This window comes from Stigmatopora argus, chromosome 22, assembly GCF_051989625.1.
Source record: "Stigmatopora argus isolate UIUO_Sarg chromosome 22, RoL_Sarg_1.0, whole genome shotgun sequence".
NCBI classification, from domain to species: Eukaryota; Metazoa; Chordata; class Actinopteri; order Syngnathiformes; family Syngnathidae; genus Stigmatopora; species Stigmatopora argus.
In genome coordinates, this window is record NC_135408.1 from 1,477,022 (window position 1) to 1,549,110 (window position 72,089).

General features: G+C 40.9%; 1 protein-coding gene across 3 annotated transcripts; it reads left to right on the plus strand.

Annotated features, from left to right (window-relative positions):
• The first annotated feature begins 636 nt into the window (after positions 1-636).
• On the plus strand, positions 637-44,158 carry galnt10 (UDP-N-acetyl-alpha-D-galactosamine:polypeptide N-acetylgalactosaminyltransferase 10 (GalNAc-T10)). Of its 3 annotated transcripts, none has more exons than XM_077592670.1 (15): positions 637-924; positions 8,526-8,628; positions 10,002-10,140; positions 19,058-19,224; positions 31,735-31,920; positions 32,919-33,102; positions 33,201-33,269; positions 36,833-36,950; positions 40,077-40,184; positions 40,256-40,477; positions 41,919-42,035; positions 42,103-42,252; positions 42,418-42,633; positions 42,731-42,868; positions 43,532-44,158. In XM_077592670.1, exons 1-13 carry the CDS (start codon positions 763-765, stop codon positions 42,580-42,582), a joined length of 1,890 nt encoding a protein of 629 aa, XP_077448796.1. In that variant the 5' UTR covers positions 637-762; the 3' UTR covers positions 42,583-42,633; positions 42,731-42,868; positions 43,532-44,158. The 3 variants fall into 3 exon arrangements, with proteins under 3 accessions (XP_077448796.1, XP_077448794.1, XP_077448797.1); XM_077592668.1 differs by having other exon boundaries at positions 42,418-42,597; XM_077592671.1 differs by lacking the exon at positions 33,201-33,269 and having other exon boundaries at positions 638-924; positions 42,418-42,597.
• The last annotated feature ends 27,931 nt before the right edge of the window (positions 44,159-72,089 follow it).

Here is a 72,089-nt window from a genome sequence, read left to right on the forward strand (position 1 = left end):
TTGTTGTATAAACAAATTAGTTGTGTTCTGGCAGTTGTGGAGCTTTTACTAATTTGATCATTCCTGGCTTGTCTATACATCCTGTTCATTTAGTTGAAAAAAGGTGTTATATCTTGAGAATATTTTACCTCAACAAATGTTTAGGTTAGCGCCCACTTTGGGTGGAGGCAATGAAGGCTTTAAATATGGAGTCAGAATAACGAGAATCTTGCTTTTTCTCAAGTAAATAAAGAGAACAGGTCATGGAAGCTTCAATAATGTCTTGCCTATATTTTTGTTAACACTTGTTTCACCAGATGTTTCAGAACAAAGAAAAGAACATCCCACAGTCTGTATATATGCATGTATGTTTATTCATTTCTTATCCTCACAGGAGTTTCTCTTTCTTTTCTTTTTTTTCCTTCAAACATTACCACATTGAGTGAAACAGGCTATATATTCACTTTGGGTATAGTGAGTCTCACAAAAATGTAGTTGAAAAATAAGTATACTGTACTTTTTTTTTAAACATACGCAACGCCTACTATTATTGTGAAAAAAAGAAAGAGAAGTGGCGTCATCCTCCGATTGCCTATTACTTTGAAAGCGCTGCACTTTCGATACTGACTCTCAGAGTGAAAGTTGTCCACCGTGGAGGAGGAGAAGGAGGTGGAGGAGGAGGGGAGGAGAGGGGAGAGCAGCCTCCTAGTGTGCGGGAGATCGTTCACTTCCGCCTGGCGACCGCTGCTTCCTTCCCTCGACTTGTTCATCTCCCCAAAAGCAATGAGACGAAAGGAAAAGCGGCTGCTGCAGTTCGCAGGGCTGCTCATAGTGGTTTTACTCTTCCTTCCCAACGTTGGTCTGTGGTCTTTGTACCGGGACCGGGTGTTCGACCGACCAGCGGCTACCACGGCGGACGGACCGGGCGGCGTCCATCAGAAACGGGTAAGCGGGGTCGAGGTTGATTAGGATTGTTTGTAGCTCCGTGTGTGGAGCCAGGGAACTCTCCATGGTCCTGTACTAGGTTCAGGGACTATTATGGAAGCTTAACTCGAACTAGTAGTGAAGCACACAACAAAATCAGCCATTATCTAAAATGTGAGATACACCTTATTGTGATCTAGCACAAGAACGCTACAGAAAATACTGCATTTTTAAACATTGTTTCACGTTTACTTCGGTCAACTGGAGTCCTACCTTTCTTGTCAAAAGACTTTTGACCAAAAAATTGGGTACATGTTCTTAAGAAGCAGAGTTAAAAAAACAAAAACAAACAAAAAAAACTTCCATCTGTCCATTAACTGGACCTGGAGTGTCATCCATCAATGCATTTCTATAGCTAGCTCTTAAACACAATTTAGTTTTTTTTTTTTTTTTAGCGTTGTCCTTTTCTACTTCGTATTACACAGAAAACTTTGACCCCCCAAAATTCTGGTGATAGAGGACCCCCAAGTTGGTTTCAGGTTGGGTATCTGCATATCCTATTTGGGTCGGGTGATAACCACTTTTATCTCGAGAGACATCCTGGGCAGCTGAGTTATGGCAAAAGATGTACGGTATCAGATCATTTCTATTCCTCTTTGAAACGTGAAGCTGCTAAAAATTAGCAGGAGAAGCAGGGTACACCCCTGACTGCCATCCTTCCATTTTACAGGGCTTCTCTCATATGCACTGGGTAACTGGGGCCAATCCCAGTTGATTTTTGGCAAAAGACAAGGTTGTTAAAAAACTGACCTTTCTCTTTAGACCTATTGTAGCAAGGGATTATGTAGATGCAGTTTAAAAGAATGCATAAAAGGCTGGATTTGAACATGGAGTGATTTTGTTTCACGTTGCACCTTCCCTAATAGTTCGGTTGTTCATATTCATGAGGCAAAACATAATTGACGGGCGGCCTGGCTGCTGAGTGGTTAGCGCGTTGGCCTCATAGTTCGGGGTTCAAATCCAGGTCAGTCCACCTGTGTTGAGTTTGCATGTTCTCCCTGGGGTTGCGTGGGTTTTCTCTGGGTACTATGTTTCCTCCCACATTCCAAAAACACGTGTATATGTGTATTTATGCGTATGTGCATGTATGTGTGTATATATGTGTGTGTGTGTATATATATATATATATATATATATATATATATATATATATATATATATATATATATATATATATATATATATATATATATATATATATATATATATATATATATATATATATATATATATATATATATATATATATATATATATATATATATATATATATATATATATATATATATATATATATATATATATATATATATATATATATATATGTGTGTGTATATATGTGTATGTATATATATATATATGTGTATATATATATGTATATATATATGTATATATATGTGTATGTATATATATGTGTATGTATATATATGTATATGTATATATGTATATATATGTGTGTATATATATACATATATATATATATGTATATATATATGTGTGTATATATATATACATATATATATATAAATATATATATATATATGTATATATATGTGTATATATATATATATATATATACATATATATATATATATATATATATATATATATAAAGCAGATAAAAGTATTTGTAATAGTTATTAAGTTTCCCAATGACAGAGAAAATGAAACTGCCAATTATATATTTTTTAATTTAAAGTTCCCACATAAAGAAGCAATGCCATTAAGTTTCCCTAAAAAATAACTTTTTTCTTTCTGCTGCTTCTCATGGCAAAGGTTGTTTCAACGATCCCTGGTGAGTTTAAACAGCCGCAATAGCTAATTATGTGATATGCAATCGCTGCAAAATTGATCCAGTTTTCAATTGCCAACTATTCATAAATGAGCTTCATTTTCGGCAACCATGCAGGGATTCTGTCGTTCAATTAAATCTGAGCCTTTTAATTATTTTTACACAATGGTATGCGCTACTTTAATTAGGATCCGACAGCTAGAACTTTTTTTTTAACTCCACAGAAACATCTCTATAATTTGATGGCTTTAGAATAGAAAAGGCAGAAATTGAGCATTCCATCAGACATGATGCATCAGTCTCATGAAAATAGGTATTGAAAATAGGCTTTGGCAAATTCCTTTGTGCTTTTATGTATTTTGGGGAAACTTTTCCATCTTTTAAAATAGTTTGCCAATTGTGCAAATTTGGGTGTTAAAAAATAAGGCTGCTAGGTGGATATACACACATACAGCCACCCCAAACCCTTCCCCCAGAGCGACATGGCATGTGCGTTCTATCTCATGTGGCGTACACGGCGTCGTCGCGTCAAATTTAATCCACTCTGATCTTGCTTGAGCTGCTTTTCCGCACTCGCCGTGTCATCTCTGAGTGAAGCAGACACAAACCAACAAGGGGAAGCAAATATGCGGTACCAACGCCTCTAAGAAGACTTATGTTGGAAAAGGCTGAATGGGATTAGCCTATTGATTTTTATATTTTTTAACCAACTAACCGAGGAAATCAGTACCAGCTCTTCAGGATTACACAAACACATACAGCGGAGACGTGTTTTGTTCCTAATTTATCTGTTATGGCACCTATTACGGATCGTCTAGCAGAGCGCAAGTGATGAACCGAGGCACAGTGCAATTGCAGTGTAATTCATATTACCCTTCCAAAATACGGACTTGTAACACAAACATTCTACTAATGCAAACTTCCCTACAAATTTAATTAGTAAGTTTAGTTTTCAGAATGTACGACGACCAAAAATGTTGTGTTGACTATTTTTAAATCAAATTTATAAATTCCACGTTGTTTATCTGTTTTTGTTTTTTTTCAGCTTGAGAATCCGTAAAAAAGTTTTTTTTGTCAAAAGTCACAGTGTTTCCTGGCCATACTCAGTATTTTGTGATGCACAGCCTCATGAAATCAATCATTCTGTGAAGAGTATCTGTGTAATTGTCACGTTCTGTTGGGGTTTTGGGGGAGGTGTGTGTGTGTGTCTTGTGTGTGCTGGCTGGGTGATTGTTTTTCACCCCTTGTGTCCCTCCTGGCTTCCCTTTCCTCTCCTGGCCAGCTGTTCGTATTTTGTGATTAGAACCCTTGTCCGGGTATTTAAATGCGAGTGTTTGGTGACGTCTTTTATGGGAGTATTACCTTGCCTACCTAGTGTTTCATTTGAGTCACGTAAATCAGTGTTTCCAAACCACTGTGCACACCAGTGTGCCGCGAGCAATGGTCAGGTGTGCCGCGGGAAATTGGAAAAAGTCAAACAATGTAATATTCAGAGAGAAAAAATAATATGAATATAACGAAATTAAAATTGAATTATTACAAGGTTAAAATCAAAATATTATGAATGTTAAATTGTAGATTATACTATTACAAGATTCAAATTGCAATCATTTGGTTGCTTATTTTTCTCTAACACAAACCAGAAGTTGTTTGGTTTCTAGGGCATCAACTTTTAGCGACGTAAAGTCTGTGTGAGTACATTTTTTTTGGCATAATATTAGGAGATTTAAGTAATATTTGGAGAAAAGTCATAAAATTATGCGATTAAAAACATTACATTACTTATTTTTGCATTTCTCCACTCGAACCGGAAGTTGTTCAGGGTCCGCAGACATCAACTTTTGGTGACATTAGGTCAGTGCGAAAAATTAGATTTTGGAATAATTTTGGAGGTTTATGTGATACCTGCTGATAAAAGATTTTCAGAGGGTGGCGTCCTTTGAGACGGCAGCCTGGTGGGGCGAGTGGTTAGCGCGTCGGTCTCACAGCTCTGAGGTCCTGAGTTCAAATCCAGGTCACAACCACCTGTGTGGAGTTAGCATGTTCTCTCCGGCCGGGCCTGCGTGGGTTTCCTCCGGGTACTCCGGTTTCCTCCCACATTTCCAAAAACATGCATGGTTGGCTGATTGGACACTCCAAATTGCCCCTAAGTATGGGTGTGAGTGTGCATGGTTGTCTCCTTGTGCCCTGCGATCGGCTGGCCACTGATTCAGGGTGTCCCCCCGCCTCTGGCCCGGAGTCAGCTGGGATAGGCTCCAGCACCCGCCGCGACCCTAGTGAGGATAAAGCGGTTCAGAAGATGAGATGAGATGGTGTCCCTTGAGATTTTTTTCAAAGCAAAAAGTCTGTCGCAGCTCAAAAAAAGGTTGGGAAAAACTGACATAAGTCATGTTTTTGCCTCTTCGTCGATTTGCGTCTTCCCCAGTTTAGTCGTCATTTTGGTCCCCGTGTTTATTGTTTTTGTATGAGTATTTTTGTATTAAAATACTAAGTTGTGCACTAGCACTTACCTCGCCTTTTTGTCTGCTCTCTCGCCACGCACCTGAGGCGATCATGACAGTAATAGTGTGTAAAATGAGTGTTATTTGAGACCTCCTGTCACTACAGTCTTAGTGAGTGCACTGCATGGACCTTAAAGAGTTTAAAAAAATTCTCAGCACTGAATGACTTGCTTAGTGAGAAGTGACCAACAACAAGTGGAAATGGGAGGTGGTAAGAGATAAGGAAGCTGTTAGAGTAAGAGGGGAGTTAGGGGGCGGAACCAAAGAGTGACTGCTATCTCTCAGTAGGTGGTGAAGAGGAAGCTAACAGTGAGAGGTATCGACCCTGGCAGCAAGGCGTCAAGACAATGAACATGATATCCTTATTGTTGCTATCACAGTGGGATTTGGTTCATTTGACAACAAATGGCTTTGATTGCACTAACATTTTTGTTGACCAAGAAGATTGCTCACCAGAGAGAGTGAGAGTCAGGTGCTCTGATTCACTGCTAGTTTTCCTTGGCTCAAGATGAAGCCTAGTGTAATGAATAGAAAATTGGAGAAAAAGTCGCAGAGAATAAAAGAGTGATGCTTTTGATTTGAATTCTCATTCCTTCTGTTGCGATGGATTCTTTTCCATTGACCTGTTGTGTGACTGCCCAAAACACATGTGGCATCCACAACAGTAAAAACAGTAGAACTCAATTATAGTTTTTTTGGCAGTCTAACAGGTGCTAAAATACAATTCATACTATTTCCACAAATAATATAAAAAATATTTGAATTCAGTTCAGTGTAAGATAGTGTATATTTGCATTAGAGCTGGGTGACTTTGTCTTTTTTAGCCAGACTTTGAAATTATTCCCTTTGAGAGTTTTGTGTGTGAGCTGCAGACTGACACACTGGGGATAAAAAGAAAAATAGATTTTTTACTCCATATCCTCCTATGCCCCTCTGCCAGCTTCTCCCATCCCCCATATTTCACATCCCCATGTGTTTTCCAGGAAAATATTTTTAAGCCGTTCTTGAAATTGCTTCATATTGCTTGCGTTATTCTTAGGACTAATAATGTTTTGCCTGTCCAATGCGGTTTTGAAAATTAGGCACCTGCAGCCTGAATCACTTGGTAACATATGATTTGGAAATTTCTATCATGAGTAGACCCAAAATATTGTCCACAAGTGCACATGAATTCTGCTTTTTACCTCAAAATGTCCACTTGGGTAATCCAGCTGTTTCTACATAATTTTTGTCCCTACTATTTTTATTAAACCAACATGAAATTCATCTGAATCCAGAATTGCCTGACTAGTGCTCACTCACTTTTTTCTCAACAAGTTACTATGGTAACAGGTGTTATGCAGCAGAAGAGGCATATATATATATATATATATATATATATATATATATATGTGTATGTATGTATATGTATATATATGTATATGTATGTATATGTATATATATATGTATATGTATGTATATGTATATGTATATATATGTGTATATATATATATATATATATGTGTATATATATGTATATGTATATATATATGTATATGTATATATATATATGCAGCAGAAGAGGCATATATATATATATATATATATAATTTTCTGAACCGCTTTATCCTCACTAGGGTCGTGGGGGGTGCTGGAGCCTATCCCAGCTGACTTCGGGCCAGAGGCGTGGGACACCCTGAATTGGTGGCCAGCCAATCACAGGCCACAAGGAGACAAATAACCATTCACACTCACACTCATACCTTGGGCCAATTTAGAGTTTCCAATCAGCCTACCATGCATGTCTTTGGAATATGAGATGAAACCGGAGTACCCATCTAAAACCCACTTAGGCCCGGGGAGAACATGCAAACTCCACACAGGTGGACCGACTTGGATTTGAACACAGGTCCCCCACTGTGAGGCTGACGCGCTAACCACTCAAGCCGCCGGACCGCCCCAGAAGAGACATATAATGTAGAATATACATTCTCATTTTGTTTTATTCCCTGAACTAAAATGTACCTCTACTAGTCAACTGAAATGTGCAATGATTTCATTCTATTTATTGTATATTGTTGAGGGCTTTGGTTTCGTCTCATCGAGTTTTTAACCAATGAAAGATGGCCGTTGACTGGCATATTTCACCTTATTCAACTCCAAACTTGATTTTAAACTGCAATATGAAATCTGATGTGTATGACCTACATAGGTAGACCATCAAAAAATTACATGAAGCCAAACTTCCAACCAGTAGTTCCGCTGTCTCTTTCCAAAATAGCCAGGTTGGTGGAGAGTTTCCACCATGGTCCTTTGCAAGAATTCTTCAGTTTAAGTTTCAATAATCAGTATGAAATTTGCTAGGTGTATACTATCTACCTATCATGAGTAGATCCCCCCAAAAATATCCAGAAGCCATGGCCCACAAGACCCAGTTAATCTGCCATTAATGTGAATTGGTCATGTCATGGTCATTTTGTTATGTGTAGTTGTGGTTTTGGGATGGATGAGTTTCCCTTGGGTGTGCTGTCCGTGCGATTATTGTATGCGTTTGCCCCATTGTGTCCCTCATGGTTTCACTTATCTCATATGATCAGGAGTGTGCATTTTGTAATCAACCCATGTCCGTCTATTTAAACCCTGTGTTTTTTAGTCTTTGTGGGATTGTATGCTTTACCCTGATTTTTCTAAGATTACTTGATGTACCCATGCCATGTCTCAAGTTCATCGTTTCCCCATGTTTTTCCATATCAGGTTTGGTTTTTGTTATTTAATTCTAAGTCCTTGTTATTTTCTGAAGATCCTGCCATAGTTATTTAAGTTTTTGTTAGAGCACTCCATTCCACGTCCTTGATTGCTTCCCTGCATTTGGCTCCTTTTACGTTCCATGCCCGACGCTGCACCTAACGTGACAAATTTGGCCATTTCCACATGACAACATTTTCCTTATGTGTTTTAAGAAAGTTCAACAGCCAAACAGTGTCACAATTGTTGGGAATTTCAATCATGACTGAACCCAAATAATATTCTCAAGAATTCAGGCTTAAAATTCTGCCATTTTTTTTCGAATCAGACATTTTAGTCATTTAATCGATTTCCACAAATCCGAAATTACAGAAACTCACAAGAGCAAAATTCAAAATGCTTTGCTGTTTATCTTGATTGAGCTTCCCTTTCAGAAAACAAACCAATTAAGTAATGACAATTCCCCAAAAGGATTTGTATCAATTAGGACTGTTAAATCGTGCTTTTTCGTAAAAAATAATTCAAGATTTGTTCCTCCCACACAGTGGCTGGGCCATATACGGAAGGTTGCCCAGGTTGGGCAAGATGGCGTGCGTCGGCTAGACTGGCATGACTACGATTCCATTAGGAGAGATGCTGCCAGAGTTGGTGAGGACTATTATTATTAAACAAAGATTATTAAAGAAAATGTTGCTTGCAAAAATTTGATATGCATGTGGGAAACCAATTGATTGTTTGATTTGTTAAAGAGCAGGTAAATATTTAACTGCCAATTAAGCTGGAATCGAATTGAACATCTCTCATTTTCTGAACCACTTCATTAGGGTCACGGGGAGAGCTGGAGCCTATCCCAGCTGACTCCGGGCCAGAGGCGGGGGACACCCTGAATCGGTGGCTAGCCAATCGCAGGGCCCAAGGAGACGGACAACATTGCACACTCACACCCACACATAGGGGCAATTTACAGTGTCCTGATAGGCTACCAGGCATGTTTTTGGAATGTGGGAGGAAACTAGAGTCACCGGAGGAAACCCACGCAGGCCTAGGGAGAACAAGCAAACTCCACACAGGTGGACCTGGATTTGAACCCAGGACCCCAGAGCTGTGAGGCCGACGCGCTAACCACTCATGACACCGGGCCGCCCCGAATTAAGCTTCTCTGATGGGAAATTACCATTGCCACTGGGGCCAGGTTGATTGATAAACAGAGAGCAGTTGTCATAGAAAGTTGAGGGGTCAGTGTTTATATACTGTATGTATGCATTTAAATGAGGAGCCACGGCAAAATTGAAATGGGCTTTAATCGTTAAACAGAAATAAACTAATTTACAGTCGTACTGTCATGTTTGGAAATCTAACAGGATGTTAGATATTTTGGTTTTATGCAGCCCTTTTAGAGGAAGTCAAGAGATCGTCTTTTTGTGAACCTTTGCTCACATTTTTGCTTAAGAGACCCAGCAAATATTTTAAAGAGATGGGTGACTGTAAATTCCCAAGCATTTTATTTTAGGTGACATATTTGGGCATGGGAGGTTTTAGAAGAACAGGCACTATTTGCTTATATATGATGTATAATTCTCTCTATTTAAATAAATAAAATACAATATATATGTAATGTTGGATCAGTCTGGGGTAAATGTGATCCGTCCGCACGGCACAGAGCATTAATTAGAGGAGTTGATCTCTGAAATGAGCTCTTAAGACGAGGGTCTCGCTTGCTCGCAAATGCTGAAAGATCGTTTGTGCTTAATGGAACATGGCGTCTCCGTGTAATTTGATGAACTCCTTTGAGTGTACATCAGCCTCGCCGCGAGTGCCCTGCTGCCTTTTATGTGAATTGACGAGAGTCTAATGGAACACCTCTATTTTGATGAGCCGCTTTAAACAAGCGCGTTAAAAGACCGTGGTTTGTGCATCAATTAGATCTGTTATGTAGTAGAGCTACTATAGTTTTTCCTTTCTCTTTTAGTCTGCTCCATGGATGAGATGAACAAAAGTGTTCTATTATTGTTTTTCCATAGGAAATGGCGAACAGGGAAAACCTTTCCCCATGTCTGAGGCTGACCATGTAGACCTGGCCTACAGGGAGAATGGCTTCAACATCTATGTCAGCGACCGCATCTCACTGAACCGCTCCCTTCCGGACATCCGCCACCCAAAGTAAGTCATGTTATTATGTTTGAAGATTTTCCTCTAAATCTGGGGTGGGCAAATTATTCCACAAAGGGTCGCAGTGGGTGCAGGTTTTCATTCCAACCCATAGAGAGGACACCTCACCAATCTGGTGTCCTGCAAGTGCAATCAGTGGATTGCAGTCAGGTGCTTCTTGTTTTCTGCAGAAATGTAATTGGTTAAAGTGTCTGTGCTGGATCTGTTGGAACAAAAACCTGCACCCACAGCGGCCCTCAAGTACCGGTTTGCCCACCCCTGCTCTAAATACACATAACACGGATGAAAACGCAAGATAGACTATCTCACATCTTAAATTATATTTAAACCTGATCACAGGATCATTAATTTGTTTGCCTGGTCAAGTGTTGCTTAACATTTAATTATTCATTTGTGGGGCACTGTAAATTGAGCCCCTTTTCATTCGCAACAAACAAAATAATCAACCGTTGACTATGCATCTGAGCTAAGCCTGTACAGTAATACCTTGACATATGAGTGTCCCAACATATAAGAAATTTGTGATACAAGAAAAATTACGAGCAAAATTTTGCCCTGAGATACGAGATAAATTTGAGATACGAACATATGATGCGGCCGCTATGTGGCCCTCTTCAAGCTGTGCAGTGATATTCATGACGAGAGGTTACAGTGTGTGTGTAGTAAGCGAAGTTCATTTAAGTTAAATTAAAAGTTTATTTTACAAAAGTGTGACGAACTCAACATGTTGCCATCAAGTCTCCTCTGCCACACACACCGCCGTTAGCCGCTACCGTCTTAGTCGAAGATAAGACCTCCATACTGTACTGTACATAATAATGTCACATTTTATTGCAGATCATAACCACTAAATAGGTATTTGTTACTTTGTGAGCATAGGTGGTGACAACAATTAAAAACATTTCCATTGTAATATCTTATTTTATTTTTATTTTTTCAGAGGATGGGAACGGATTAATTTGTATTTAGTCATTTTATATTGGAAAATTGATTTGCGATACGAGTGAATTGTCATATGAGTTCGGGTCCCGGAACGCATTGAGCTCATGTCTCAAGGTGTTATTGTATTCGATTGTATGGACAAAAAGGACTCACAATTTAGCAAATTACCACACTACGTCACTTCAGATTGTAAAATTATTACATCATTTGCGTAATTTTTGCATTATCAAATTTACCTCTGGTCTACTAGTGGTCACCTTATGTCATTGGATGGCTGCATAACCTGCACAACTGTTATTCTTCTTTACTTTTGCAGTCCTGCAATGTTTACATTGTTAGATGGTTCTCTGTGCTTGTGTGATGTCCTGAATCTACCAATGCTTACAAATGAGTCTTTGTTGTCGAGCCATTCCTCCTTCCTCGCTCCTCTCCGTGGCGCTCTGCACCGCCTCTAGGAGGGCGGCGTAGCTCGACCATCGTTCTCCTCCGCGACACGGGAGTAGTCTCGCCGATGTGCCTCCCCAAAAAAACAAGGCGATCTCCTGGTCGTTTGCGAGTGGTGTTCAAAACTCCTACCTACCTGAGCTCCCCCGCCGGCCACCACACGGTGGTCCATTGTAGATTGGCAGACGGGAACCCAGGTAGTGTTTTGTGGGAAAGGTGAAGACTCTCCTGGGGGACCACCGAAATCCAAGTCAGGCGATGACGTCACTGTCCGATTCCGAGTCCGAGGATAATAGATCTATGAGCTCCAGACCGTCCTTGTAATCTGAATAGTCAGAGTCCAAATCAAGATAGCAGGGGCGATAAACGAAGGGGGATGGAGGATCTCTTGGTTGAGAGCACAGGTAGGAAAATGGGAGTGGGGGTAGGAGATAATAGTCAGCGTACAGGAAACTGACAGGCTGTTGTCGGCGTGATCGTCAACGGCTTGACTGCTCGGATCGTACTGTTATGTTAGGTTGGTCGTGGAGCGTGGAACGTGGTCGGACCCAAATGCAGGGAAGCAGTCAAGGGACGAGTTTGTGATGTCCTCTAACAAAACTTTAATAACTGAGGGGCATTCAACAAAATAACAAAATCAAACCAGACATGGAAGACATGGGGAAACAAGGAACATGGAGCAAGAAGCATTGCATGGCAACGTGGCATGAAGCAAAGGCAGACAGTCGGACAATGAGTCACAAACACACAGGGTTTAAACAGACACACAAGGGCTGATTAGCGATTAGGAACACCTGGGCAATACAAGAGGGAGCAAGCAGGGGATACACCAGGGGAAAAAAAAGCATAATAAAACCAACCAAGACACCAACTAACCCTAACATTGGAGACTCAAAATTAAATAAGACGCGCGAAAATCAACGTGCTATTGCTTTTTAAACAAGAAACAAACTTTTGTTATAGTTTGATGGGATTGCAGAACGTCCAGTATGTTTAAAAAAAAAAAGCTACATTTGAAAGAAAAAACTATTATTATTATCACCATTGCAATGGGTACACACAACCAATGCTTTACCATATTATCAGAAAACACCATACTTTAGTTGAGCCAAATAATAAATACTTTCACCTGGAGGTCAAAAAGAGATACAACGGCCACGTCAACAATTTTGTCTTCAAATTAAGATATTCTTGGTTGTGAAATAATCTTTTTGGTGAAGGGTGCAGTGAAATTGCCATCTGATGGTGCTGTCGTTCGCTCGCCTAACTTTGGTGCTGGCAGGTGCAGGCTCGATTCCCGCTGGTGGCTGTATGATTGTGAGTGTGAATTGTCGTCTGTCTCTCTGTGTTCCCTACGGCTGACTGGTGACCAGTGTAGGGTGTAGCCTGCTTTTCCGAAGTCAGCTGGGATCCAGCAACCGATGCAACCCTTACCAAGATCCAGGATCGAAGAGGACTCAGTATACAACACTGGCTCCCCTCAAGGTTGTGTACTGAGTCTTCTTCTATACTCCCTGTACACATACGACTGTACACTGACCCACCACTCTAACTCCATCATCAAATTTGCCGATAACACCACTGTGGTCGGACTCATCTCCTACAGAGATGAGGTCAACAAACTGTCTTTGTGGTGTTTGGTGAACAATCTCACACTAAACACCACGAAAACTAAAGAAATAATCCTGGACTTTCGCAAACGCAGCACAGATCTAGCCCCACTCCTCATAAATGGAGTATGCTTAGACAGGGTTCAGTGTTTCAAATTCCTGGGGGTCCACATCACGGACAAGCTCTCCTGGTCTACCAAACCACGGCAGTGGTGAAGAAGACCCAGAAGCGACTCCATTTCCTGAGGGTACTCAGGAGGAACAATTTGGACACTAAGCTTCTGGTAACCTTCTATAGAGCCACTGTGGAGAGCATCCTGGCATACTGCATTACAGTGTGGTACGCTGGAAGCACGCCAGCAGACAGAAAAGCCATGCAGAGTGTTCAATACCGCCCAGAAGATCATCGGCTGCTCTCTGCCCTCACTGGATTACATTGCCAGCCCTCGCTACCTCAGCAGAGCCGGGAACTTTGTTAGGGACCCATACCACCCTGGTCACAACCTGTTCCAGCTGCTCCGCTCTGCCAGACAGGTCTCACAAAACACGGACCAATAGACTTAGGGACAGTTTTTTTTTTCCCAGAGCCATCAGGGCTCTGAACTTGCATTAGCACACGACACAATCCCTTCTGTGCAATAACTTTGGGGTGTGCAATAACAATGTGCAATATCTTAGATTATGCAATATTTTAGAATTTACCTTGCCCGGATGTGACTTTTTAAATTACTTATGTTTTACTGAGAAACACGCACTTTGCGGAGTAGCAGTAAAGGCTTTTGATTGATCCGCGGTACGGAAAATGAAGGAATGAGATGCAGTGAAAAAGGTAGCAAATATGCCTCGATCGGAAACCGTCGTAATGCTATTCTGGTGAATTTTAAAAGCCAATTTAAGAGGATCAGTGAATTACTGATTTAGATGTGAGAATCTCAGTTTTAGATGTAGTCAAACTTCAATGCCTTTCATTTAAGGCAAAAGTTGACAAAGATTGAACAATACTACAAAGGCCCTAGGGAGCTGAGTGGTAAAACCTTATAAATTATGTTGGGTTCAAGATAAGGCATTCACTTTAGAGATATTCACTCAGTCATTCATCTTCCATACCGAGCATCCTCGAAAGGGTTGCAGGGGTTTCCTGGAGCCTAACCCAGCTGACTTTGGGCAAAAGGCAGACCACACCCTAGACTGGTCGCCAGTCAGCCGTAGGGCACATGGAGAGACAAACCGTGACCGGACATTTCGTCGATGGACACCGTCAACGGACGTTTCGTCCCCGGACGGTTCGTCGAACGGACACTTCGTCGCCAGACAGTTCGCCTAACCTTAACCACTATTAAAGAAGACAAAGGAAATTCACATATTCTTTATAAAAGAAAATAAAACAGCAAAAACTCGCTGGACAACACAAACACATTAACATTTGGGCGTGTGCAAATACAAAAGGTGGTCGTCTCTAAACACACTACGCACGAAACGGTTCCTACGTTGAGCGCTCCAAAAAGGCAATAAATAAAATTATTTTATTAAAAAGGAGCCAAAGGAAATTCACATTCTTTATTAAAGAAAATAAAATAGCAAAAACTCGCTCGACCACACAAAGACATTAACATTTGGGCGTGTGCAAGTACGAAATGTGCTCGTCCCTAAACACACTACGCACGAAACAGTTCCTACGTTGAGCGCTCCAAAAAGGCAATAAATAAAATTATTTTATTAAAAAGAAGACAAAAGAAACTCACATATTCTTCCTTCCTTTTTTTTGCTTGGTGTTCCCATAGGTATCGTGTATACAGACTAGATTTCCGATGCGCGTTGTGAGGCAACGAAGCTAGACGTCGTCGCTTGTCGGCCATTTTAAGAACAGGCCCATTCACTCCTATTAATAGAGTCAATAGAATTTGTTTTTTGAAAGGACAATAGATTGCTTGATTTAAAATCAAACCTGTGCGTCTATATCAAAGTCAGAGATGCAGTATTTTTGGCATACTTCATAACAAATATCAGCATCCAGTCAGAATCGTAGCCACATCAATTCACGATTAAAAAACAAACAGTTAATAGTAATTTAGTGGAGTCACTCAGTGCCCATGAGAACTCGTCTGTTGCAAAATGTCTCCCTATTTGTTATGGAGAATCAACGTGACACCTGAGTTGTTATGTCACGTTGATTCTTTTTGGGGTCTTTCCAAATGTGGAGCGCTCAACGTAGGAACCGTTTACGTAGGAACCGTTTACGTAGGAACCGTTTACGTAGGAACCGTTTAAGTAGGAACCGTTTAAGTAGGAACCTTTTCGCGCGTAGTGTGTTTAGAGACGAGCACATTTCGTACTTGCACACGGCCAAATGTTAATGTTTGTGTTGTCGAGCGAGTTTTTGCTGTTTTATTTTCTTTAATAAAGAATGTGAATTTCCTTTTGTCTTCTTTAGTAGTGGTTAAGGTTAGGCGAACTGTCTGGCGACGAAGTGTCCGGCGACGAATTGTCCGTTGACGAAGTGTCCGGTCGACGAAGTGTCCGGTGACGAAGCGTCTGTTTGACGAACCGTCCGGGGACTAAGCGTCCAGCGACGAATTGTACGTCGACGAAATGTCCGGGTACCAAGACAAACGACCATCTGCGCTCACAATCATACGCCACCAGCGGGAATCGAGCCCGTGCATGCCCGCACTGAAGTCAGGCGAGTGATCCTCTACATTACGAGGCGGCCACCTTTAGAGATATCTTCTAGAAAATCAATTGACACTGGACAATGTTTTCATCAACACTGATCCTGTGTCTGGTGTTGTAACCTGCTTGACATTTATTCTTGCTCAGTAAAGAAAATCTCCCACTTTCAAGGGAAAGGATAGCTGCTTTCAAATTGTCAGATAGATAACAGTGCTGCTTGTAAATCCAAGCTTTAATTATTGAGAAAAGAGTGTGAACAAGGGGATTTTTTAATTTTACTTCATACTACAAATGAGTCCATGGCCACCTATATCATAGCATTCAAGAGTTTGAACCTTATGTTTCCATCCTAAAAGACTACATATTATGAAATAAATTGTTGCAGAACAGGAATGAGAGTCGAGCTTTTAAATGACCTAAGATCTATGGTTGAGACAACTTCAAACGATGGAGGTAACCAAAACCACAAAGGCCACAAAGTAGATCGAATCTACAGAACTGGAGTAGTGCCACTGTCAACCAGCCCCCGACCACACCCATACAACACACTAGGACTAGGATCTGAACTGACAAACCCCCACACATTTACTAATTCCTCCAAAAATATGAATGCATGAAAAACTATTCTCACACACTGTACATAAAGCGGTTGGGTGTCCGTTGCCTGGAAGTACTTTGTATCTACATAGTTATCAGCACCTAAACAAATGATTGAATATATATTGCTTAAAAGAATAATGCTTTTAATCAATGAACAGATTCAAGAGGGTATTGTCAAAATAGTAAAGAAAGAAAAGGGAATGATGGTGGTGGTATGGTGACAGTAATACAATAAAGGGTCCATTTGAAATAGAATCAGTACTCCTTTCAGCAGGATCTGGTGCCACTAGCTCCTGTCACTCTATCTTAAAGGCCAGCACAAGCTAGTATTTCAACTCAGAATGCTACCGTATCAATCCTAAACATTCCGATACACTAAAAACTCATCCCTGGACACTTGACCTTTTTCTTAAAAGCAGAATCTGATCTGTCCTTTCCACCATTTACTACCAAAGGACTGTTGTGGGATGATATTGATGATGATTCCTAAAAAAAGCCAGCCTACTTAGACCTTAAGCGACTCTCGTTTGGCTCTTTTGGCGCAAACATTTCAGCTACCTGTCAGTCATGGCTGACACAGACCCAATCCCTGATCCCCTCTGCAGTGTTTGATTACTCTGTTGTTAATGCAACCTTGCGGCTGACGTTTTGGCTGATGTTTAATTGAAAAGCATAGAGATACAGAATGTCAACAGATGCTCACCGCCTTCCCCCGTGTTGGAATTCACCATGATGAGCAATCGCTTGTCTATCACAACACGATTCTCTCCTCTGGCGGTCATATTTGAATTCAGTTGTCAGGTCATACAGCCGAAAACAATCTCTCATCCCATGTTTAGCTCCTTGTTGCCGTCACTTACCACTTGAATGGTTGCCATGCATATTGTTGACATGACCATAATCAATTTTTTTTCAAATTTGTAACTTGAATGGTGTGACAATTGAGACCGGTTTTGAAATTCTTACCCATGAGCAATGTTCCCTCTAAGCTGCGCGCATGCGCAATTGCGCACTACTCTCGTCTTCTCCGCGCACAGCAATCATATGGAGCGCACAAAATAAAATCCAACTTTTTTCCCCCCCATGTTGGCCCCGTTCACGCGGCAGCCAGTGGCAGTAGCTCTGTCCACTCTTATGTTTTTCGTGTTTTACAGCCCTTCTATCTTTTTTTAAATTACATTTTAATATTTCATAATACATTGCTAAATCTGCTGTGTGTGCGTGCGTGCGTGTGTGTCTAGTATGTGTGATCGTTTGTCTTCAACCTACACAATGGACTATAAGTGGTAATTTGCCCTCGGCTACAATCTTACATATATATGTTCATTAACATGAACATAATTATGTTCATTAATATGTGCTATCCCTTATTAAATAAATCAAAGCAAATCATGGGGAAAATATTGCATATAAATGGAAACTTGACTATCTCAAGTGACACGTTCAGCAGAAAAGTCATTTGAACGAGAATGAGAAGTGAGAAGGACAGATGTGTAAAATAAGGTAAAATTTATGTCAGAATTGTGCATATTCTAATGGCATTTACGAAGATGTTTTATTCATAGATATTTTGTCATTCATTTTCTGAACCACTTTATCACTCGCGGGGGGTGCTGGAGCCCATCCCTGCTGACTTTGGGCCAGGGGTGGGGGACACCCTGTATCGGTGGCCAGCCGGTCGCAGGGCACAAGGAGACGGACAGCCATGCACACTCAGACCCATACCTAGGGGCAATTTTAGAGTGTCCAATCAGCCTACAATGCATCTTTTTGGGATGTGGGAGGAAAACGGAGTACTCAGAGAAAACCCACGCAGGCCCAGGGAGAATATGCAAATTCAACACAGGTGGACCGACCTGGATTTGAACCCAGGACCCCAGAGCTGTGAGAGCGACGCGCGAAGCACTCATCCGCCGGGCCGCCCATTCATAGATATTGATCATTACATTTTATTATTACTAAATCATTTATGTGTAGTAGACATGCACCTGCTTGCTTATGGCAGGTGTGATACTGGTGTGTGCCCATAGCGAGCAATGATGATGTTGCTCACACTGGTACTCAGTGTGCTCAGGGAGGTTGTCTTTTTGCCCAGACAAACAAAAAATTAGAGGGAACATTGCCCATGAGCCAGGCTTTTTTTTCTGTTGTGATTGGTCTTGACCAGTGTTTATCTTCTATTCTTTAACTTCCTGATATGGTAATAAGGAGGTGCCCACTTATTTCAGAAATATTAGGTACACACTGTATTTGAACAATTTCAACAGATGATCATGACAAAGACAAAAAAACTTTTTTTAAAGAATCACTACTATTCCAACATGGATTGGTAGCACACCTTTGAAACAAAATTCTTCCTTCACGCGTCATCTGTACACGTTGAAGGAAATGTTGACAAAATAGTGAGTCTGCACTTGCCTTTGACACAAGAGTTTAACTGGAGTAGAATTGATTGTTTGCTGAAGAGCTAATGCTAAAATAAAGTGCTATGGAAGTAATTGAGTTTTTGAATGTAGTGTGAGACTTGAATTTGTAATGGGTCTACAAATGTGGAAAGGGAAGCGCTGTTCAACATTTAAATCATTCCGATTAACTAATTATTCCAATGCTAAACTGAAATGAGGTTTCATGTCTGTGTGTAGTTGTAAAGAGAAGCTGTACGCTGAGAAGCTGCCTAACACCAGCGTAATCATCCCATTCCACAATGAGGGCTGGTCATCACTTTTGAGAACCGTCCATAGCGTCCTCAACCGCTCGCCTCCGCAGCTAATCGCCGAGGTCATCCTGGTGGATGATTTCAGCGATAAAGGTACTCCCTTCTTGATAAATCTCTCATCAATTTAAGATTTCTGTCTCAACCCCTCATTGATGGATGCGTTTACCTCTCGTCTCCACGGTAATGAGATGTTCCGCCGCCTTAGAACCATTTAACGCATATCAGAGGCTGAAATTAAAACCTCTTGCTGCTCCCAGAAAGGGCGAATCATGCATCTTTACAGCGGAGGCTTCACTGAGAGATTAACGATTTTTATACTGTGCAAAAATGACAACCCTGTGGTTTTTCTTTATTGGAGGGGGTTGTTGAAGCATAACTTTAAGATCACACAAACTACTTATTGTGCTATTTCATCCCAAATGTGAGTTACACAACTTTATTGCTTTTAGATGGATATACAATACTTGAGAAAAGCCCTATGTTTTAAATCCTAAATATTAATGGTGACACTTCGTCCGACGTGGCTGATTTAGTTAAAGCAAACATTCCATTAAAACAAACCATTAAGCCAAAGCTAATGTGAGCAATGGCTCATAAACAAGAAGCACTTGGCTCAACCTCACATCATTAAGCAAGCGTCATTTACATTTGAATGCTAAGCAAGTATTTTTGGCTTTTTATCTAAAATGGAAATGGCCCACCCACCCAGGATTCTCATATAATTTCTAATGAATACAAAGCAGAAACGCAAAGTTGTTATTTTTTGGGGTCTGGAAAAAGAATGACATACACACATTTTTTGGGACAACATCATGTTATTTTTGCATATTGAGGCCATACAAAAAAACAAACAAATTGTTGTTTTTGTTGCTAATGCATGTTTTTCCAATGCCTTTGAATACCTGACTTTGCACCTTAAATCCATCTATGTAAACCCTATTGTCAAGTAGGATAGCCTTCTTTGTCCACTAAAAGATTTGGACACAAGTGCAATTTAACGTATTGGCCCTAATATAACAGGGCCATTTTTCAAGACTCAAGTTTGAAAATAGACTATGAACACCAAATTCATTTTTATACAGGAAAAATTACAGTACACCTGAAACAAATGATTATAACAATATATATTGTTATATTATATTAGATATATTAGAAACGTCTGTATGGCTCTTTGTTTCTATGCTGCTTTCTAATTATTGATTTTATCTTCAACCTGCACAAGGGACTAAAGAGGGAAATTAGCCTTTGGCTATAATCTTATATATATATTTATGTATGTTCATTAATATGCCCCTATATTAAATAAATCAAAGTCAAACTCGTGTTCAAAAGAAAAAGCATGTTATTTTGCCTCATTCAAATCATGCAAAAACTGTCGATCATGTCTTAATATCTGAACATATAAATATGTAAACCAAAGTGCAATCACATTTGGAAATGAATGTCTTCTGTTTTTCGTAATGTAAATTAACCAATCTACTGTGATAAAACAACAAAATAGCAATAACTGCATTAACTATCAGTGTTCATTATTCGCTTTAAAGATATCTGGCGCTATCCAGCGTTGAGAATGGGTATAGTGTCTAGACCTCGGATTTAAGACGACCGACACTTTTTCAGTCTTACCTCAATGCAAAAAACATCGTCTTATATTCTGGCCAATGCGGTAATAAGGTGGAGTTTACCCTATCCTGCCCTTCTAAATGATGATCTAAAACTTGTTGTGGGTTAAGTCGTACAACTTTTTTATTTTTTTATTTTATTTTTTGTAAATCTCTTCTTATAAAGTAAGGTAACACAGATAATTTCATAATTAAATTAGGGGGAAAGTAATCTATTTATTTCTTCACAGAAGTTTCACATTTTAAAGAAAAAAAGAAGTTATCTTGATAATTATCCATATCAGTTCACAGAAGTTTGAAGTTTCAAATTTGAAAGAAAAAAGATGTGACAGTCACCGTGATAGATATCAACTGATATTTTTTTCAATCGTGATAACAATTTTTGTCATATCGCCCAGCTCTAATCATAATATACTAATTATTTATGATTATATTTTATAACTTTTTCCATATATGATATTCCAAATCCATACACTGAATTATAAGGCACTACAGAAGAGGCGGGGGCTACGTTAATATACATCTATTAGACGGTGCTGCACTAAAAGGAATGTCGACAAAAAAGTCAGGTAGGTCAGCCGAACTTAATAGATTACAAATCAGCTTTCTGAAAATTCCATTCACTCCCAACATGAACTGTTTTATTATTTTCTCCGAGGTAAAGTATTAGTATTTTCGTGACACAGCAATAGCATAATAACTCATGTTGAACAGCTGGCATCCAACACGCCAGGCTCCGTCTCATCAAAGTCGTCATTAATCGAGTCGGCAATTATTTCCTTCCTGAAAGCTCGGACCACAGTTGAGACTGATATATCAGCCCAGGCATTTACGATCCACTGGCAGATAGTGGCGTACTGTCGTCCGGCGTCTCCCCGTCTTGGTGAACATGTGTTTGCCTTCTGTCATCCAATGCTCCCACGCAGTTGGCAGTCTAGCTTTGAATGCTCTGTTGACGCCAACATCTAGCGGCTGGAGTTCTTTTGTCAATCTACCCGGAATGACGGTGAGCACTGAATTAGTGTGCTACGTCGAGCTCAACCGAAATGAAACGCCGATTTAGGTATATATCCCAGCATGCACCACGCACTACTTCTTCTACGGGGGGAAATGGAGTCAGCTGCTGCTTACCGTAGTTGGGAAACCTGTTGCGGCTCAATATTGATTTCACAGTCTAGCTTTGAATGCTCTGTTGACGCCAACATCTAGCGGCTGGAGTTCTGTTGTCAATCCACCCGGAATGGCGGTGAGCATTGAATTGTTGTACTCGCCGTCATTCCGGGTTGAAAACTATATACAGTGGAGCAAATAAGTATTTAGACAACCACCATTTGTGCAAGTTCTCCTATTTGAAAAGATTAGAGAGGCCTGTAATTGTCAACATGGGCAAACCTCAAGTATGACAGACAGAATGTGGAAAAAAATCCCAGAAAATCAGATTGTTTGATTTTTAAAGAAATTATTTGCAAATCATGGTGGAAAATAAGTATTTGGTCAATACCAAAAGTCCATCTCAATACTTTGTTATGTACCCTTTGTTGGCAATAACGGAGGCCAAACGTTTTCGGTAACTCTACACAAGCTTTACACACACTGTTGCTGGTATTTTGGCCCATTCCTCAATGCAGATCTCCTCTACAGCAGTGCTGTTTTGGGGCTGTCGTTTGGCAACTCGGACTTTCAACTCCCTCCACAGATTTTCTATGGGGTTGAGATCTGGAGACTGGCTAGGCCACTCCAGGACCTTGAAATGCTTCTTACGAAGCCACTCCTTTGATACCCCGGCTGTGTGTTTGGGATCATTGTCATGCTGAAAGACCCAGCCACGTCTCATCTTCTATGTTCTTGCTGATGGAAGGAGATTTTCCCTCAAAATCTCTCGATACACGGCCCCATTCATTCTTTCCTTTACACAGATCAGTCGTTCTGGTCCCTTTGCATAAAAACAGCCCCAAAGCATGATGTTTCCACCCCCATGCTTCACAGTGGGTATGGTGTTCTTCGGATGCAATTCAGCATTATTTCCCTTCCAAACACGATAACCTGTGTTTCTACCAAAAAGTTCTATTTTGGTTTCATCTGACCATAACACATTCTCCCAGTCGTCTTCTGGATCATCCAAATGCTCTCTAGCGAACCGCAGACGGGCCTGGATGTGTACTCGCTTCAGCAGGGGGACACGTCTGGCACTGAAGGATTTGAGTGCCTGGCGGTGCATTGTGTTACTGATAGTAGCCTTTGTTACTGTGGTCCCAGCTCTCCGTAGGTCATTCACTAGGTCCCCCCGTGTGGTTCTGGGATTTTTGCTCATCGTACTTTTTATTATTTTGACGCCACGGGGTGAGATCTTGCATGGAGCCCCTGATCGAGGGAGATTATCAGTGGTCTTGTATGTCTTCCATTTTCTAATAATTGCCTGCATGGGTTTTTCTTCGGGTACTCCGGTTTCCTCCCACATTCCAAAAACATGCATGGTAGGCTGATTGGACAGTGTACATTGCCCCTAGGTATGAGTGTGAGCGTGAATGGTTGTTTGTGTTCTTGTGCCATACGATTGGCTGGCCACCAATTAAGGGTGTCCCCCGACTCTGGCTCAAAGTCAGCTGGGATAGGCTCCAGCGCCCCTCCGCGACCCTAGTGAGGATAAAGCGGTTCAGAAAATAAGATGAGATGAGCTGATTGCGGCGCGTGTCGTTAAATTTTGTGCTCCCAATGCGCCACAGGTGTCGCACAGCCCTGCCCATCTAGCTCAATCAGAAGTAGGAATCAGAACATTAAGGACAAAAAAAATACAAAATTGTTGTCATTTTAAGGATCGTTGCTGTCCAATCATAAACATTTACCTCCATTTCATGGAAGAAAACTCACTTTTTGCTTTGTTTTGCAAAGTCATAGTCAAATATGATTTTCCTTTTTCAACTTTTGATGGAAAGCATGCATCTCCAATATTTTTTTTCATTTTAGTTGTGTTCTTTGGGGAAAAAAAGTTGAACACACACTCTTTACAAACCAAAATGTGGATGCTTGGTCGGATGCGCGAACATTTCTGAGCTACATTGTTGAGCCTTTAACCCCCGCGGACTGTCGGCTGTGATGTTCCCTCCCAGGGCCACTGCCCTTTGATTAGATCTCATTCCAACTGTAATTAAGCCTCAGACACCCAAGCAGAACGTGCGATTCAATCGATGCTTCTTTCTGGATGAGAGACTGCCTGAGGAATGTCAGTGTCGTGGATAGAGGGAGCTTGTGGGAACAGAGAAGGAGGAGGGTGGTATATTTGCTAAAGCGTTTCTGTGCAGAATGCCTCGCAAATCAATGGCCCATTCTGGTGAAAGGCTTCTAATATAAATAGGCATTATGAAGGAGAGAAGGGTTTCTTCATGAAACAGGAATGCTGCATGGCTATGCCAACACAATGACAATGTAAAAATCTATGAGGAGGAGGTCAAGCGGGTGTGTTGCTTATCTCATGCTTTTTTCTTTGATAATCCACCATGTTTCACAATATAAGTATGTTTTGTCTTTGTTTGAAACCAAAGCAAATCATAATACACCATTAGCTTCTTGATTGTTAAGCATCTATTTCTGCCAGTCAATCTAAAGGTACAAATTAGTTAGCTACTTCAACCTGGCGGTTCTCGACGTGGATCTGCTTCTAGCCTGTTGCCATGGTGATGATCCCGCAATCAAGCACAGTTGAGGTTTAATTGAGTCATACGGTATGTTCAGTTAAAACCTGCACGAACTTTCACAATCATTCAACTGTTTTTCTCTGAACAAATGGTTATAAGTTTAAACAAATATGGGTTCATACATTTTACTAAAAAAATCTCTGCCCTGGGCGCTATCTTGTGCGAGCAGCATACACCTCAACATTAGCTCTCATTTTGTGTAGATTTGCAAAGGGTGTGAAATCTCCTAATAAAGTTCCATGGAAATTTAAGATGGGGAATTTTTGACATTTGCCAAATTGGAAAATTTAGATAGGAATTCATGAGGTTTAAATCTAGAAAATGCATTTTCTCTTTCCTTGGGTTGTCTCTGTGTCATACGAAAATTGATTTGACGTTCTGAAAGCTGTGTGTGAGAAATATGCAAAAAAAAACAGAAATCAGGAACAGGTCAAATACTTTTTCATGTCACTGTAAGTAGTAGTCAACACGGATATGCAGTCACATGAATACTTGGTACAAAATGACTAAAGAGGCTAGCAATAAGTCTTGATTAGGTCCTAGGTGCAGAACTCGAGTTGAGTATGGTGACGGCTCTTGGGAAGAAACTGCCCTTGAGTCTGTTTGTCTTGGCTGTTATGGCTCTGTAGCCCCTGGCAGAGATCAGCGGGTTGAAGTGGTGGAGGCCGGGATGTCTATTGTCTTTGTAGATGCTGGGCAGAGTAGGTAGGGGGCAGTTGATGATCTTTTGGGCTGTGTTCATCACCCTCTGCAGTCTTTTCCTGATGGCTTCTGTGCAGCTAGAGTGCCACACTGACACAGCATAGGTCAGCATGCTCTTAATGGCAGACCGCTAGAAGGTCACCAGCAAGTTGGTATTGAGTTGCTCCTTCCTGTGTACTCTCAAGAAATGTCCCCTCTGCTGCGCCTTCTTGACGAGTGCCTGACTTGCTCCACATATTCGCCGTTGATATACTGGGAGGATGGAGCGTCTTGGCGCCATCGGAAGTCCAGGCTGATCTCTCTGGTTTTGGAGACGTTAAGTGCCAAGTTGTTGAGAGCGCACCACTAGCTGAGTCTAAGGACCTCATCTCTTTAGGCCGTCTCATTCTCCTCTGTGATCATCCCCACCACTGTTGTATCGTCTGGATATTTTACAATGATGTTCTCAGGGTGCGTGGATATGCAGTTGTGTGTGGGGAGCGAGTAGAGCAGTACTGGGCTCAGCACACAGCCTTGGGGTGAGTTGTAATTCTGCAACTGTTTTTAAATTTTTACAGTACGTTAGATTTCACCTCTCGACATGAGTTACCTTCCAAAATTACTTAGGGGATCATACACTAGGTCAGAGATTAGGGGCCAATTTCTAAATATGGTTTTGTATTCATAAGTCATAAAAAGCTGTTTGATTGCTGGACGATACGTGGTTGCATAAACCTTCAAGAGTATTGTCACCAAAAGTCAAAGTTTTTGTGCATTTTTATTGGCGATTTGCTTTAAGGACGTAACTGTCAACCAACATTCAAATTACCATATTTGTGACATCTGCCTTGTTAACCCTACTGGTGAAAAAAGTATAGTAAGTCTTGTGCACATATAAGCCATACCCTTGATTTAGTCATCACTTTTTTTAGTTACAAATATGGCTTATATGCGAGAAAATATGGTGTGTGTTTCAAGTTGTGCTGAAATCCTGCCATCCCTTTAGCACTGTAAATGACCAATAGAAATTTAATGAAGGGATTGTCACCTTCAAGATGGTTTAATTAGCGGGTAATGGGTGGGGCTGTGATGTCAAGGAACCTGCTGTCAAGAGACACTTGCGCCAACCTTAAGCCATGTGGGCCATGGCAATGAGAAATGGATGGCAGGAATGAGGTGAAACAACTGTGGGGAAAAAACTGCGAATGTTGAGCATGTTAATTCATCAGTGTGTGCGAGAACGTTGTCATGTGCATGTGTGCAACTGCGATAATGAGGTAATGGCGCTCGGCACAGTGCGACGGTGAAGGCAGGATGCAACGCGACAAAAGCAGATAATTGGGCTTTAGCACTTCAGAGAGATGCCGAGCCGGTGTTAGCCGGGACAGATCGATTCTAATATCTTTGTCTAAGGGTGATACTTCACCCGCAGTGTAAACAACACCCGCTGTGTTGTCCGCGTCCCGTTCTCCTGCCTCGTTATTAAGTTAGAGCATTAATTCGCAACTAGTGTTCCTCTGGAAATTATCTAATTGGTCCGCAAATACGTGTTATCTTATTCCGAAGAATCATTAAGAAGTTAGGAACTACAGTAAAAGGTGCTTCCTATTGAGCTTTTCATCTGGAGACAGTTAAAGTAGTAGGATTAACATCCTCTTCCTCTTTATTTTTTTAATGTGTAACGCCAAGCATCCAGAAATGAATTCTGAGCTCATTGTGCTCATGCTGAGAGTCCTGTGTTAATCCCGTTGTGTAAACACATGCGTCCGCAGACAGTAAAACACAATGAAGCATCTGTGGATTGAGATTTTGCACTCATTTACTTAGCTTCTGAAGTTTCTTACCAGGCAACCTTTTTACTACCTGACCTCCCAATTACATATAAGTCATTACCTACCTTAGACCTTTTTTCCTACCTACTATGACTTTCTACTTAACTGCCTTCTAACCTACTAACCTAATCAGTTTCTTAATTTATTCGCCATTCCAGATGCTCATTGAGCACCAAATTCATTGTTCATTGAAATTAATAGAGACTAATGTGTTTGCCACCATTTTCCGCATGGCCATTAGCGTGATTAATGGTCTCCTTGTGTTGGGTAAACACTTTGAGCCGTATTTCAATTTATTAGGGGATGGAAGAATGAACCAATCACAATTAAACACTAATATCATATCCCCCATCTTTCTTTCCGGGGTCTCATCTCACGAGAGAATTAATTTGCCATTCAGGATTTAATGCTGCTTTTGTTTTCCCCCACCCCAATTGATAGCACAGCTTTCTTTTCTTTTTAGGCAGCTTTAACCCTGACAAATTGTCTTCTCCTTTTCAGAACTGTCAATTTTTAAAGTGTGGGTAATAAGTGAAACAATAAACATCACAAGATAATTTAGGTTGAAAAATGTCCACGTGACTTTTTAAAGATTGCATTTCCCCTTATTAAGCAATTAAAAAACATAGAAATGCAACGCGGAGTATATGTACACACATGGGGAATATACCGTATTTTCACACCTATAAAACGCACTATGGTGACGCACTCGTAACGGAACAAACTAATTTTAATTAACTTTGATTAATATATACAGACACACTCAAACATATGTTTAATTTGCCATCTATTAACAAAATAACACATAACTAGTGGTTTAATAGTAAAAAATGTGTTTAATAGAACTAAAATTAGACGGATTTCGCGGAGGGTACAGGGAGTGGGACATGGAGGCAGGCGAGGGGGGGCGGACTATTCCGCGGCAATGCACTCTTAACAGAACAAACAAATTTAAATTAACTTGGATTAATATATACAGAACCTCAAACATACGTTTAATGTAACTTTACACAAAACTGAATTCAATTTTTTTTTTTTTTTACCTTTGTTCTCCGGGTTGACTCCACCCGGACGTTCAGCGGGAGTTTTTAAAACGAACACATCAATAGTTCTTTCTTTTTGCCTTCCCTTCAAAATATTTCGAAAATGACGGGCACAAATTTCCTCACAATACGTCACAGTGGTCACCAAACTACCGGCCCGCGGGCCGGATACGGCCCGTCAGCACATTTGGCCCGGCCCTCTGAACAATACCAGAGACGCTATCGGATTTTTTTTCCTATTTGGCCTCCAGAAAAAAATCGTAGGGCCCGGCCGTTCTTTGACGGGGAGATCTTCTTGGATCAAAAGCGGCGATTTTTCGGGCCACGTGTGCGACGTCTGGGCCTCCTGGCGTTTCTCTGTACGGGAGTGTGGCGGAATGGCCTCAGAGCCTTTGGAAAGGGCTTCAAGGGGAACATCTTGGGAAAGGGTTTTGTGCTAGGTGGCGTCTTTGTTGTCGGACGTGATCAACAGGGCATTTTGCTGGAACACCGAGAGGTGGAGTTTGGAGATCACGTCAACATTGAAGATGTGATGCAAGCTGTCAGGAAAATAGGGCAGGAGTTTCAGACCATGAAAAATGTTACGGAGTAAGCTCAAAGAGCCAAAGAGAGAACGGAATAATGGCGAAAAAGTTAAGTAAGAGAAAATTGATTCAGAATGCAGGGTATTTAACCTGCAGTGGACAAACGATTATTTTTTTGTTCAATGCAAGAAAAGGCTGTTTGTCTCATCTGTCAAGAGACGGTGGCGGTATTCAAAGAATACAATCTTCGCCGACACTATGAATCCCGTCACAAAGACAAGTATGATAGCTTGCAAGGCCAAATACGAGCAGACAAACTCTCAAAGCTAAAAAGTGGACTACTATCTCAGCAGAATACATTTGTACGCCAAGCTCAGCTGAACCAGGCATCCGTTCGGGCCAGCTTTCGGGTTGCTAAACTGATAGCAAGCAGCGGTAAGCCTTTCACTGACGGAGAGTTTGTTAAGAAATGTATGGATGCTGTCGCGGAGGAGGTGTGTCCCGAGAAGAAAGATGCATTTAATGCCGTAAGTCTGTCGGCGAGTACAATCACCAGACGCGTTGAAGAAATCTTGAGTAATGTATATGCCCAGCTGCAGCAGAAGACGAAAGAATTTGACTTTTTTTCATTAGCACTGGATGAAAGCACGGACATGCAAGACACAGCGCAACTGCTCATTTTTATTCGTGAAGTTAGCGCAAACTTTGCATGGTGGGCGAAACTCGTGGTCTAATAGGACACATGAACCGGGAGTTGGAAAAAAGGGGTCTCACCGCCCCGCTACGAGTCCATTGCCTAATTCACCAGCAAGCACTGTGCTGTCACAAACTGACACTGGCCCCCCATCAGAAAAGTTATGTAGCCCTCACAGGAAAAAGTTTGGAAACCCCTGCAATACGATAACGCGCGACCAATTGCCAGCTTGTCAGGGTGCCTCTTTTCTACAAAATCAGAAAACTTTTGCCACTTCGCTAGCATGTCTTTGATATCCTTTGTAGCCAAGCGGCCCCCCTCTTCCACCTACTCCTCGCTACGAGTTCCAGCAACACCTCCAAATGTTCACTCTCCTGGGGCTCGATTAAATCCTGGGTTTTCAGTTCTTCGTGGTGCTCGGCGATTAGATCATTCACATCTGCCTCGTTAACCTCCAGCCCCAAGGAATTTCCAAGTGTCACGATATCATGCATGACAACGAGCAAGCTCTGTGACACGGGAAAATGCAAGCTCCGCCCAGTGCTCATAGATATCTGTTATACACGAAAGAGATGCGGCAAAAAAAGCTACAATGATAAACAGCCTCTCATGTGATGGCCACCTGGCTTTCTCGCATCTCGAAATTTTTCTCGTATCTAGAGATAATTATTTGCTCGAAATTTTCCTCGTATCTCGAGCATCTCGTAGGTAGCTGCTCGTATGTAGAGGTACCACTGTACATTGGACGCCTTGTCCGATAAGGCGCTAGCATGACGCTAGGCTAGCGTATATTAGGCTAGCCGCTAGTGTACCTTTGTTATGCTAGCCGCCAGCGTACCTATGTTATGCTAGCCGCTAGCGTATGTTAGCCGTGTCACTAGCGTGTTTAAAGACAGCACTAGCAAAACTAATTTTGATAATGCTTTATTGAGGTCAAAGGTACACTCTGATATAAAGAGTTCGGCGTTCAACATGGAAGCTCCACTGCCAGTCAGAGTTGTATATTCCGGGAACTTGATTCCAGCTTTGCGAAAGCTCGAACAGTGCTGGCCGACACTTGAGCCCAGTCATCCACAATCCATTGTAACTCGCGACATGCACCACTCCCAAGCCTTTGATTCTCATCGCTGTTATATCGGCATCGACAATTCATTCCAAATCGTCACGTAACTCGTGCGACGCTGCCTGCCCGAACTACATTGTTTGCCATCCGTTAGCAATTTGTTAGCAAAGCTGTTAAATTGTGTCCGATCCATGGCTTCAGTCCATTTTCCAAGCGTTCACACCCGCATTGCATTGTCATTCACGTCAGGCATTTCCTCTGTATAGCTCTAATATGCTGTTTCTTTGAGTGTTTTGGGGGGTTGCAAGCACACGGAAGTCAAATGCCTTGCCACTCCACTGGGATCTTTTGAATGGATTTACCATAATGCTTGGAATGCGCGGGGAGGCTATTTTTAGGGTTTAAGTCAGCTGGGTTGATCGCAATAAGTAGCGTGCCGTCAAAAAATAAAACCAGTCACCAGTCACCAGTCACGCGGTCAGGGCCATAAAAAAATTGAGTTTAGTACACAGACAAAACGCACCGACCGATTGGGCGCATCGACCATTTTAGAGAAAATTTTAGACTTAAGTGCGCCCTATAGGTGCCCCGTCCACCTCGGCCAAATGCTCCCCTTATTAATTATTGCATTTTCCCTTATTAAGCAATTAAAAACGTAGAAATGCATCGCGGCATATATTTACACACACAGTATAAGTCTAAAATGTACTACAAAGTGGACGGCTTTCTGACGCCATCGGGTCATAGGGAAATGCGAGTGCGCATCTCATGCTTCAACACGTATAGATTTTGTATGCTTGTTATCCATTTTAAGACATTAATAAATAATTTTCTTAGAATCTTTGTGTGTTTCTTACATCTTTCATACAAAACACTTTGACCAATGTTTGACGTTTTTAACTGTTTAAATGGCTGCTCAGCATTGAGGTGCCAGTCTTTTTGCTCTCGAAGAAGAGCAAAGCGGCACATTGTCTACATTCAGCGAAGCCAACGCAAGTTTCTCTAGCATATTCAACAATCAATTTGAAGCTTTTCCACAAGTCACTCTTTCCGTCTTTTCTGCTCTCCTGTCTTCACTTTATCCTTAACTTCCTGCTTCTCCATATTGCGGAGAGGAAGATTATTAAGAGGGCGGCGGTCACATGACGTGCGCAGAGCATGCTCTGGCTCTGCGGCTCTGCCTCCAATTGCAATGACATTACAGCGCCTTCTATATTTTATCCCAAGTTATGTATTTTATAACAAATATTCCTTAGTTTAGTATCCACACATCCTTTTAGTATACATATTTATAAACATTTATTTATTTTAAAAAAAAGTCACCGAGAGAGACCACACATCCTTTTAGTATACATATTTTTTCAGTGAGAGAAAAGCCCGGCACGACCCAAATTTCAGGTCTGGTTCGGGTTCTGGCTAAAGATCTCACCTCTAATTCTTCCCCTTTTACAGAGCACCTAAAGGCGGGGCTTGAGGAGTACATGAAACGCCTGCCCAAAGTACGTATCCTGAGGACCAAGAAGAGGGAAGGTCTGATCCGTACCCGGCTCCTGGGTGCCGCCGCTGCCCAGGCCCAAGTTATCACATTCCTGGATTCGCACTGTGAAGCCAACGTTAACTGGCTGCCTCCGCTACTCGGTAGGGAACATGATTAATTATCATTGCGAAGCCCATCTCAGGTCTATTGCTCATCAAATTAGCAATGTAAAGTATTAACTTTGAGAATATGCTGTCGTCACACAGGAATAAGAAAACAATGAAATATAGTATAAACACCCAAGTGGTCCAACAAACTCGGAAATTTCAGTATCTTGATGCTAACGTGGAATCTAAAACAGTAATAGGCTACCAAGCATTTATTTCTGATTGTATTGTAATAACAAACCCTTAATCGGGTGCACAGAGCAGCATCACACATAGAAACAGAGGAGAGGGCAGCATTGTGTTACACTCCTACTACATTGAAATGATTGATTTTTAAATATTGATAATTTATATGTAGACGAACCACAATATAGCTGCTTGTTTTGTTGTTTTATTTTTAATTTTTTATACGAGTATATTTTATTTCATTTATGATTCTCATGAGATTTTATCAATATTTACATCTACTGATACTTCTGCAATTCAACCAAAATATTAAGTTTTACGAATCGTAAACCAATTGCAGGGAAGCAGGCAAATATCGAGAGTGTGGACTTGATTTTCTTTTATCAACAAAAACTTCACCAAAATAACCAGGATACAAAACTCTAGAAAAAGTAACAAAGTAACTCTGAGCTAAAATTATTAGGGGAAACACGAGGAGCACGATGATGCTTGGACATGTCCATGGCAAACGCAGACGATACACCACGGGCGGGGAAACGACAGGTGAACTCAAGGGGCAATCACAAGGACAGGTCACAGAGGGGGAAAAACACAACAAAACCAATCCCTAACACAATATAAGAGAAATATGACTATTTAAATGCCTTAAAATGTAAATATGTTATCTTTTTGCATTTTTTGTTGTACACAGCACAACACTATAGATTTCAAATATTATTATCATATAAAATTATCAAACTACTGTAAAAATTAAAATTGAAGAGCAACAAAGCCAACACAAATTGAAAAAATCACTGTTTTCCCAGACCGAATCTCGCAGAATTGGAAGACGGTGGTGTGCCCAATGATCGATGTGATTGACCACGACAACTTTGGCTACGACACGCAGGCAGGGGATGCCATGCGCGGGGCCTTTGATTGGGAAATGTACTACAAGCGCATCCCCATCCCAGCACAGCTGCAGAAGGACGACCCCACCGAACCTTTTGAGTGAGTGACATAAAGGGGTCTTCGTATAACATTGAATCCCCAAACTGTGCCCACCATCACCTTTTGGGGCTTTACTTCTTTTTTAAATGATTATCTAGGACTGAGAAGCAGACAGTTTTGACAGCTTTGGTCTCCTTGGCAAGAAGGCTAGGCACCAGCAAGACAAGGTCACTCTGATAAGAATGCTTCTTTTTCTGTCCTGACACAAAGATGGAACCTCTGGGAGAAGGGTGGTGACGTACAGCAAAGGCACTGTTAGTACAGTGATCCCTTGATTATCGCGACTTCACTTATCGCAAATTCACTACTTTGCGATTTTTTTTCTGCTATACATGTTTTTTTTTTTTTTTTTTTTTTTTAAGTTAAAAAATGTGAAAATCCATGCTGAAATTCATATCCAAAAGCCACTCTTGCTACTAGGACTCAGCACTAAGTAAAACAAATAATAATAATAATTACCATATTTTCTCGCTTATAAGCCGCCCGCGTGTAAAAGCCGCACCCTGAAAATTGTCATGAAATTTTTGAATTTTACTATTTCTTGCGTATAAGCCGCCTCCCTGATTCCCATTTTTTACATCTCATTTTCTGAACCGCTTTATCCTCATTAGGGTCATGGGGGGTGCTGGAGCCAATCCCAGCTGTCACCGGGCCAGAGGCGGAGGAGGGCATGCACACTCACACCCATACCAAGGGCAATTTAGAGTGTCCAATCAGCCTACCATGCATGTTTTTGGAATGTGGGAGAAAACCAGAGTAACCGGAGGAAACCCACGCAGGGGAGAACATGCAAACTCCACACAGATGGACGGACCTGGACTTGAACCCAGGACCCCAGAGCTATGAGGCCGACGCACCGGGCTGGCCTGATTCCAAATTTCCACCTCCATATTCATGGTTTTAATAGGGAGTACAAATTTTGAAAATCTTGAGAAAAATCATCGTGTTATTTCTGAGATACTGTATGGATCAAAAGCACATTATTAGGGTTAATATAAGGAAGTTAAAATGCCTGTCTCTGTAAATGCAAAATATCAAATTATTTAATTTGAAAAAAGAAATGTCTCTCTTGATGAGAACCTGATGCTTTCTAAGAATTACATTTTTCTTACCAGAAGTTTAAGATTTTGTGAGAGCCATATTGCTTCTAATGTCAAATATCTCAATTATTTTGATGGTTCATATTACTCCAATAGTCACTTTCGAACAGCAAAAATGAAAAAAAAATCCAGGTGGAATTTTGTTTTATTTCAAAATCAAGGCTACTCTAGCCAGTCATAGCGCGTTTAACTAGGTTTAGACGGCAGCGTCCTAGGTAAGCTGGCTGCCCGGGACCTTGGTAAGATGGCTGTCAGGCTCTCATCGAGCAGTGACGGGAACGTAAGTTTTTTCACGTTATATGCAATAAATGTTTTTTTTCTTGAATTTCATTCAGACGTCAAAATAAATTTTGTTTAGCGTTTTATCTGTTTATCTTTTCCCTATTTTGAAATAAATTAAAGTATTGGCCGCATTTGCTTACGTCATGATGCCATTGCGTCATGACGTCATTTTGTCGTGACGTCATCGTGTCACGGTGGCGTCAACTTGCAGTTTTTTTGCACGTCAGGTTTTTATGCGCATATAAGCCGTACCCTCGATTCAGTCATGGACTTCAACCATGTTAACCCTCTATTTCAGAAGCGTGAAAGTTAACCCCTGAAATAGAGGGTTACCATTCTAGGGTTAAAAGGGGTGACCCTACTTCGCAATTTTTCGATTATTAGCATATACCATGTCTGGTCTACATTCTACATGATATTCGAGGGATTACTATGTTAAGATAAAAATTCAATTAAAAAAAGTTTTTCCCCATTTTATAAAATCCAAAAAGAAATATTCTCCAACATTTTCTATTACTGCTGTTGGTAATTACGCAAGTGATAAATGTCAAGCTTGGGTTCATATCCTAAGTCCTGATAGGCTATTCATGTTGACATTATCAAATGACTTTGAATGGTATTGAAGGGTTTTCTTTGTACAGTGGTACCTCGACATACTAGTGCCCTGACATACGAGTAAAATTTTGAGCAAATAGTTATCTTTAGATACGAGACAATTTTTTATATAGGAGCAGACTGCAGACGCGAGAGGCTGCTCATAAGAACATCATGGGCTCTGTCTCTATCCCCGCAACTCCCTCGTGTAATGTCTCTGTGGTTGCAACTCCCTCGTGTAATGGATCTGCGAGCACTGCGCGGAGCATTTCATTTTTTCAGTGTTTTTTTCCCGTTAGTCAGTGCGAATGGCGTATATACTACTTCTTGTTGGCAAGTGGTCGTGCGTTATCCTATTGTGAGGACATTTGTGTGCATCATTTTGGGAATATTTTGTAGGGAATACAAAAGCAAACATCTAGGTTGCATGTGAAAGTCAGGGTGGAGGCGGGGCAAATAGAGCCAACCCGGCCGGGAGAAGAAAGGTATCAGAATTTAAAACAAAATTAGAATTAGGTTTAGTGTAAAGTTAGATTAAATTGATTTTTGAGTGCCTGCATCGTAATCCAAATTCATTTAAATTTGTTTATGTAATGTTACGAGCGCGTTGCCATGCAGTCAGGGTGGAGGCGGGGCAAATGAAGCCAAGCCAGGAGAAGAAAGGTATCAAAATTTAAAACTAAATTAGAATTAAGTTTAGTGTAAGGTTAGATTAAATTTATTTTTGAGTGGGTCTGCATCATAATCCAAGTTCATTTAAATTTGTTTGTTACGAGCGCGTTGCCGTGCAAAAAGTCCCCCCCTCTCTCTCTGGGTGTCTCTCTCTCTCCCCCCTGCGAAATCCCTATAATTTTAGTACTATTAAACACATTTTAGTAATATTAAACCACTAGTATTTGTTACTTTGTTAATAGATGGCGAATTAGAACAAATAAAAATGTTTTTCCAATCCAATATCCTGTTTTGGGTGTTTTTCAGAGGATTGGAACGAATTAATTTGTTTTTAGTTCATTTCTATGGGAAACGTTCATTTGAGTTACGAGAATATCGACATACGAGCTCAGTCCCGGAACGCATTAAGCTCGTATCTCGAGGTACCACTGTACATTCCTAAAGGTAAATGCCTTAAAGTCCAACAGATGAAAAATCAATCTGATTGTTTTTTTTAACCTTACCAATAAAATAGACATGTAGATTTAATCCAAGTAACTGTTGCTTAAAACTCAAATACAGGTTTGGAATCAAAATCCTGGGTTGGAACCAAAATTTGTTCTGTGCAGAAAAGAAATAATATTTTCCATGAGGTACAATATATCTACTAAGGGTGAATGGTAATGGCGAAAACTGCCTCCTGCTGGGTCTTAAGCAAGATGCCTGTGTAAGTCAGACATGCGACTGGAGTTTCAGTAACTGGTGAGGAGACAGTGAATTTGGGGGTGAAGCTGATTGACTGTTTTCTGTCTCAGGTTAAACGGGGCACAAAAACAATAGTGTTAAAGCTCCAAATAACTAATGAGGGTTATGATCCACAAAAACTGGAGGGTTAATTTCCTTCTTCTCTCTTCAAAACCCCTTTATGTCTGCCTCATCCTCACTCAAAACCAAACTCTTACCCTTAACCACCAATTAAAGATCTTGCGGCTTCTTTTGTATATGTTAAGCACACTGAAGGGACATACGTCCACACTGTGGTTGTGTGTGCATGTTGAGGTTTGTGTGTGTAAATGTTTGTGTTGTACGTTTGTGTGTTTTAGATCTCCCGTGATGGCAGGTGGGCTGTTTGCCGTGAATAAGAAGTGGTTCTGGGAACTGGGAGGTTACGACCCAGGTTTGGAGATTTGGGGAGGAGAGCAGTATGAGATCTCCTTTAAGGTAAAAACAACTCCACCATAGCATTGTCTTGACTGCTCCAATTTGAGAGTTGTAAACACAAACCGAGGCTTGGATTTTTACACAAAAACAGCTTGTGACTGTGTTGTCAAAGCCTGTGTTTAGAAATGCAACTTTACTTGGTAAAATAATTTAATATTGTCATGGTCTCTGCTGAAGTGCCTTTTGGTATGGTTCCTTAATGTATCACATTTCTGTCTTTGGTAATGTTGATTTTTGTCCCGGAGCTTTTGCTGCCTGGTCCTTATACAGTTGTGGTCAAAAGTTTACATACACTTGTAAAGAACATAATGTCATGGCTCTCTTGAGTTTCCAGTTATTTCTACAACTCTGATTTTTCTCTGATAGAGTGATTGGAACAGATACTTTGTCACAAAAAACATTCATGGAGTTTGGTTCGTTTATGACTTTATTATGGGTGAACAGAAAAAGTTAGTTTTTACTTGGTTTTCTTGTTCTCCTGCTATTGGCCCCCGAGCTCTCCGCCTGAACCTTGGCAATTATCATGCTCTAGTGGGACAAAATAAGGAAAATTTGTCTAAAAGCTCTTTTGAGTACCTCCATATGCCTGCCGAAGACAATTTGATCAAGCGCTAACATTTCGCTAGTGCCTGCTATTTAGCTCTTAGGTCTACTTAGCGCCACGATATTCAATTTGGTTTGCAATTTTTAGGGAGATCCCTATTAGCTGATAGGCTTCTTGGTAGTGTTCTCCTGAGGTGAGGAGATTAGGGGGCTCTTGCGCTAATCCCCACAAACCCTGAGACACACTCGCCGGCTTTAAAAACATTCACAGATTTTGGGAATGGCAAGCCCTACGCGCTCACACCACCAGATAATGACGGCACTCAAAACCTGTCTGATAGTCTTCCAGTTATCCACTAATAATAGCGTCAATCCGCTAATTGTCAGTGGGTAAATTGACCCCTCCTTTAAGTACACTGAACATCTTATTAGTAATTATTTTGCGTTGAGACTCATTTTTCAAACTAAAACTCTAATCCCAAACCTCATTTAAATTATCCTCAAATCTGTTAAATGAAAACCTTGCCAAGACCTATTTTAAAACCATAATTCTGCTTCACAGCCTAACATGGGGTAGAAACTCTGACTTTAAAACAACCTAACTGTATATTTCAAAAACCTTACAAGATGGGTCATTCATAAGTTGAGGTGAAACTTCCCATGAGGCTTTCTCTTGTCTTGTGGGCAACCTAAAGAAACTCCCGCTTTCACTGCGGAGAAACGTTGCAAAGCATTGTAGACTGGGTTTTCATCTTTTTTACTTGTCGCCAAGTAAAAGTCAGTGTTTTTCGAGAGCTGCCAGGCATACGTTCTGCTTTGTACTCTGACTAGTTGCCGTGCTATTAATGTTGTTATAATTGTTCTCATGATTGTAATATCAAGAAAACGTGATTGGACTTCTCAGATTGCACTCAGTTTTATTTTTATTCACACACGCAACCAGAGATATGGAACGTAGTCTGGTTTCTGAGCCCAGAGTTTATCTTGAAGCCACATCTTTTATTTATGGATGTGTGTGCGCCAGGGTGTGTGTACTTGCACGTGTCTGTGTATTACAGTGCATCGCTAATGCTAACACAACCGTGCCTCTGCTGCTCATGTTGAAATGCATTTACATTCTGGCCTGAAACTGTGATACGAAACCCAAACCCAGAAACCTGGTTTATTTGAAATCAAACGTTTATTTTAAATTCAACTTCTTTAAACGCAAATCTTGATTAGGCAAACCCAGACTGACCCCTTTCATGCAGAATTTGTGACTTTTTTTTTTTAACCCTTACGGTACATTCATTAGTTGTTTATATGATCAATTTCCCTCTTTGACTCACTACCACAACAGATATTCTGGTGCCTGGGCTGGGACTGAATGAGCTAAACTAATGACAACTTCTGAATGGATATCCACTATAGTAACCCATTGTCCCTGAAAGGGTTAAACCCTAACTTTAAATTGTATACCAGACTTCATATCAAAATTACAAATATCTTATTTTGAAACTAAAACCCTGACCTAAAACTCTCATTTCTAACCTTAATCCCTTTAATATTTCCTTAACCAAGCGTTGTTGTTTTTTTAACTGAATGTTGAAATCAGCGGGCCGGCGGCCAAGTGGTTAGCCCGTCGGTCCTCACTATGTGGAGTTTGCATGTTCTTCCCGGACTTGCGTGGGTTTTCTCCAAGTACTCCGGTTTCCTCCCATTCATTCATTCATTTTCTGAACCGCTTCATCCTCATTAAGGTCGCGGGGGGGTGCTGGAGCCTATCCCAGCTGACTTTGGGCCAGAGGCAGGGGACACCCTGAATTAGTGGCCAGCCAATCGCAGGTCACAAGGAGACGGACAACCATGCACACTCACCCATACCTAGAGGCAATTTAGAGTGTCCAATCAGCCTACCATGCATGTTTTTGGAATGTGGGAGGAAACCAGAGTTTCCAGAGGAAACCCACGCGCGCCCAGGGAGAACATGCAAGCTCCACACAGGTGGACCGTCCTGGATTTGAACCCAGGACCCCAGAGCTGTGAGCCCGACATGCTAACCACTCAAGCCCCCCAAAAAACATCCCAAAAAACATGCATGTCGGCTGGTTGAACACTCTTAATCGCCTCTAGGTTTGTGTGCGAGCGTGCATGGTTGTCTATCTTCTTATGCCCTGCGATTGGCTGGGCACAATTTCAGGGTCTCCCCCGCCTCGTGCCCGATGTCAGCTGGGATAGGCTCCAGCACACCCTAAGACCCTTGTGAGGTTAAGCAGTACAGAAAATGAATGAATGCATTTAAGTTGAAATCTTAACACAGGCTGAAAATTTTAATTTCAAATATTCATAATAAAAAAAAACCACCATCTCTAACTTTGGCTTGAACCCACTCTTCAAACCCAAACTGTAAGACAGGGCTTGAAATGATCATTTGCCTCCCCAATCTCTTATTAAAACCATAACCTTTGCCTCTGTTTGAAAATCTAATTTAAATTTCTCCACTTGGCTTGAAGTCCTCATTTATAAGCATAACCTTTCCTAAATCCTAAGGATCGAAATAACCAAATCTTGTTTAAGCAATCTTGCATGCGTCTCTCTCATTAGTTGTGGATGTGTGGCGGCCGCATGGAGGACATCCCATGTTCCCGGGTGGGACACATTTACCGGAAATATGTCCCCTACAAGGTCCCCGGTGGGCTCAGCTTAGCCAAGGTAATGTATCTCACCACTTACACATTTCAATCTACTACTACCCGTTAACCGTCCCCATCACGCGCTCCCAGAATCTGAAGCGCGTGGCCGAGGTGTGGATGGACGAGTATGCCGAGTATGTTTTCCGGCGAAGGCCTGAATACCGTCACCTGTCGGCAGGCGACATGACGGCTCAAAAGGAGCTAAGAACCCGCCTCGCATGCAAGAACTTCAAGTGGTTCATGAACGAGGTGGCCTGGGATCTGCCTCAACATTATCCACCTGTGGAGCCCCCCGCCGCCGCCTGGGGCAAGGTATTAATCCAAAATTGTCCTTAGAGCAAGCATGAAAATCTTCATTGTCCCACTTTTGTGGAGATTGGGGGCGGGGGGGGGGGGGGGGGGGGGGTGGTGCACAGCGGTCAATTGGAAAAAACACCAAATCACATGAGCAATGGAATAAAACATGACAACAAAATTTAAGGATGTGGGAGGGAAGTAGGGTAAGGAACTCTATTGCAGCGCTGGCAGTCAAACTAGCTCTCCGTGCCTGTGCTGTGACGAAGGTAGGTGGCAATAAGGCTAAAATGTGTTGATTCGGCCATTTCTGCAGAAATGGTTTCATTTCGAATGCGAAGCTGTACCTCGCTGACAGGGGGCTGCTCTTCAAGGTCTGGACTGTGCAGGAGGACTTGGACTAAAACTCCCATTAACATGTTTTTTTGGATTAATATCAAGCGGAGAGGAACTATTTTCGCTGTGAATACAGTATTTAATGTATTTACAATTTTTTCATATAGTGGTTATGATTAAATTGTAATACATTTCAGTCATTTCATATGCTTATAACTAGTATTTGATGAATACATTTCATGATAATTGTAATTGTCTGCTTGTATTTTTTTAAAGGCTCCAAAACATGTATCATATTTTAACACCCATAGGACGCAAAAAATAATCTCAAATGTTCTCTAAAATGGTCGATGCACCCAAACAGTCGTTCACCCTAAAAATAGCCTCCCCGCACATTCCAAGCATTACGGTAAATCCATTCAAAACATCCCAGGGAAGTGACAAGGCATTTGACATCCGTGTGCTTGCAGCGCTTGTAACCCTCAAAAACACTCAATATTTAAAGAAACTGCATATCAGAGCTATACAGAGGAAATGCCTGGCGTGAATGACAACACAATGTAGGTGTGAACGCTTGGAAAATGGACTGAAGCCATGGATCGAACACAACAGCTTTGCTAACGGATTGCTAACAGATGGCCAACATTGTAGTTCGGGCAGGCAGTTCGTCGCACGAGGTATGTGACGATTTGAAATGAATTGTCGATGGCGATATAACAGCGAGGAGAATCAAAGGCTTGGGAATGATGCATGTCGCAAGTTACAATGGATTGTGTGGATGACTGGGCTCAAGTGTCGGCCAGCACAGTTCGAGCCTTCGCCAAAGCTGGAATCATGTTCCCAGAATACACAACTCTGACTGAGAGTGGAGCCTAGCATGTTAAACGCCGAACTCTTTATATTAGAGTGTACCTTTTGACCTCAATAAAGCATTGTCAAAAATATGCAATTGGGACACCCCTACATAGGTCGCATCATCGACGGAAAAGCCCTGACAGGCACGTTCCATTTCTCCCAAGAGATCCTTAGGAATTTTGAGAAACCAACATTAAGCTTACAATTGAGGTGGTTGTTGCCTTCCTGTTTTGCCCCATTCCCGACTGCCTCTCCAATTCCTCCACAGATCCGCAACGCAGGCAGTGGCATGTGCATGGAGGTCAAACACTTTGTGTCGGGCAGCCCCGTCCGCCTCGAGAGCTGTGCTAAAAGTCGCGGCGAAGTGGCCTGGAGTCACGGCCAGGTGGGTCGCTCGAGCCAATCCAAGTTCACCAGAATCTTCTGATGCTCACTCACCATTTGCCTTCCAGGTGTTGACGCTAGGTTGGCGAGAGGACATCCGTGTGGGCAACCCGGTCCACACCAGGAAAGTTTGCCTTGACGCCGTATCCCACAGTAGCCCTGTCACTTTGTACGACTGTCACGGCATGAAGGGTAACCAACTGTGGCGCTACCGCAAGGTACGCATACTATGAAATGCCTTGGAAGCATCCTTTTATTCAGGTCCATGTAGGAGTAGAATTTTTGTCATCAATGCAATTTTCCACCTTAGTACTTCTATTAAAGCGCTTAATTGTTTCACTAAGGAGAACAAAGAGCAAAGGAGCACTATCTCTTTTTTTAAGGACAAGAGCCTGTACCACCCAGTGAGCAACAGCTGCATGGACAGCAGCAGCGCTGAGCGCCGTGTCTTCATGAACACTTGTGACGCAACATCGCTTAGTCAGCAGTGGATCTTTGAGAGGACCAACTCAACTGTGTTGGAGCATTTCAACCAGGGCACAGATTGACATCACCATTGCACGGTGTGTTAAAATGACAGTGCATCCCCGTTTATAGGGGTGAGGAGGGAATTCCTGACCTATAATACAAAACGGCATGCACACGCTTCAGGAAATTGTTAAGGCTACCCACTGATCCTGCCTCGATTTTGCACAGATGGTAAAAAAGAGGCCTATTACAAGCTGTTTGACAAACATTCTGGGAAAAGGCATCTTGAGGGGGCTGATGGGTCCAACAGACAATGACCATGTCCAGAATCCAATCACACCACAAGCACTTGAGACCAGAAAGAAGGTACGTATTGGGATCGAATGGGCATACTCTTGACACGTCCTTGTTCCCGTGAGTCATTTAAAAGATTTGTGAATTCAGCAGTTTTTACGCTTCAAGCCTATTAGAGAGTTTGGCACTTTCAAGTCTATAGCGCATTTCCTCAAATAACTGTTCCCTTGTCGCATAGCCACCTCACATCCATTTGTCAGCGGATGAGTCATCTAAAGACATCTAAAGTTATCTAAAGACAGTTTAACGCCAGTTTCAAATAAACACGTATCGCCATCAGTTGATGGGTGACTCATCTGCTTGTTTTCAAATAATTTCCTCCATCTCTCACCAGATGAGTGATTTACAATTCAACACATGAATGAAACACCATCCCTAATCCCACCCTTTTCAAGAAAAAAAATGATTAGGTTGGTTCCAATACGGACATTATTGATTCGACTCTGTTGCTGAGTAAAACTACAACACCTGTCAAAATAGTGGTCGTGTCTCTCCTTTGGGGAATGGAAAATGCGAACAAAAACCATTCAAGATTAAAGTAATTAAAAATTTAAAAAAGAAAACAATGGGAACCATTTTAAGGAAACCAGTCAAATGTAACATTAGCATAGGATTTTCTAAGAAATGCATGCTGGTCATATTTCCCCAATAAATGACAGGAATGTATCCTCACAGGCGGGCCTGGAGGGGGACTGGTGGTCCCCGAAGACTGGCCAAAGACATTTGCTCTATTTAAAAGGATGCATACTGTGTCTCCTTTAGTCGCCACCTTGAGACTCTCTGGCACAGGCGGACGACTCTTTTCTTCAAAGATAACCTTGATAGGATTTTTTTATTTTGTACCCAATAAAGATGTTGGTCCTAGTAAGCACATTGTGTCGAACTTTCATGACAGCAAGAGCTGATGGGTACTGCGGAGACGACTATAAATAGGTGTCAATGAGGCTATGCTGTATGGATGTTGTGAGTGAGATGAGTGGAAAGTGAACCTGTCTTACCTGCTCAGTCGAGAGAGGGCACTCAAGAGTAACACTTATAAACGCTGCTATATTAAAGTCTGCACTTGTAATTCGCTTGATCTTTCGTAAGTTGGACAGCTTTTCGTATCTTTGAACAGTAATTTGCTTAAAGAGTTTTGTAACCTGAAAAATTTGAATGGAAAAGCATTCGTAAAGAGACGTACCAGTTAATATTTATTTATCGGCAAATGCTACAAAGGTGCACTTAAACGAAGAGAAGACTGACTGTAAAATTACGATTTGTAAAGATGTAATAACGCCTTTAAATGCCTTTTGAAATACATCATCTTCGTTTGTGTCATCAGTGTGTACATGTGTGAACAGCACTTTCAATGACATCTGCTTCTTTGCATCATGAATCATTACTGCTAACTATCTCGAGCGGGCAACAAACAGTTTGTGTGCACGCCAAGCCACACAGATGGAACGACCAGATGCACATACTAAATCCAGGCAGTTGACTGACAGCTTGTGTGTGCGTGTATATGCATGTGGGTGAAGTTAAAATGACACCGAGCGGGAGAGAACCTAACATTTAGCCAACTTCCTGCCTCTAATCCACGCAAATTTTCACTCGAGAGGAAATGTGACGATGAATGTTGTGTACTTTAACAAGCAAGCAGCTTTTATGTTTCATTAGTGTGTCTTTTACATTGTACAAGCACTTTAAACAAACATGTATCATTTCACGAGAGTAATGTCTTAATGCAGGGCTGTCAAACTCATTTTTGTTGAGAACTGCGTTGTAGTTGCGGTTTCCGCTACCTCTGCCAACTAGGCTGCCACTATTTATCGATTAATGAATTGACAGCTTCTCTGATCGTAAATAGATCACTTATCTATAATCCTTATAAAGCATGATTTATGGATTGTGAGTGTGTGCGTGTGTGTATGTTAAGATTCTCTCTCTACGTTTGTCCAAACCATGCAACATAGAGAGTTGATTTTTTTTTATGGTGGCCAGAAACGGCTGTCGGATCCTAATAGACGAGTGATAGAATTTCTTCACCTTCTCTAAGTGTGTAAACTCAATCTTTTATTTGTTAAACAACCATTTTTCGAAAGAGATTTTTTATTTAATAGCGCAACAATTGTCTTTTGGTTCTAAACAAAAGCAGGCCCCCCCATGCTTGTAGACACTAATTGACCAATTCACCTTTTTGAGCCTCTTACTCTTAAATATTTTCTTGTATTTTGGATTTTTTAAAATTATTTACATTTTTTAAATTAAAAAAAATGGGAGGGCTTTTTCACATTTTTAATCCAATTTTATTTTAGAAAAAAAACTGAAAATGAAACTCATCTTGTTATTTATCAATGTAAAATGAAAAATAAAAAAATATATATTTTTAATTTTTAGTTAAAAAATAAAAGATAAAAGTTAATGAAATTTAATACAGTATAAAAAATGTCTATCTTTGAATAATATGCACTATTAACAATTTGTCTTCTTCAAATAGAAATACCTTTAGTTTATTTTTTTAAGCATGATAGTGACAGTTTTCAGCTTGACAAGTCCAACATTAATATGGGGAAAAATATATTTGTTATGGTTCTCATTTTACAGAGTTTGTTCTTTTTGGGAATATATACACGAATAGAATAAGTTAGGAGCAGCCTCGTGGTGTAGAGGTTCACTCGCCTGACTTTGGTGCGGGCTCGATTCCTGCTGGAGGCAGTATGATTGTGAGTGCATATGGTCGTTTGTCCCTCTGTGTACCCTATAGCTGACTGGCGACTAGGCTAGGGTGCTGTCTGCCTTTTGCCCGAAGTCAGCTGAGTTATGCTCCAGCAACCCCCGCAACCCTTTCAAAGATGCGCGATATGGAAGATGAATGAATAATTAGAATTAGTTGTTTTTAATATAGCAAAAGAATGCACAGTTTGCGACATTATTATTTAGTCCCTTTAAGAAAAAGCTAAATAACGCCCACCATTAGTAGCTGTGTGTCAACTAGCAAGAAGTCCGAAAAGGTATATTGTCCGTAGTTGTGATTCCAATTCTATGAAACCTTCTCCAACTCGCATTGCCATGTTCTTATCCAAATAAAACTCCAACAGGCTCCTCGCCCCCTGGTTGAAGAGCATCTGTTCGAATGGATAAGATTGGCACGACCTTGCGAGAGTCCCGTCATCAAACTCATCAGAAAAGACGGCGGTGGCGGTGTGCTTCTTTGAGAAACCTGCAGTCGCAGAGATAGGAAGTGACAGCATCACAAAGGACTGGTGATGGATGTTTTAGGGGAGATGTTTGCATATTTAGTTTTTTTATTACAGCGCATAGGCTCCGGGAAGATGACACCCAACACGGACGGGGATATCGACCAGAAGCTGTTGGCTCTAATTGTTGTTTTTTCGGGACTTATTTCTTTTATCTCCTGGCTGGCATTGCAGAGGCATAGTTGTGCCAATTAGGAAATTCTGCTTGTTTCCTTTTCTTTAAATGTTCACTCACCAAGCCTGTTTACGTAATAGTCACAGGCCTACTGACAATGAACATATAGTTAACAAATGAAGGATTGTAAAATAGTCAATCCCAAGAGAAATCGACTTCTTTGTGTCAAGGAATTGTGCTAGAATTTCATTTGGACCGAAATAGCACTTTTCTGTCAGCCTTTGCTGTCTTTCATCGGTGTTGATGTGAGTCAATGAGCTTTTTGCCATTTTTGGGGCACCTTGTTTTGTACTTTGCCTTGCTTCAATAAAGGTCGGTTAAGAGTGCAGTAATACACAGTCAAGAAACAAAGGGGTGACTTTTTAGGGTCTATCTTGAAACCCTAACCCCCCTACAAAATGAAGAAATGACCTATTCAAATACACTACTTTTTCTTTCCGACTAACAAGCTTACCTCATTAAGTGAAAATATCCATCAAAGTGGAAGCTTTGGAATGTTGAATAAAATCTTCTTTATCTCCTTAGCTGACCTGCAAAACATGTTGTTTCTATGTCTTAAATTGCCTTTATGCCTAACCTCGAAACTTCTCAAAGATTCGCCGCCTCCGCGGTGACAGAATAATCGATGAGCTGCAGAAAGTTGTAGAAAAAAGATAACTAAAACCCCCAAACTTCTCTTTCTTTGCTGAGTCTGTTTGAGTGAGATTCTGTGATATTTATGTTGTTTTTCTCTGAGCTGGAATACCCGTTGAACCCACGCTTGCTGCCAAGAAAAAAGCCGCTGACAACGACAGCTAAAAAGCCTTCTGCACTTCCGCCCCTGTCGAGCCAACCCTCCCAAAAAGTGTTCCTTTTTTATGTTTCTTTTTATTTTTAGCTTTTGTTACACTGCTGGGCAGTCTTGTATCGCACAAATGCACTAATGAGAGATGTTTGACTGGCTTGCGCCGAAATGCCTCGGTACATATTCAATACACTCTTTTTGTTTGTTTTGTGTTAACCTTGCTTTCACCCTCTGCTTGGCGGTGCTGCAGGAGACTGCAAAAAAATAAATAAATAAAACAAAAACAACACAAATGTGTTTTCAGGAAAAGGTTAAAGCCGGCGTTTGTTTTCGTTTGGCCCGAAGGCTGCTGAGAGGGTGGGCGGTTCAGACAAAAGATTGCGTGTGGAATTTATAGTTCAATTTGTAGCAGATTTTTTAGGTTTCTGCTAGAATTGGAAGCCACACTTGGCTCTGAATTATTGGCAAAGACACTGATTTGCCATCTAAATGTCAAGGTGATCTGTTAGTCGTTAAACAGTTGTGTGATACTGAACGGCATCTTTGTACACTTTAGAAGTTTTGCTTTTGTTCACTTACCGTATTCACTCGCATATAAGCCGCTTTTGTTGGACAAAAATGACTGAATTGAGGGCATGGCTTATATGCGCATAAAAACACGACATGCATGAAACTGCAAGTTGACGACGCCATGACACGATGAGGCCATGACACAATGACGCCATGACACGGTGATGCCATGACACGATAACGCCATGACACGATGACGCCATCACACGATGATGTCATGACGCAAGACAATGCGGCCGATACGGTCATTTATTTCAAAATAGAAAAAAGATAAACTGATAAAACGCTAAAGAAAATTAATTTTGATGTCTATGAATGAAATTCAAGAAAAAAACACACATATCTTGCATAAAACGTGAAAAAACTCATGTTCCCGTCACTGCTCACTCGGGGCACGGCCATCTTACCTAGGGTGCTGCCGTCTAAACCTAGTTAAACATGCTCAGACTGGCCAGATGCGAGTAGCCTTGATTTTGAAATTTAAAAAAATTCCACTGATTTTTTTTTCTCGTTTTATTTCTTGTTCGAATGCAACAACTATAGGATTAATATGAACCATCGAAAGAATTAAGATATTTTGACATTAGAAGCAATATGGCTGGCACAATATCTTCTGGTAAGAAAATAGTCATTAGAAAACAACAGGTTCTCATCAAGATAGAGTTATTTCTTTTTTCAAATTGAATAATTTGATATTTTGCATTTACAAAGACAGGCATATTAATTTCCTTATGATATTGACCCTAATAATGTCCTTTTGCTTCATACAGTATCTCAGACATACAATGTGCAATGATTTTTCTTAAGATTTTCTCATCAAAGTAACACATTTGTACTCCCTATTAAAACCATATATAAGGAGGTGAAAATTGGAAATCTTATAGAAATTTGACAGCTTCTCTGATCGAAATTGTAAAATTCAACAATTTTAAGGCAATTTTAAGGATGTGGCTTATATGCGCAGGCGGGTTATAAGTGAGTAAATACGGTAACCTGCTTTTGAACACAATGAATAACTTTCCAAGTGATAACTAGGATTTGGGGACTTTTTGGTGTCTTCATAGTGTTTTTGTATCCTTTAAGTGCTGTGATGTGAATTGCTACATTTGGGTTTTTTTCAACAATGTACTGCACATGTTTGAAGAAGCGAGGACACTTGGATCAAAAATGAAATTGATACATTATTATATCTGATTATAATTGGCAAAGTCATCACATTTTCCGTCTTTCAAATTTGAAAGGATTCAACAACCTAAAATGGAAAGAAGAGACATGATAATCTTTCTTAAGGCATTAGTAACCATGCTTTATTCTTTTTAGGTGTTCTTCAATGCCTACAATGGGCCCCGATGACAAACGTTTCTCAATGATTTTGAAAATGTGGTAAAAAAAAAAACCCTGAGTGCACAGGCATTCAGGAACGATTCATTTGGGGATGCTGGATTCTGCTTTTACACCTTTGACACTTGGCTTGAAAATCTTCAAAAGATTTTCTGTTATGAATGCCTCGGCTGCGGAGCAGAGTGGAACCCAAGGACCAGGAACCAGTCAACAAAAAGGGGAGTGCTGGTGTACAAACTGAAGGTTAAATGAAAAACGTTAACAGAAAACCCCTTACAAACTAAGACATGGAGAAATTAACAATGAAAACAAACTTAACGGGGAAGGACGAAGAAGAGGGATACGCACACCGACGGAAGGAATCATAACTAGACACAGGAAATACTTGTACACCGACGCACACAAACACAGGGTTTAAATACACAGACAGGGATTAGTGACAATAAGGAATACTTGGGTCACACAGAGAGGGAGAGCCAGAAAAGGCACAACAGGTGAAACTCATGTACAATCACACATACAGGACACACAAAGAAGCGCACCCAACCACAAAATGCCCAACAAAACATGACATATTCAGGTTCAGGATTTTGTCCCATTATGTTTTGGAAAAGATACCAAGTAGATTTTAGAAAAGGTTCTGTCATTTAGTCATATGAAGTCATAGATTGTATTTTTATACCCATGACCTCTTCATTTTAGGACTGTAGTTAATTATTTTATGGCCATGGAAAATGCTTCCTTTTGTGTTGTTTAGTCAGGATTTTACCTTTTTGGGAAATAAATACAGTTGAATCTGGAGTGGTACTGCTTGGACAAAAACCATCCTAGAAGTTGCCTTGTAATACAATATAATTAAATCTGTTACTTAAAGCTCTGGGTTCCTGGGTTCGAATCCAGGTCAGTCCACCTGAGTGGAGTTTGAATGTTCTCCCTGGGCCTACGTGGCTTTTCTCCGGGTACTCCGGGTTCCTCCCACTCTTACATCAAGTATACCATGGCTACGGTCAATATGGAGAAGACCACTCAGGTGTACCCAAACTGGAAACCGTGGATGACCGGCCATCCCCCATCACTCCTCCGGGCCTGAGATGCAGCCTTCAGGGCACTCTAGAGCACAGCTTGCGCCATAGAAGGGCAACTTGACGACCCCCAAACGATGTGGCAGAGCATACGGACCCTCATCAATTACAAAGGCCGAGCTGCGACCCCTCCGGAATCAACAACTTTTTGCCCGCTCTGAGTCCCAAGCCCACCCCTGTCACACCACCTCAACTTCCTGTACATCCCACACCAAGCTCAGAAGAAGCTTCACCCCACTCACTGTGGAGGTAGTGGATGTGAGACGTGTGCTCCGTGCAGTCAACCCCAGGAAGGCCACAGGACCGGATGGAATACCAGACAAAGTACTTAAGGCCTGTGCTGACCAAGTAGCACAATTCTTCGCAGACATTTTCAACCTTTCAATAGAACAAGCCTCCGCCCCAGCCTATCTAAAATCGGCCACCATCATCCTACCTTGTCCAGCATCTATAAATCGTGGTGCCTAGGAAGGGCAGAGAGCATTATAAAAGACAATATACATCCTGGCTTCCACCACTTCAACCTGCTGCCCTCTGGCAGGTGCTACAGAGCCATAACAGCTAAAACAAAGACTTAAGGACAGTTTCTTCCCAAGAGCCATGACCTTACTCAACTCGAGTTCTGCACTTAGGAGGACCTAATCAAGACTTACTGCTAACCACTTTAGTTACTTTGTACCTACTTATTTATGTGACCACTTATTCATGTGACCACTTATCTATGTTGACCGCTATCTATTTATTATGTTGACTACATATTTATCTATAAATTATTTATTGAAAATGTGCCATTGTTCAGTCTGGACATACAATCCAGGATTTAAATACAAAGTAGTACACTATTTATGATATAAGATAGCCTAATGATTCCTGAGTAAAACACAGCCCAGCAGCCGAGTGGTTAGCGCGTAGGCCTCACAGTTCTGAGGTTGAGGATTCAATCCCATGTCAGTACTCACTGTGTGGAGTTTGCATGGTCTCCCCAGCACCTCCTGGGACATTTGTGAGTATAAGCGGTTCAGAAAATGAATGAATGAATTATTACTAGAGAGCGACAGAAACTTCATTTGTCAAGCTGCTACAATTCTTAACCAGCCTCGAGTTAGCACCGACAATTTCTTAGATATGATTTTTTGCAATATGTCAGTGAAAAAATGACAATCATTCAATCAGTTATCTATGATTACTGAGTTTGTGGTCTATAAGAGTCTTCTTCTGCTTATCATGGTCCATCTGTTGACCCCCGATACGCTCAGCTGGACCTTTCAGGAAAGAAATGGAGTTTTCCCCTCTTGTCCTCCACCTCCCCACGCGCCAGATCAATATCCAATTCTGCTGTCTGTCATCTCCACAAATAATCCTCAACCCTGTCAACTTTTAGCGCCTATGTGTAGGTCTTGTCTGTCTCCTTGTGCTCTGCGATATATATGTATATATACCGTATTTTCACGACTATAAGGCGCACATAAAAGTCTTAAATTTACTCCAAAATAGACAGGGCGCCTTATAATCCAGTGCGCTTTATATATGGACCAATACTAAAAATGTTATCATGATAAAATAAAATGAATCAGTCAATAGGGTACACATAAGTAGCCTCTCTCGTCTCAGCCACCTTGTCTCGTATCTCAAGACAAATATTTGCTCAGAATTTTACTCGTATCTCAAATTCCTCGTATGTTGGACCAGTCGTCGTCAAGATATTACTGTTAATATACACGTACATAAATGTCCCCAAGGGCATCGTATAGACCACAAGATGCATCTTCTTGTATCTTCCAGCTTTGGTGAATAAAAAAAGATGCAAGCTCATCTTTGGCCGCTTTTCGATTGGATGCAAAATATTTATACTCATCTGTTCCTCTTGTAAAGAACAGCAGGTACCACCTAAGAGTTAGGTGAAGGGGATCTATATCATCAATCTATTTTTTTTCTTTTTTTTTAAGCAGCAGTAGTATTATTATTGCTAGCACTTTCTCCCCTGCCAGGCATAATTAATCAGCACAGACCAGTGTTTGCATTGTCTGAGAGCCCGAGGAATTGTCTCAGAAGAAGAAAAAGTTCATTCCTCAGCATAAATCCAAAAGAGATAGGAAGTTGAGCTCCAGGGGAGGCACTGTGTTAGGGATTGGTTTTGTTGTGTTTTTTCCCTAGTGTGACCTGTCCCTGTGATCGCCCATTGAATTCACCTGTCTTTTCCCCCACCCCTGGTGTTTCTCCTGCTTGCTGTCTTTTGTGTGACCCAGGTCTTTCTGATTGTCTCATCAATCCAAGTCTGTCTATTTAAACCCCATGTGTTTGTCAGTCGTTGTTGGATTGTCTGCGTTTGTCATGCTCATGTCCATTACCTGTGATTCTCATTTTCCCTCGTCCCCACCGTCAGGTTTGATTCTGTTACATATCTAATTTTGTCTTTTTTATTTTTTGATAAGCCTTCCACTGTCATTAAAGTTTTTGTTAGTGCACTCTACTCCCTGTCGTCGCCTGCTTCCCCGCGCTTGGGTCCTCCCATGTTTCACAATCTGCAAAACCTGACACACTGCTCCTATATTTCTCAGCCCCCTTAAAAGCAGACAGAAAATTGGCATCATAAAGCAAGGCTATGCACATTTCAGTGTGTATGGGGTGTGTATGTGTGTGTGGAAAAACAATCACAAGAAGTAAATCCACTAACCTCCACCTAGAGTTATGACTCCTCTGTGCCCACAAAGTCGGCTGCATTGCATTAAACAAGCACCGCCATGGTGGAGTTCCTTGTAATGTTGCCACAGGAATGAATTACAATAAGAATTAGCATTGTTCCAATGGCATTAATTAGCCTTCTGGTACTCACAGGGCCACTCTTTTAAATGTGGTGGCGGTTTTATATGTATTTGTGCTATCGGTAATAGCCTAATAGCCTATTAGCCAGTCTACACAAATAGAGCTATTTAGATAGACGAGATGAAATAGCTATCTTGCTATCTGTCTTTCCATCATCTATCTGAACGTTCATTCGGCCGAACGGAGATTTCGCCTAAACGGGATTTGCGCGCTCACCCCGCCCCCGGATCGTGTGTGTACAAGTTTTTCAACCTCGGCCCGCGGGCCATATACGGCCCATTAGGATTTTTAATCCGCCTCATGTGTGTACACGTTTTTCAACCTCGGCCCGCGGGCCATATACGGCCCGTTAGGTACTCGGATCATTCGCCTAAAGACGTTCCACCGAACGTTCATTCGGCGACCTGTCCTTCTGTCAAACGTCCGTCGGCGAAACGTCTTTAGGCGAATCATCCGGTCACGGTTATGGGAGTATGTCATGCAAGTTATGTAGTATTCAGCTTCTTCCCATTACTCTTTTTTATCCATTGCACGTTTCACTGGACTACACATTCACATTTTATATTCCTGCAGTCTTGACCAAGAAAATTGAATATTTTCTGCATGTCAATGGCGCAAACGTCTGCGGATTCAAGCTTGAAAGACGCCTGTTTCACAGTTGCTCCCTGGCCGTCTCTCGTGGTTCACTGCTGAAACCAATCTCCTAAAAAGACACTTAAATCTCACATGGTTATATATATTGTTTTGAACTGAAATGTGAGTCTTTTTATAACGCACGCTGTCTCCAGTAGTTGTTGAGTGCTGGTTTTGCTTATCGTAATTCATTGAATATGAGAACTCAAAATCTCATCGGCAAACTGTGGTGTCTCATTTCTTCTACAAGAGAAAAACAAAACAGAAATCCCCCCTCTCAATGTGATTTTACATCTTTTGATGTGCAAGTGTGTACTTGTTGGACTTTTAACACCAATTTTCCTTAGTCACAGCATGTTTTGTATCATAAAAAATTCTTGCTTGTTTGCATAATGTTGGACCACTTTGACACAAAAGCTTTCAACATAGTGTATGAATATACAGTAATCTTACAGTATATGGTCAGAAGAGCCCCCCCACCCCTTTCTCATCCAGAATTTGATTTGTTGGGTTTGTTACTTTTTTGTCAAATAATTGTTTGTGAGGGTGTGTGGCTGAATGTGCCCCCTGTCTTCTCATCCATCTCGCCTTGGCCCCTCCAGAGTCTTGTTATTTCAGCAGTTTAGTCAGCCAAGTATGGTATGAGACTGAATAGATTGCCTTTTAGTCTGCCGCTTTCCAACAAAAAAATAACAAGCATCAAAATCACACATTCACAGAAGGAAAATGACAGCAGTCCAAGTCTTTTTAATGAGCATTTTAAATAATGTAAGCATATACAAAGCCATTGATTTTTCATACAATTGTTTGAAAATGTAAAGCTAACCTCGAGTTTCCACAGGCGACAGGTGTGCCTTCATTAAAGGCTACCAAAGGTGTGTGCGTGAGTGTTGCATGGACACAGAAGCCAGTAGGTATGAGCACTTTTTCCAATCATAGTCACTGTTTGCAAATCAGTATGTATGACAATTCATTCTATTCAAAAAGAGCACATAAATACATGCAAATAGATAAAGCTGTGAATGGCTGATTAGGGGCAATTATTATTAGCTTCAATAATTGTACTCGGATAAAAATCTACTTGAAGATTTACCCGAAAGAATACAAATTGCAATGGGCTTTCATGGATTTTTTTTATCACACTGTTGGTAATTTTGCATTTAGCTCCTGAATGTCTTGATTTTATTAACCTAACCTATTCAGGTGATTGGACACGCAGAGTCGAGGATCCACTGTAACTGCCTCTTATGGACTGAAGACTTTTAAGTGCCACTAGAAACTTTGGTGCAGTCCTTTTGTGGTTGTTTGTATTGAGGTATTTATTAACCCGTTCAGTTCACTACAGTGGACACCTACTCAAAAGTTGACACTTAAACCTCTCAGGCACTGTTTGTTTAAAGCCTTATCGCGTACACATTGTACTAATTAGCTGCCATTAAGAGTGCAAGATGTCTGATCCATTTATTTTGAAGTAATTAACAAACAATAGAGGTCCAATTCCCTTAAACTGGATGTGGATGCTCATCTTTTAGTGCTATTGAGTCCCAGTCAAAATGGATAGGATAAGGCTGCTCCGTCGCCCCTGTATAGTAATGGCAAATGTGTGGAACAAGTAGAGACTTTCAAATTCCAAGGAGTCCACATCTCTGCTGATCTCACTTGAGTTGCTAAGCTCATTAAGAAGGCGCAGCAGAGGCTACATTTCTTGAGAGTCCTCAGGAAGGAGCAACTGGCCTTCTACCAGTCTGCCATTGAGAGCATGCTGACCTACGCTGTATCAGTGTGGCACTTAAGCTGCACAGAAGCCAACCAGAAAAGACTGCAGAGGGTGATCAACACAGCCCAAAAGATCATCAACTGTCCCCTACCCACCCTGTCCAGCTTCTACGAATCCCGGTGCCTTACAAGCCTTAGAAGCAAAGAGCATTATAAAAGACTATACACATCCCGGCATCCACCACTTCAACTTGCTGCCCTCTGGAAGGTGCTACAGGGCTATAACCGCCAAGACAAACAGACTCAAGGACAGTTTCTTTCCAAGAGCTGTCACCATACTCAACTCGAGTTCTGCACCTAGGACCTAATCAAGACTTAATACTACTACTTATACTTCTTATGTTGACCACTAATGTATCCATTACTGCTATTTTATGATTATTTATTTATTTATCATTACTATTTAGTGATTATTTATTTATCATTACTATTTAGTGATTATTTATTTATCATTACTATTTAGTGATTATTTACTGTATATTGATTTTCTATGTGTTTGCTTGTTTGTTGTTGCGTCCATAGACTTAGCGATTGGTGCAACTAGGCGCTGAACGTCTCCAGAACCGTGGAACTCATCCTGGACTTCATATGGAACAAGCTCGCTCTGCTCTGCTGACCTCACTTGGACTACTTGTTTATTGATTATATTGTGATTATTTATCTCTACTATATATTGATTTTCTAAGTGTCTGCTCGTTTGTTGTTGCGTCCATAGACTTATCGAGTGGTGCGACTTGGCGCTGAACGTCTACAAAAAAACATGGAACTAATCCTGGACTTCAGGCGGAACAAGCCCGCTTCACTCTGCCACCTCACTCGGACTACTTATTTATTCATTTCTTATTTATTAATTATTTATTTGTCTGTCTGTTGTTATTTGTGCACTATGTGGTGAAAGCTTTAAATCTCATTATATACTTGTATAATGACAATAAAAGCATTCAATGCAGTCTAGCGCCTTCATTGGCTGCCATTAAGTTACCTACTACGGGCAAAAATAAACTGGTCCGGCCCACATGAGATGTAGTTGGTATGACTGTGGCCCGCGAACCAAACTGAGTTTGACACCCCTGAGCTAAAGTATCTCCAAGCGCATGTGTGAACTGCTGCACAGGCAACAAAGGCTATGCCTGCCTGACCCATGTTCGGTTCAGAATGGACCGACTAGTCTTCTCTCGCCTAAAGTTAGCTGGTTGAGTCTGAGTTCACATATTATTCCTAATGAGCTCAGTAGTATAGGGAAGCAAACAGTCTAGGCTATACTCTGCTCCTCTCAGCAAAAGTCAGCAGGAAATAAACTCCAGCTCGACCCTAATGACTTCATGTGGTATAGAAAATGGAAGCATGGCTATATGGACATGGGCCCAGTCACCGGACACATGGGCTGGGATTTAACCAAGTGCAAATACTCTGTCGTATTTTTCAGACTGGAACGGGCACATGATTATGAAGCGGAAATGTTTTTTTGTTTCTTTCTTGCTGATATTATTTTATTACATTTCTGTGAGACAAAACACAATATTGAATGAGGCAGATGAGAACTGGCTGCTCGTGTAAATACATCAGAATATGCCTGAAGAGAAATAAGTAGACACCTGCAAAAACTTTTTTTTTTACTTTTTAATTTACTAAATTTTATGCCTTGTTAGACTTAAAGTGCTTGCCTGACTCTAGTCTACTAAAAGGTTAACAATTTCCCTTAACAAACATAGTGTCAGTAGGATCAACAGAGCCTCCGGCATTCACTGTAAATGCCACAGTTTGCAAGGCAGCAACACCGTTGATTGAATTCCCTAATTAACCTACCCTGCACTGCTTTTGTTGTCATTTCTTGAAATATTTTTTTAATTGAATCTTGCACTCAGTGGCTTATTTGCTAATTACATTTGACATTTTTATTTTGACACTTTCCCTCACAGAGATTAACATTTAAGACAATTTCAATCTCTCGGATTTCTACTAATTGCATCCGCCAATGTGCGAGGTCATTCGAATTGAATAATGAACATGTACGGCTGCGAGCGGGTAAATGTGTCAGAGCTCCTGTAGGAATGGTGGAATCTATGCAGTCCTCTATAGCTGCTGCAACACTTGCTGTGATTTGGATCACACTCCCCACAATATGTCATATATCAGAAAGCTACTTCGGGGAGCCATTGTGGTTTAAACAACTACTTCTCAGCAGAAAAACTTTTTTTAATGATACTAAACTCTTTGCTACCTAGTAGACTGAGATCAAATCCTGTTTGAAAACAATATAATGACTTTTTCCAGGTTTAGCTGGTCACAGTATTTGGGAAGGTGAATTGTTCTATTCTGTTCTACGTATATGACTGGAGTGTCTAAACTATGGCCCACTGCCCAGTTTTTATTGGCCCGCAGGAAATTATGAAAATGATGAAATCAATGACTGAATGTTTTGTGATAAACTGAGCTGTCTTGGACATTTTCTCTCTCTTGCTCTTTCACTGGAATGAGGCCGAGGTTCATCTTAATTCTCTTCGTCAGGAGCTAAGTTATCTTAAAAGGTCTTGGCTTTGGTTCTAATCATGTTGGTAACCAGAGGAATAATTTCCCCATATGGCATTCTCGATCTTAACAATGATTTTGTTCCTCATGGTTACCGAATGTTCGCTTCTTCCATCTTTATGTAACGGATGGTAGATTCATTTATGATGCATTAGATGTCTCAGGACGTTTAAGAGGCAATTTTTTAAACACTGATTCAGAATCCATACAATGCTGGATGAGGCTCGGCGTAGTCTTTCTGTGCGAAATGTATGGAATGTAATCCGAAGAAAAGCCTTGATGCTTTTTGTATTATCGGCGCATCATTCTTCTTCTACGGTGAAATTTCGCTTCTTCTGAGCTAAGTGCCACCCATTTCCGCACTAAAGAAGAAGCGGTGCCCTGACCTCCGCTATTTTCTCCTGTCTTCCTCTTGCGAGTTTCAGCGTGAATTTTCAATTTTTTTTATACTTAAGATAAAAAAACGCAATGTACTGAAGCTGCTGGTGAAGTTCATCATGCTTAAATGACGTTGATGACAATATACATACGTCCAATTCAATTTAACTGTCAGCAATCAAATGATTTGCTGTCATTGGTAGCCAATGAGACAATACGTAATATATTTTTAAAAAATACCTGTTCATTTTTCCATATAGGGTATTTTTATGTATACATATCTGATTCTGATCCTCTTTTTTTCAAATATTTATTTTTAGATTTTTAACATAAAAAGGGGAAATACATTGTGAAATAATCTTAAAAGTAATCAAAGAATGTTTCAATCTATGACATAACCTTCAATCCGTGTCACGGCCATATCATAGAGAACTTTCATCCATATCACAACCATCGGTGTCAAAACCATGCATCTTTGTAACAGGGTATGTCCTTTGTTTATATGTAGCCTTTAACATCATCAGTGTCACCACCATCATCAGTGTCACTGTCCTGCTGCATCTTTGTCATAGAGCCATGCATCTTTGTAATAGGGAATTTGTATGTCCCTTGTCGTAGAGAATTTGTACGTCACGAAATCTTGCCCTAATTAAATAGTTGCTGTAGAAGTAGAGTCGTCGGACCCACCACCTCCGTACGCTCCTTCTGCAGAAGCTTCAAAATCTCACTCATCTGTCTTGGCGTGCTTTACTTGTGTTCGACCTTGTGAATGTTCATAGTGGACCGGACATACATAAATAAATATTGATGTTTATCTTTCAAGCTTAGCTTTTTACTTAATAAGGGGAAAACAAAATATTCAATTTGTTTTCTTTATTTACAGTGAAAACAACAAGAGGAAAAGAGTAAGAGCCACATAACATGATGTGGTGGGCCGAATCTGGCAATTACAGAGAAATAGCATATTATTTAAAAAAAAAAGAAAAAAGAAATGAAATTGGCTGCTTTCATACTAAACAGTGTGGCCAGGCACAATAGAGACTAGGCTATTTGCGATTTACATCTCTGATAACAGGAACATTTCAGTTTAAAATACACTTTCTGTTAAAAATGAGTCTGTGCAAGCCTTGACGATTCGCTTATAATTCTCTATCAGTTTGTATACTTGAGCATGTAAATTTGTCCTAATCCACTGAAGAATTGAAATTAGAGATTAGTCAATGTTTACATGCATTTATTCGCATAGCCATAGCCCCTAGTCTTGTCATATATGGGTTTGACACCAATCCAATGGAAAATGTCTGCGTTTCGTCGCATGTACTAGCAAGACAAATTCTAAAGTGTTATCTGCCATTAATGGAAATCTCCCACCGAAAGAGAACAACCATCATCTGTATGAACGCCTGAGGTCCAACGCCTGACTCTGTTGGGAGTTTCGCAGAATAAATCTACAATCAGGGGCAATATTATCGGCGGGATTTAAGAAGTAGGAAGACGTGGGGATTGATCATAAAGTGCGTCTCTGACCTGCTCGCTGCATGCTGCCTAATTTCCTGTTCTCATTTCCATTTCCCCAGGTGTTTAATAATGCACTTCAAGCGGACAACCGGGAGAAATTGAATCTTATGCTTTATGTATGCGCGCTTGGTTGTGTACTTGCGACAGCCGCCGGCGGTCATAGCTATGCTCAGCTCTGGAGTGTTTTGGAAAATATGTCAGTGTGAATATGGGGTGTGTGTGTATGTGTGAGATCACCCCATCTGAAAAATGGTTCCCCAAACATATCAGTAATTCCAGAAGGCACAGACAGAGCCTCATGGTACTTTATAATTTCAAGTCCAAATAGGCTTTGGTGACTTTCCCGAGAGGTCCTCTGACATTGCATGGCATATATTGAGGATGTTTTAAAGGATTAAATCCCTAAATAGTATAGTAGCTAGCAAAGCATGTTCTTATTTTACTGGAGTTTGACCATACTGTTCACAGTGTTTGAATCTCGGGTCTGGTCTTCTTTGCCGATTGCTCTTTTAGCTTATTTTACTATGTAAATCCTCAAATAGTAGAACATTCAGAGAGGAACTTTCATTAACACTCAATTTGCTCTAAGATTGAGGGTTCAAATCTCATCTCTGATTTCCCCAGAGCTAGTAATCTGGATAGACAGGAACTCCCAAAATTCAAATGTTTTCTACCTCAGCTCAGATGTACTTTGGACTGATATAAAGTCCAACCTTACATTACATTCAGGTCTCACTCATCTCATTTTCTGAACCGCTTTACCTTCATTAGGGTTGTGGGGGGTGCTGGACCAATCGGTGGCCAGCCGATCGCAGGGCACAAGCTATGCACACTCACACCCATACATAGGGGCTTTTAATATTCATTCATTCATCCATTCATTTTCTGAACCGCTTTATCCTCATTAGGGGGTGCTGGAGCCTATCCCATCTGACTGGGGGACACCCAGAACCGGTGACCAGCTGATCGCAGGGCACAAGGAGATGGGCAACCATGCACACTCACACCCATACCTAGGGGCAATTTACAGTGTCCAATCAGCCTACCATGCATGTTTTTGGAATGCGGGAAGAAACCGGAGTACCCGTGCAGGAAAATATGACAGTGTGAATATGGGGTGTATGAATATGGGGAGAACATGCAAACTTCACACAGGTGGACGTGACCTGGATTCGAACTCAGGACCCCAGAGCTATGAGGCTGACACGCTAACCACTCGCATCACCGGGCTGCCCTAAATGATTCATATCAGGTACTAATTATTTGCATTAAGATGTCAAATCGCCAAATGTTCAATCTTCTGACAGACACACTATCTCTTGATTGGTACTATTTTTTAATGGCAAAACACAGTTAAAATCGGACCAGCAGGTAACACTTTTTAATGTCCGTAAGTGAAACATGTCTTTTTGAGGTAGCCAATTTCATTTATTTATATTTTCAGCTAATCTAAACCTAGAACTCAACAAGACGACCCAAGACAAAATAGCCAGCCAATTTCACTGATAATCAAGCTCTTCAGGGGCAATTTTAGAGTGTCCAATCAGCCTACCCTGCACGTTTTTGGAATGTGGGAGGAAATCGGAGTACCGGGAAGAAACCCATGCAGGAGAACATTCAAACTCCACACAGGTGTACATGACCTGGATTCGAACCCTGGACCCCAGAGCTGTGAGGCTGATGCTCTAACCACTTGCTCCACCAGGCTGCCTTACATTCAGATATTATTTGCAAATATCCCCGATAAAGTGCCTTGCATCTGGAAGTCTCTTAAAAATAGCCTGTTTAAAAAGTCGCCAATACACATCTTGAGTCTTCTCCAACCGACCGTGATGCTCAAAATTTCCCCAGACTCTCTTTAAGTTAATTAGACCAAGACCAAAAAGACCAGCTCTGTAAAAGGGCACTATATAAAGTGCAAATGCATACAAACAACATTGATTTTCAAAATTATGCACCATGAAAAAAAAACAACTGAACTTGAAATTAGCAATCTTTTTTCCCCCTTTCTTTCCAATTTCTTTAGAAAATCCCAAAGCGCTCATTCTTGAGATTCTTCATCTGACCTGTGGTTTAAATGGAAAAACGTAGTATTTTTATAAAAGAAATGGGCCATGGAGTTCTGCTTGACTGGCAATTTGTAGCTCATTCATACTGTACGTGCAGAATGAAATGCTTTCATTTTTTTTTGACAAGGGTGCCATAATCCAAGAAGTTTGTGAGTTCTTTGATGAAGTGCATGCACTCTTACTTTGGGGAATTTCCTATCCACAACCTAACTAGTTCATTCACCCCCTGTTGTCAAAACAGAGCTTTTAATGGCAACCAATGAGTTAATAAGGAATCTTAACAAAACTAACAGGAAGTAACCTGGATATGGCCAAAAATCAACCATAACTGACAAACAAACAAGAAGAAGCCCGGAAAGTCCTTCAAAATCAATAGGAAATGATCCAAAATTTATCAGAGGTGACCTGTAAGTACCTGAAAAAGTATTTTTTTTCTTACCTCATTACCTGCTATTGACAATGATAGATATCCAATTTACTTAAACTAGCTGTGGATGCTCATCATTCAGTACCATTGACAGTGCTAGACTGGGAGGGGCTAATGAACATTAATTCAAAAAGGTTTGTACGTCTAGTGCCATCAATGGCGGCAAGTAAATTAACTTTTTGGGACAAAAATAAACTGGTACGGCCCACATGAGATCTAGTTTGCATTAATGCTACCTGCGCGTTTGACACCCCTGCTATAGAAGGGACTCAGCTCTAAATTAGGGCCTGGTTCCAATCTAATCAGAATGGCCTGTGAAATATACAAAAATTACTCCTAAAAATGATGTCTGTGGATGCATTTACCTGAAAATAGAGCTGGTTCACTGAGCTCAATCACCACAGGATCCTCGAATTTGTGCTCTGTGCACCTGTTTGAAAGCTTTTTTTTCTTCTTTATTTTTCATTTTTTAATGATTTATATTTTAAAGAAACGATCCAGATAAGACGGGCCACCCGGCGGGGCGAGTGGTTAGTGCGTCGGACTCACGGCTCTGGGGTCCTGGGTTCGAATCCAGGTCATATCCACCTGTGTGGAGTTAGCATTCTCTCAGAAAATGAGATGATCCATGTAAGACATGCCAAATACATAGATATATTTTGCACTTAATGGTTATTGGCACCCTTGGCGAATATGAAGCTCTGGCAAAAAGTAATGACTTTATTGTATCTGATCACATGGCAAGACGTACGGTCAACCATTCTTTCACTTAGGGTCGTAAAGTCTTTTTCACGCTTTTTTGGAATAAATAAGATTAATGCAGGCAGCGAGAATGTGCTGCAAACATTGGAAAAGGGAGATTTTCTTTACTTTCGCTGAGGGTTGTTTTGTTGGCGCTTTGAGATGATGCATCAGCTTCAGGGGCCGTTCACACTGATGACCTGACACTTTCTTTGGAGCTCTTGCCAAGGTGCTCACTGTGTGCTGGGAGTAAATGTATCAGAAAGTGATTTTATTGAGTGCTTGCCTTGATATTTGGCCTGTAACTGTACTCAAGCACTTTTCGGTTGCTTCCAACAGATGAGCCTGACTGGGAATAAAAGCAATAGCGTGTTCATATACACATAATAATGTGTCATCCTAAGGTGATAAGATTTCTATCAAGTTTGCCTTTGAGCAATGCACCAAAGCCTCTTTAATTGAAAATTTTCAACAAATGAGGTGAATAATAATTATAATTCCTTCCAATTCTTTCACAGGCAACATTTTTCTATTTCTTTTGTTGCCCACAAATGAATGGAGTACTAATTGGAGTAGAAGTGTTTGGGCAAGCACGACGGTTAGACATAAACACACAATACCACAAAAGGTGTTATCACGCTTTTCCTCTTTTGATTTGCAGAACATTACATGGATGTTCTGGTCCCCCCTGGAGAAAAGCTGTTTAAGTATTTTCACGACTATACTTTGCATCATATTTTTAGCCGCAGTGTCAATAACGAGTGCTATTTCTGTATTTTACACAAAAAGGACGCACTGTTTTTATAGACGCAGCCAGGCATGGCAAAACATACACCAGCTTAAACATACACGCTACACCTACACGCTAAAAACACATTTTTAAAAAGGCAACGGAAGCAAAACTGAGTTCGGTTGTACTTTATTTAGCCATTTTACAATGTACTCACGTCAGCATCACCCACAAATCCATCAAAGTCCTCATTTTCTGTGTCCGAATTGAGCAATTGTCCAAATGAGTCATTGAAAACGCTGAGTTTTATACGTTCGTCCAGGCGGCCACAATCCATTCGCAAATAGTAGCTAGCTAGTAGCTAGCTAGTAGCTAGCGTAACTTTTCCAACGCTGCTTTCTATGCTTCGTCAAGCTGTGTTGATGTCGATGTATACAGGCCACAATCCATTCGCAAATAGTAGATAGCTAGTAGCTAGCGTAACTTTTCCAACGCTGCTTTCCATGCTTCGTCAAGCTGTGTTGATGTCGATGTATACAGGCCACAATCCATTCGCAAATAGTAGCCAGCTAGTAGCTAGCGTAACTTTTCCAACGCTGCTTTCCATGCTTCGTCAAGCTGTGTTGATGTTGATGTATACAGGCCACAGTCCATTCGCAAATAGTAGATAGCTAGTAGCTAGCGTAACTTTTCCAACGCTGCTTTCCATGCTTTGTCAAGCTGTGTTGATGTCGATGTATACAGGCCACAATCCATTCACAAATAGTAGCTAGCTAGTAGCTAGCATAACTTTTCCAATGCTGCTTTCCCTGCTTCGTCAAGCTGTGTTGATGTCGATGTATACAGGCCACAATCCATTCGCAAATAGTAGCTAGCTAATAGCTAGTGTAACTTTTCCAACGCTGCTTTCCATGCTTCGTCAAGCTGTGTTGATGTCGATGTATACAGGCCACAATCCATTGGGTGTATTGAAAATAGAACTACATATCCCAGCAGTCACTGCGCAGTACTTTTTTCCACGGGGAAAATAGTAGAGTCGGGGACTGCTTGCCGTAGTTGTGAGAGCTGTAGAGGATGGTGTACCCTATCGACTGATTTATTTTATTTTATCGTGATAACAATTTTAGTATTGGTCCATATATAAAGCACACTGGACTATAAGGCGCCCTGTCTATTTTGGAGAACATTTAAGACTTTTATATGCGCCTTATAGTCGTGAAAATACGGTAGACTCCTGCCAGCCCTTTTTGGTTAGTGGATGGGTTACAAAGAAAGAAAAAAAATCTAGTCATTGATCTATCACATTGATCGGTCTGAGTGCAAATAAGTAGCATATCACAACGAAAAGAAAAAAAGATACGAGATTAACTTTTTCAGGGACAGTGATCGCCTCACATCACCACATTGTCATCTAACATCTATTCAAAAGTTATCATCAGCCTAACTCATGTAGTGTCAGCCCAGGTGGTGTGTTGTGGTAGTTAGTAATAGAGAGGACTTGGTATTGAAAGCACCTAATGATGCCAACAGACGATATATCCCCTTCAATTCCCAGTTAAATTGGATTGGATGTCTGTTGGCGTGAATGGAAGAGATATGTGACATCACGAAAGATCTATAAATAACAAGTAGAAATCCTAGAGGAAAATAATTATAGTCCACAATTATTTGAATTTGACTTTTTAATTAATTATTTGTCATGATTTGTTTTGAAAATTAATTTTATATTAATTAAAATATTTATTCTATTTCTTTGTTATTCATTACTTTTTATTTATTACTATCTAAACCATTTTCCCACAATATGGATGCTTCAGGGCGGCCCGGTCGCGCGAGAGGCTAGCGCGTTGGGCTCACAGTTCTGGGGTCTTGGGTTCAAATCCAGGTCATGTCCATATGTGTGGAGTTTGCATGTTCTATCCTATTTGAATATCATAAAAACATTTTGGGGAAACCAAAACATTCAATTCCTACATGAAAGCATTATGTCAGTGTTGTATATTAAACAACTTTATTTAGCAAATGTATGACTTTTTAAAAAAGAAAAACAATTCGGAATAATAATAACAATAATAATAATAAATCTTTCATCTTCCATACCGCCCATCCTCGAAAGGGTTGTGGGGGGTGCTGGAGCCTAACCCAACTGTCTGCGAAAGGCAGACTACACCCTAGACTGGTCGCCAGTCAATCGTAGGGCACACAGAGAGACAGACAACCACTCACACTTTTTCATTATTATACATATAATAATAAACAAACTAACTTCATTTCCAAAAAATATTTCACTTTATTCTTATCAGATAACAACTTTAACCTCATTGTGTAATCACTTCTGTTTTCGCCAGGCATTTGTTGTGACCTTTCACTTTGTCATAGTTTATAATGAAACGACCATCCTCTGACTGTGATAGACAACTGGAAAATGAAGTCTAATTAGAGAAAAATTACATACCACTTATTCTGAGGTAAAACCAAAACAAACCTTGACATTTCTGCAAGTCTTTCATTTGAAAAATGACACCACGGTGGCACTTTTTGGAGGAGTAATTACGAGATATGCACAGCGGGAGTGCATGGCTGTCGTTTTGACTCATTTACTGCTTGCTGGCGGTGAATACAAATGGCACGCATGCATGCATAAACGTCACCTTGTGCCTGGCGGCACCTGTAAAAACGATGAAGACTACAAAACGAGCGCTAAAGGCAACAAGGGAGCAGGCAACGTGCACTAAACCCCCGTTGTAAAACCTGTCCCAGCAGAAGTAATGATGCTAAACAAGAAGCGTTAGCGAAAGCAGTTAATAACAGCAGATTGTCTATCATAATTTTTGGCAAATCGACAGTATAATGCAAGGGTGTCCAAATGTGCAGTGCCAAGGGTTTGGATTTGAGGATTGGAATCGGGAAGCAAAAGATCTTTTTTTTTTTAAATGTATGGATTAATTTTTGTAAAAATCATTTGCTGCCTTCCAGTAAATATGGATTGGAAGTCTATAGCCGACAATGGCAGTGTAAGATTATACCATTAATCCCGGCCTTCCTAATTATTAGATTGGATGTCAATAAAGGGAATAAGTTATGGGTGGTAAGTGACAAAATGATCCCGAGGCATATGGTTATTTCAACATATATAAATATAGTTTATACTATATATACAAGAAATTCACAACCAGGACACCTCAATTTCTGACTTGAGAGTATAGTTTTTAAATTTATAGTTATCAAGAATATTTATGCAGAACAAAATAATGATATTCTACAGTTTCTTGTATAATTTTTAACATATAAAATTTTTACATCTGGGTTTATGGGGAGTCACTACTAAAGTGACTAATTTAATACTGAGAAGTGGTACATAATAGGCTGGATTAAAGCCTGTTCTACGGGCCATATTCATAAATATTTTCTTAATTTATGTGGGCCAATTAAATCTGGACAGCCAGTCGCAATTGGTCCATGGCACATAGTTTGGACACCACTGGTTTAACACAATTTGTGCACCGGATTATTTAGGTTTGGTACACAGATTATAGTATTACAAGCAGGGGGGCTTGTTTAGAACCAAAAGACAGTTGTTGCGCTATAAAAATTCTCTTTTGAAAAATGGGTTAGATGAGAAAGGAAAATTTCAGTTACACGCATAGCACAGCAAACGTGTATATGATTATGTACTGGTATGACACAGAAGAAGGGTGCACGGTCGATTGGTCGCCGGTCTTTTGGTCGCCGATCTTTTGGTCGCCGGTCTTTTGGTCGCCCGGAAGGTAAGTGATAATTACCATTTAAATCGTTGCTCAAATTCCCTAAATACAAACTGAATGACTATTTAGTGATACTTAATGCCCTAGTAATTATTAGGCTAAAGAAAAGCTCAAAATTTCCCGGACTTTTATTGTTTTTTGTTGGAGAACTTGTTAAGACCCTGACTGACGTAGCTTCTTAAAGGCACAACGCATGTACATACAAACTCTTATAAACTCACACGTCGGCTCAGTGAAACTGCTCATGGCCATTGTTGGCTTTTATTGATGCGTAGACCGTGTTGTTTTACCTTGTTTTGTCGCTGGTCTTTTGGTCGTCGGTCTTTTGGTCGCCGGTCTTTTGGTCGCCCGTTGTCGCGGTTGGGGCGACCAAAAGACCGCGGACAAAAGACCGCGACCAAAAGACCGGCGACCAAAAGACGGCAACCAAAAGACCGGTGACCAATCGACCGCACAAGAGAAGAAGTTCAGCACTTCAAATCAATCAAGCAAAATGTACAGATATGATATAAGAAGCAATTCAGCAGTTCAATTCAATCAAGCCAAAGCATGAAAAATAAATCAAATTTGATATGGGACTTGAGCTGGGAAACAGCGCCATTGCGTGTCCAAGCATGATTAGTACCTGCCTATACTACTTTGGGTTTTTACTGACATCAGCAGACATAGTAACTGCTGTCCTTTGTCATTGGCCCGGAAAAAAAGGGTAGATCGCGTAAAGTTGGCTCCTTGAAAAGAAGACCTTTGTGCAAAAAAGTTTGAACACCACAGATTTTGAGGAATATGTCGAAATGGAGGGTGGCCCGGTGTTACGATCACGCTACGTCGCTGCATCGTCGCGGCGCGATCGGGAATATCTTAGGGGACCCATGCGCAGGAGACGTGAGTTGACTCGAGCCAGTTCACTTCAAACTACATTCTTTAATGAATAAACAAGGGTCTACAAATCCACAATGGCCTGGAAAGAAAAAGCCAGCATGCTACGCGCACGCACAAACAAAAGAGACGATCCGGCAATGGTCCTTTGACTCATTGCTCCTTAAATAATAAAACCAGGAAGCAATCAGCAGATTGACTGCAGCTGCTTCCCTGACGGCACGTCAGGAGGGACAAAACAGGCCACTCCTGACACCCGGTGACGCGTGTGGGGTCCTGGGTTCAAATCCAAGTCACGTCTACCTGTGTGGAGTTTGCATGTTCTTCCCTGGCCTGCATGGGTTTCTTCCAGGTACTCCGGTTTCCTCCCACATTCCAAAAACATGCATGGTAGGCTGATTGAACACTCTAAATTGCCCCTAGGTATGGGTGTGAGTGTGTATGGTTGTCCGTCTCCTTGTGCCCTGCGATCGACTGGCCACCGATCCTGGGTGTCCCCCGCCTTTGGCCCGGAGTCCGCTTGGATAGGGTCCAGAATCGTTTTTTTGAAGAACCAAAGGCGAAATTAAAAAATCGGGCCCTGTCATGACACAATTAGCTATTGAAGCTAACCATAGTCGAAAACCGCATTAAAATCGGACGTAAAATGTGGAAATGGCTGTTTTTGGAAGTGTCCAAAATCGAGCGTTTTTATCAATTTTTAGCAAGACGACACGAATCACCTGGAAAATGATGCATGTGCAATGTTGTCCTCGTCATGGTGCTTTTAAAAAAACTGAGTAGTTTTGATTTGAATGTTTCGCAAGTACCGAAAAAAGTGGCCCAAAATTGCACTTTTCCGACTCTAAAAAAAGGTGACACCGTGGTGCAAATATCGATTTTCTGAAAAACTGGAGTCCAAATTCGAAAATCAGCCGCAGTGCATCCCTAGAGGCGTAAATTAGCCAACTTTTGGTGAAAACCGCAAGCAAATCGGACTTATGGTCTTGTTTCCATTTCACCCAGACCTCACGGACACACCTACACTCACGCGCACACACATTCTCAGAAACAGTAATATGTATACATAGATATTAAAAGAGAGTGCACATTTATTATCAACCCTAGGCATAAAGATAAAAATAGATGTCTGACTAAACATTATTTAAATTAAGCTGTTTTGCTTCTTTGTTATTTTTTACTCAGGGCACTTATTTAATTCATTGCCATTGACAGCGCGAGACGTGCAATCCATTTTGACTCTGATGGATTGGATGTCTCGGCGCTCTCAATTGCACTGAAAAATGAGCATTCACCAACATTCCTCCCAGTTTAAATGAAAATTGATGTTTATCCTTGGCGGTGATGTGTTATATATTGTATAAACTTACAAGCCTATGGCTCATTTGGCTTCGCCCACGCTGATCAAAGTGTTTTATTTGCATTGCTACTCGGGTTTCGTCGCTCGTCACACCTATGTGTGTCTTCTGGATGTGGCCCGGGTGTTTGCTTTCTAAACTGTTGTTCTTGGCAGGGGACCAGTATCATAAAACTCTTCTTGAGCTCAAGTGAGGGGACGGTCTAATTGACCGGGCAAGCTAGCCACAGGAGAGAACATATTTGGAAGTTCCTTTTAAACTGAAACACCCCCACTGATGTTTATCTTAACGCCCACGTTTGCCTGCTCGGAAAGAATTTAAAAACGGAGTCTGATACAGGAGGTTGTCGCTATTGCAATAAAGCCACACGGGTGTGAGAACTGACCCTGAGTCTCAGTTTGTGTTGTATGTCTCTGTCTTCCAAAAAACAGAACAGTAAAAGAGCATGCGACGTTTTAGATGCGAGGTCGAAAACAAACGCTAATACTTGCAATGAGTTAAATATTATGAAAAAAAATCTACTTTAGAGTGTTATTCGGGGGCCATAAAGCGAGGGTATTTCTGTTTTCATTCACTTGGACCCTTTCAGGCACAGTTGTCACTACAGTGGATAGCTAAATTGACATGCCCATTGGTTGAAAGCTCTGTACTAAATTAACCATGACTGAAACTAGACTGAAGAAAAAAGTCTGAGCAACTTACTTTAAGAATGAAGGAACTACAATCGTGTCTAAGACTGAAAACAGATTACAGTAGTCTTTTCTTCTGTTTGCAGCATTTCTTTAATTTCAGGGGGCTCAATTCATCAGACAATCGTTTTCACACAAGGCCGACACTCCAACCTTGATTGCACTGTGGATTCGTCTGACAGAGAGGGAGGGAGAAAAAGCCAACAAGGCCATTTGCGCTGTAATCTGACACTATTGCGTTTCAATTTTGTCGTAATGATTTTCTTCGCACTCGGGCACAGCGAGGAAATCCATCAAATAAGATTGAGTGTGTTTTACTGCTTTTAGTTGCTGCTCCTCGCTAGGAGGAAAAGTGAACATCTTTGAGACCTAAGGTGAACCCTCTGGTTATTTTCTTGGCAAAAACACTAAAGTGCAGTTTTCAAAACTAAGCTACAGAGAGCATGTTTTAAAAAAACATATTTCCTTTGCCATACCTTTCGTTAGCTCTGGCCAAGCATACATCAGACAAGGTGAGCCTTATTAAGCTTAGCTTTTTCCAATCCCACCAGGATCCTTTTAGTCTTGTTCTTTTCCCCCCTTCGCCGTAAGGCATCATCATTAGCCATGTCTCACCCGGACAACAGAAGAAGACCTTTAGCACAAGAATGGCTTCTTTTTCCCATTGTCAGAGCATCATTATTTTTTAAATCATGGAAAAAAAACTGCAATCTGAACTAATCTATCTCATTGAAACAATGCCAAAAGGTGACGCTACAAACTGTAAAGGTCAAGTTGCAAGCAGACCTTTTGAGTCTAGTGCACTAGTGACAAACTACGTCAAGGTTCAATGGTGTTCTTTTCTTTTTTTTAATTCTGACCCCAGCAGAGGAGTAATGACCTGTTTCTAATATAAGTTAACCCTTAACTACTGCATGTTGGAATTTGCAATTCATGCCCGCAGGGGATTATAAAATCCGATTGGACAGGTTGACTTTTATTTATTTATACAGTAGCAAAAGAAATTAACTGGTCATGAAAATTTGCAGAGGGATAAGCGGAACAAAAATGATTGAATTAATATTCATTAATTTTCTGAACCGCTTATCCTCACAAGGGGCACAGGGGTTGCTGGAGCTGGTCAAAGCTAACTGTGGGGACCAGGCAGGGGAGAGCCTGAAATGGTGGACAGCTAATTGCAGGGCACAAGGAGATGGACGACCACTCACGCTCACCCCCATAGGGCAACTAATGGTGTTCAACCAGCCTATCCTGCATGTTTTTGGGATGTGCGAGGAAACCGGAGTTCCCTGAGAAACCATCCCAAGCCTGGGGAGAACATTCAAAGTCTACGCATTTGGGATCAAATCTTCATCTCCAGAATTGTGAGGGCGACGCGCTAACCACCCGTCCACCAGGCCGCCATTAATTAAAAATTTGCATGAAAATAGTTTACATTTTGGTGGTTAAGTACCTTCAAATTATTTGAGACGGCAAGAATGGAACAAGAACATGTTATTTGAAACACGTAGTATTTTCCATAACACTGAAGAACTCGGTTATCAGTGAAATTGGCTGATTAGCTTGTCTTGGGCCGTCTTGTTGAGTTCTAGGTTTAGATTAGCTGAAATATAAATAAATGAAATTGGCTACCTCAAAAAGACATGTTTCACTTACGGACATTAAAAAGTGTTAACTGCTGGTCCGATGTGTTGCTATTAAAAAAAATAGTACCAATCAAGAGATACCCTC

What these genes read in the sequence shown, in the direction of transcription:
- galnt10 (XM_077592670.1), top strand. Translation starts at nt 763, where the DNA reads ATGAGACGAAAGGAAAAGCGGCTGCTGCAGTTCGCAGGGCTGCTCATA. An exon ending in GAGAGATGCTGCCAGAGTTG is followed by an intron (nt 8,629 to 10,001) that starts GTGAGGACTATT and finishes GTTTTTCCATAG; the next exon opens with GAAATGGCGAACAGGGAAAA. An exon ending in AACTGTGGCGCTACCGCAAG is followed by an intron (nt 42,253 to 42,417) that starts GTACGCATACTA and finishes TCTTTTTTTAAG; the next exon opens with GACAAGAGCCTGTACCACCC.